Here is a 72,089-nt window from a genome sequence, read left to right on the forward strand (position 1 = left end):
ATTTCAAAAGCATTTTTTTTTCTTTTCAAATGCCAATGCAATCCTAGTCTTTAATGATGCTGACTATCGTAGCATAGTGATGCAACAAACTAGAATTTCATACTTTTTCATGAAATGATGCTCAATTTTTTGCATACAACACTTCAATGAAAATTTTTTAGAGACAATTAGCTCTTCAAGCAAATGAAAACACGAAAATAGAGACTCCTTCAAACTAATAAAGCACCAACTTTACCGAAAACAAGACAAGAAATGTAATCCATGCCGGAAAAGAAACATTTAGACAAACAAACAAAAACTTTTCAAACTTGTATAATGGAGGTCAAAGTCTTAAAAGGACCACAAACAAAATTCAAGGAGTAGGTACACCCATGACTCGACTCATTGAGTTCATAATCAGCTAAATGGATGATAATCTAGATGCTATAGTGTCATTAACCATCCAATGACCCAAGAAATCAAGCAGGAAGATGACAAACCAACAAGCAAACAAAACCAAATGAAAAGAAGCTTTCTATTTAGGGAGAAAATGGTCTAAAAGGCTTACGGGGTTGAAATCATGAGAGAAAAAGACACTGGCCAAGATTGGGGACAAACCCTAATATTCACTTACAGGCATCAGCGCGACTGCCTAACTGACAACAAGCGCCGGAGGTAGGTCAGTGCGATTGTTTCTTAGTATATCGCACTGATCGGCGCTACTGTCAGCAGATTAAGCATACTGAGCAAGGGAACCAAGAAAAAAAAACAGGGACCAGGTCTGCTACTATGAATTTTAAACTCAGACCAGTAAGCAAAAGAAAAGAAACAGAACCAAGGGAAAAAGTGGAACTTGAAATGTTCACACAAAATCATGAAATATCAAACAAAAGACAAACAGAAGGATTGGCTCCCCAGTATGGTCTACAAAACCTGAGATTTTAGGTTCGATTCCTAGTATGTTCTGCGAATTTGTGGTGAAATAAAATTATGAGTGCGGACACAAACAATTCCTCTAGCCCGATAATGGGTCTAGCGACAACTAATACATTATATGGAATATTTCCTTAGGTTAGAACCAATTAAGAGGGGCCTACCTCTTAGTATGCTTATCCCGTTTGATGATGTCCTTGCTTTCTCGCTCCAGCTATCTCACACTTCCTTCTTCAAACACCTGAAACAAGTAAACAACAACAAACAACAACCGTGATAACAGACAAATTGTAGTTCAACATACTTAACAAGTCAAGAAACATTAAGCTATGAACATGTAAGATGACACATCATATAGGAAATCAATCGATATTTGCATATATATTGAATCAAGAATATATTACAACCATTGTCTTGATGTTGTCGTTCTCCTCCAATAAAACCAGGTTCCCACACACTTCTACTAGTGTTCCATGATGGCCCCAACAATAGCAGTTTTAAGGATCTTCCATTTAGGCTTTACACTAAACCAAATTCACACTTCTCCCTCACACAAATAGAGAGCTACAACTATGAATAGCTTGTTGTTTACTCCAAACTTAATTAGCACTAGCACACCAACATTAACACTAGCTTGTGCTTGGGAAAAATGGAGGTTTATATAGGATGAATCGATGGGAGATGGATCCTCTTCTCATGGGAGAAGGTCTTATCTCTTGAGGTATTTCCATCATTATAGGGTAAAGGAACCCAAACTGACATCCTCGACCCCATCTGGCCAAACCATTTACCAGACTTCTATTACGAAGCTTCTAGAGCTGGAAGCTTCAGCTCTTTATTTTAAAAACTTTCCATAAGAGGACTAACATGACTGGAACAAAGCTCAGTCGCTCCAGACGATGCTAGGGATAGTGTTAATCCCTGCATATCAGCGCAACAAGGATAAGGGCCATTAGCGTTGGTCTTGTAAATTGGGAAAAAAAAAAAGATTTTGGGGAAATGGTGCAAAAGGGAATTGTTCTGCTCATGAAGAGGGTGGCTGCATCTTTACAAGAGCGATCCAGAATTCGACATCATATACAGACACTCCTAGAAGATAAGCAAGTCCCAATTTTCACCTCCAATATGCACTATTATGCCACCTAGGACACATCTATGATCCTTCAAGCGAGCATTCCAAGATGATTTAGGAGGTGAACTACAGTTGGGTCGTTGGACATTTCGAGGTAGAGAAAATAGTGGCAGTATTGTAGGAGTAGTTTTATTGTCCAAACCTTCGTCAAGATTTTGGGAGGTACATTAAATCCTACGTTGCCTGCGCCATTTCCAAACCAACCATCAATAATCAAGACCTATATACTCCTCTTCCTACTCCTAGTCGACCTTGGGAATCCCTCTCCATGGATTACATGTTGGTCCTTCCTTCTTCTAAGCATGGCAATGACTGTGTTTTCATGGTTGTCGACAAATTCTATAAGATGGCCATTATGGCACCCTACAAGAAGAGTATCATAGAAGAGGCCACTACTAAACTCTTTTTTGAGTGAGTGTGGGTACACTTTGGGATCCCACAGTCCATTTTCTAAGATTGGGACAGTAGATTCCTGAGTTTTTGTCAAGTCTCTAGTCGACGTTGTACACCAAACTTACTAAGTCCATGGCTTTCCATCCCCAAAATGATGGCCAAAAAAAGGTAATCAACAAGATGATCGTACACATTATGTGCATGTACAACTCGAAGCATCCATGCACATGGGATTAAAGTCTCCCCTATGTCTAGCACATCTACAATAGAGCTCTCCATAGCTCAATGAGTCACAACCCCTTTCAATTAAGGCTGGGATTTTAGCCATTATGTCCATTGATTTGGCCATACTATTTGCAGCTACTCAGGAAAATTTGGCTCATGTCCACTCCAAAGCTAATAGGGATAACAACTTCATTGAGCACATTCAACACATCTGTCAGCAAGTCCATGATATATTGGACAGAGCCAATGCTAAGTACAATCAACACTATGATTAGCATTGTGTTCTGCACAAGTTCCAGGTGGGCGACAAAGTTTTTCTACATTTGAAGGAGCGCCTCGCTGGACCCCACCGTAAGCTTCACCTGCTCCAATATGGGTCATACACCATCACCAAGGTTGTTGGGGACAATGCCTTCGAGCTCAAAATTCCACCATTCCTTGGTCTGCACCTAGTGTTTAATGTAGACCACCTTCGGCCATACTTTCCACCATTGCTAGACACATCCGACATTGCAGAACAACTCACACCAACATAGTTGAACCCAAACTGCATGGAACATGCCACAACTGATCAAATCATGGATACACAGATCAATAACACTTGCAAAGAGAGGATCCACTTAAATCAAGTTGTCAAAGCAGGCCAACTTCTTCACCAGGGCAAGTGGTTCGACAAGTACCAGGTTCAACAAAAATTTCCTCACCTCATCGAGGCTCTACATGTAATGGGGACCATTTCTTCTTAAGGAGGGGGGATTAATCTAGGTGGATATTGGTGGCCACCCTCCTATTCCACCTAGATATCCAATTAGTTTCAACTCTTTCCTTGTTTACTTCAGCATTTACATTTTTAGCTGTTTTTCGGGCCTTGAACTTTCGGAGCAGTTTTGAACCCCTAAACAGTGTTTTTTTAGCTCCGCAGGAGGACCATAGTTGTAGGGTGGACCTATCTCAAATCATGTAGTACTTGGAGAGACCTTTCTAATAAGATATTTTACGCACCAAACATAGATAATATGACCAAGTTACGACCCTAGGAAGTTGGTTGCCCAACTAACCCCAACGGGGCCCACAAACCCTTGGTGTTCCATCTCCTGGGGTTAGGGTTTTGGTTGTTTAGGGTTCTCGTTGTTGTTCAATAATAAATAGGCCCGTGAGCCTCATTGTAACATAGTTCAAAGGCATGTAGCCGCTAAATCTCTTCTAAGAGATAAGTTATCATCACTCGAGCTAGTTTATTTCCATTTTGTTTGTAAGCATATTTTAGTATATTGATATTAATGAAATGAAGTGTTATTTTTGTTGCATCTTTATATTTGTGATTATATATGTAATTTTTTATGTTCCTATTTACGTTCAGATCACCATCCCTGGAAAATAGCCTTAATTCTTGCATTCGTTGGCACACCACTAGTAGGAAAATGCCACAGCCCCACTGATGCAATCTTATGGGAGCAACTGGGAACCCATAGTCACATAGAGGCCTTGGAAAGGGAGCAACTAGGGCTCTAGGTTACGGAAAATTTGAGTTGTCTCGAGGATTGGGCACCTAAAGAGGTTGGGTTACTTCTAGAGGTCCTGTGGCACCTGAGGGAAGTCAGTAAGGCATTTTTGTGTCGACTCCATTTCCTTGAGGTCATCTAGGAGGTTGAGTCATATCATAATATCCCATCACCTCGTGTTTACCCCAGGTAAGCCGGTGAAAGTGGGTAGATGTGAGAGTAGGAGACATTACGAGGTGGTATCATAGCAAGTTGTGCTCTCTTTGGGTCATATCTAATACCACAGGGTGGTATCAGAGCATGGTTTCACTCTCTTTGGGTAAGTCTAATTTTGTCAAGGTTATGGTTGTCGTGCATGGGGTCAGGGTATACAGTTGGTATGATCATGCATGATTTTTTTGTTATGTTGCATTATTACAAGAACATTTTTATTATTATACTTGCAGGAAGAATAAAAATCAAGATGACAAGAAAAATGTTAGACTACAGTTCCTGTGACACTTCCTACAAATCAGTGGCGAAGCAAGAAGAAGAATATTCTCCTAGTATAGCATATACATTAAGGAGCTTGAGGGAAGAGGTCATAAGTTGCATAGTAGACAATGACAGGTTGGTTGAGGCTTAGGAAAGACTTGTAATGGCTCAGGAGAACCAGGTAGAGGTTAATGCAACAATCCTTTAGAGTTTGTCAGAGTTATAGAGATAGGGATAATTGAGGATTAGTGAAGAGAAGGAAGAAAAAACTAATGGAGCATATGGTAGCAGGTCTCGGTCCGGATACAGGTTGGATAGAGGGGACACAGTTAGAGGTGGAAGATCATTGTACACACCTGACAGGAGGACTGGTATGTATGGGCATCATTCTAGTTCCTCATCCAGTAGACATCATTACAGTCATCACTATCATCATCCTTATAGTAGGAGGGAGTATTTACCTAAGGAGTTCAAGGAGGTGAAGCCTCCTACATTTGATGGAGAGATGAAGAAGATAGAAGATGAAAAGACATGGTAGCTTGGAATGAATAAATTCTTCAGACTATATAGCTATTTAGAGAACATGAAAGCCAAGATATCCACCTTTAGTCTTAAAGGGAAAGCGGATATATGGTGGGAAGTTGTGAATAATTTCAAGGGCATTCAAGAAGAAGAATTGATTTGGGATGAGTTCAAGAGGCTCTTCAAGAAGAAGTACTTGTCAAAGAGGTACTATGATGATAGAGCTAAGGGTTTTATGATCTACAATTGGGTTCTATGACAAATGATGAGTACACTAGAATATTCTTAGAGTTGTTAAGGTATGTGAAATATCTCAAGAAGGAGAAGGCTAATCCTAGAGATTCATCAGCAGATTTCCAGAGCATATAGAGACCTGATTGAGTTTGATGAGCCTATATCGTTAGAGGAATCCATCTGTAATTGAAGCAATGTTATTAGCATTCAAAGAGAAAAGTTGAGCCTAAGTGTGACTTCAAGGGAAATGAGAAAGTAAAAGGAAAATGGACATTGAAGCGGGGAAGACCTCAAGATGTAGGCGAGAAAGAAAATGTTTCTCCTTACAAGAATTTAAGTGCGGTTGAGAAGGGACATGTGTTGCATCTTGGAGAGCAACATACTAGAGTTGATAGTAAAGCACCATTATAGTGTTGGATATGTGGAAAATATCATTGTAAGAAGGATTTTCCATTGTATCAGGGAAGTAGGCCTCAGATTTATAGTGCTTAGGAGGCATAAATAATTGGGCATGTTGGTCATAGTATCCCTCAAATTTATGTGATTGTTGAAAATAGGTAGTCGGATCACCAGGAATTTATCATTGATATGGATGGTAAGCTTTGTGATCAAGTTATTTCTATTTTTATTGATACTAGATCTAATTATAGTCATGTTAATCCTGACCTAGTGGATAAGTGTGGCTTGAGAAAATAAGTGCATGTAGAGTCTTGTTTGGTGCAGTTGGCTACAGGTAAGAAGAAGAGAGTTCATAATTGGGTAAGATCTTGTGCATTTGAGATGAATGGTATGCCCACAATAACACATTTGAATGTACTACCATTGGGATTGTATAGTATGGTTTTGGGTATGGATTGGTTGTATCTTCATAGGACCAAAGCAGATTTCTATGACAAGGCTATTGAATGCCTGGATGATAATGGAGAGAAGAGAATCTTGCAGGGGAAGAAGAATCCTACATTAGTGAGGATGGTCACAACTATTCAGGCTAAGCACAATTGTAGAAAAGGGTGTGTTATGTTTGTAGTTCACATTTATAGTGAAAAGGGTAAGGATGTTGAGGATGCATAAATATTCAAGAGGTACCCTGTATTGCAGCATTTATAGGATGTGCTTCCAGCAAAGATTCCAGAATTGCCTCCGCACAGGGAAGTATATTTTTCTATTGAGTTGGTACTAGGGGAAACACCAACATCAAAGGAATCTTATAGGACAAGCACTCCAGAATTAGTAGAGTTAAAGTTGCAGCCGAAGGAAATGATTGACAAGGGATACATTAGGCCAAGTGTATCACCTTGGGGTGCACCAATATCATTCGTAAAGAAGAAAGATGGTACTCTCAGGTTGTGCATTGACTACAGGCAACTGAACAAGGTGAAGATCAAGAACAAGTATCCATTACCAAGGATTCAAGACTTGTTTCATCAGTTGAAGGGATAAACAATGTTCTCAAAGATAGATCTATGATCATGATATCATCTGGTATGCATCAAAGAAGAGGACATCTACAAGACTTCCTTAAGGACCAAGTATGGGAATTATGAGTTTGTTGTATTTCCATTCGGTTTGAATAATGCTCCAACTACTTTTATGTGTTTGATGAATAGTGTGTTACGTCTTTATTTTGACAAGTTTTTTATTGTATTCATTGATGAAGTCTTGATGTATTCTAAAAATGAGAAATAACACGCCGAACATTTAGTAAGAGCGTTGATATTGTTAAGAGATCATCAGTTGTATGATAAGCTTAGAAAGTGTAGTTTCTTTCAGATAGAAGTACACTACTTGGGACATGTTGTTTCCAATAATGGCATAGAAGTAGATTCGGAGAAGATAAAGGCTATCATGGAATGGGAAGCTCCTAGAAATGTGGAGGAAGTCAGACCATTCATGGGCTTAGTGGGTTACTATAGAAGGTTCATCAGGAACTTCTCACACATTGCATATCCTATTACATCATTGTAGACGAAAGGCAAGAAGTTTGAATGGATAGAAGAGTGTGCAGTCAGCTTTGAGTAGTTGAAGTCGTTGTTGAAAAATGCTCCAATGTTAAAGATTGCAGGTCCAGATAAAGAGTTCATATTATGTATAGATGCTTTCAAGAGAGGGCTTGGTGGAGTCCTTATGCAAGAGGGACAAGTTATATGTTATGAGTCTACGAAACTAAATGAGCACAAGCAAAACTATGTGACTCATGATCTTGAGTTGGCAGCTATTCATGCCTTGAAGATGTGGAGACATTATCTTCTTGGCAAGAGGTTTTTGTTGATGAGCGATAAAAATGGACTAAGATATATGTTTGACCATATGAATTTGAACGCTAGGCAAGCTAGATGGTTGGCTACCCTTAATGAGTTTGAATTCAAGGTCAGATACATCAAGGATAAGGAGAACATGGTTGTGGATGCTTTCAACAGGAAAGTATAGTTGAACCATGTTGCAGCAATGAGCTCATATGGGACAAATTTACAGGATCCTATCTTACAGGTAGGACAATAGGATGATGGGTACAAGGAGTGTATGCTCAGGTTACAACATGGTGCAAGTGATCAAGATGTGGATTATCATCTTACAGTAGATGGATTGATGAGATTTAGGGACAAGATCTATATGTTGGGTGACATTGAACTCAAGAAGCTTATCTTGAGGGAGTTTCATGTAAAAGCATATTCAGGTCACCCAAGATACCAAAAGATGTTGACAATAGTAAATGTAATAGCCCTGGAAAAAATTCATGTAAAATATATAAGACCAAGGTCATGGGACACGTATTCCAAGTTGAATGGTGGGAAAAACATCTTAGTGGGGTGTCACTTTGGTTTATTATGGCTAAATAAAATTGGCAAAGGCATTGGAAAAGGCTTTGGGAGCAACTAGGGGTTTAATTCATTGAAAGGCACCTCGAGTGGTGTATTAGCTCCTGGGGGTCCTGTAGCACCTGAGGGAGGTCTATGAAGTGTTTGTTCATCGATTCCACTTCCTTAACTGCACTTAGGGGGTTGAATCATATCATAGTAAATCTTTGTCACATTTTTAACTAGTGGACTGGTTAGCTTGGGTAAATTTGGGAGGAGGTTGTTACAGAGTGGTATCATATCATGGTTCAACACTTTGACTAGATGGGCAGTGTGTTGGTCAAGCATACATGTCGGTTACATATATGTCCTTATGCTTGTGGTCTATGCACTTTTTTAGTATGCATGGTAGTGGTCATTGTCATAGTTGTGTTTCCAAAGTTGATGATGTTGTTGTCGAGATGTGTTTGTCATGAATGCATGTCAATTGTATATGCATTTGCTATGCATGATAGTGTCTATAGGTTGTTGTGCATGCATTGTTATGGTTATGGTTATGCATGCATAATAGGTTAGATATGCATTGTGAGGTCATTGTATGTAGTTATGTCATCATGATGTTGTTTCTATGTTATGATGCTAATGTGTTAACTGAGATAGAGAAAGAGATGCAAACCATCAGAGTGAGGTGGCAGCACTAGAATTTGGGGTGAGAGAAGATCATCATACAATTATTGTATGTTTGGAATGCAAGTATGTTAGTTAATGGATTGTTATATGCATTAGGGTTATATACATGTTTGTCATTTTATTATTCTTATGGTTACATGCATGTTAGATACTAGTGAATCGGTGTGGTCATATGCACATGCGTCGAATAGTCATGAATGATAGTAACTTGTTGTTATATGAATTGTTGTTGTTGTTTTATGTTAGTTAACTTGATGATTATGTTATATGTTAACTTGTTGATTGTTATATGATAGTTAACTTGATGATTATGTTATATGTTTTTGATGAGTATGTTATATGTTAACTTGTTGTTGTTATATGTTAGTTAACTTGATGATTAGGGTTATTTCATTAAGATCTTGATGTTGTATGTATCGTGTTGACCTGGATTGTTTTGTGTAGATGGTTATGGTTATGAAATTCAGGTATGAGATGATATATTTGTGATATTGTGTTGTACTAATCTAGACTGACTGTGCATATGTGATTGTTATGCATGAATGACAATTGTTTATGAACTTATGAGGTGAACATGTTAGCTAGTTATTGTTATGGATATCATGATCTTATTTATGTTTAAGTTGATATGTTGTGAAGTTATATCATGCTAATATAGATTGATTGTGCATATAAGATATCCTCCCCTGAGATACATTGAGGTATGAGTTTGCTTATGTCGCCTATTTGGTGTTTGATTGTTTGGTCTCTATTATTTTTTCTAGTTGATTTAGCTAACATGGTATCTTTATATTTTGTTTGAATGTTTAATTAATTGCATGATATGAGTATGTATCTATAATATTTCATGAATAAATGATCTTATTTTAAGATGGTTGTACTAATACATATGTGTTGAGACAATTGATATGTACTTGAGTGTAAGTAGTTGATAGTTGTAGCATTATGTATTATGACTGATGAATGCGAGTTGATTGTTGAGTATAACATAGCTATCAAACTTGGTAAAAGTTGATTTCAAATTCATATACATGATGCTTTGATTTATGGAACATGTGATTAACATGTGTGAACAGTTGTAGGAAACATGCTTGGTATTAGCATGACAAGGTAATGGTTTATGTGTTTATATTAATAACAGTTGGGTGATGTGACTGTATGTAGTAAGACTCGATTGCAACAAGGTAAAAAGGTAAAAAGAAGGAATTTGGTGAGAATTATGTGGATATGTGCTATATTCATGGACATGTATTTGATAGGTATAACAACTGGTGTTTAGTTATAGCTATATCTGTCAAGGGAATTGGAGTCCCTTGAGAGGGCGCATATGTGTTCGGCTACAAGGCAATGTGTTTGGCACATCAAGGTAAGATATTTAGTTTAGTGTTATATTTATTTATAAGCTCACATTTATGTGTTTATGGAAATGTGATGGAGGGGATTTCATGGAGAAGAGGATGCCATGAAATTCTGAAGAAGGCTCAGGTCGAGCTTTCCTTTGGAAGGACTGGGAACCATGGGATTGAATCATGGTGTTTGTTGCGAGTCTTGTGCTTTTGGTCTTTTGTTATTTTTTGCACTTGATTTACAACTTTGTTTATGTCTAGTGTATGGCCATACCATTTGTTTGCAGTGTCATATTGTTATTGGTTTTCATGGTTTTCTTATTTTTTGCATTTGTTGTTGTCTTTTATGTTTGTAAACTTAAGAATTGGTTGGAAAGAGGAAATTTAGTAGAGCTCAGGGAGAGATGAATCAAGCCCAACAGGTAATGTAAGAACTCAATGAAGCTTCATGCATGTGTAAGGGAAGCGGAAGGAAAGAGTATGATATTTGGTTGAGTTGGTTGGGTGGATAAATGGACGGTGGTAGTAGAAAACATGAAAACGGTAATCAAGAAAGGTAAGGTAAATGGATTTGAGGCATCGGATGCCTTGGCTATGTTGGGAACTATTGTTCTCAATGTTGTGCACAAATAAAGGGAGTTATCTTAACCTTGACCTTATGATATCTGGTAATTATGATGTGATCATGATTATGTTGATGTTTATATATGTATGTATGTCATTGTCTGACAGGGTCATTAGAGATCATGATTGTTTTATACTAATGTTTATATATATGTATGACATTGTATGACAGGGTGTTGGGGGTCATTCTTGTGGAGGAATTATTGCTTATGCAGTTGTATGACATGAAGGGGTTCCTCATATTACCAGGAATCAAGTGGGAAGAGTGACCCTGGCAGATCTATAAGGTTAGTATCATGTGGATATGAATTGATATTATGTGATTATAATATGCCTATGTTTTTTACAGGTTATGCCGAGAGATACATTAGTAGAATGAAAAGAGTGTGATCTCCGGCATGCTAGGATAAGCATGGATGGTAGAAAGGCAGTGGAAGCATGGTTTCTTGGTAGAGACAATGTGGTTTTGGATGTGCAGTGCTACTGTTATTTATATATTGTGCATATTGTACATTTAATGATTGCACTTGTGGTGTTGTGTACATGTTGGATATGCAATGTTGTGTACATATCATACTATGTGCATGTTGGATATGCGGTGTTGTGTACATATCATACTATATGCATGTTGGATATGCGGTGTTGTGTGCATATGGTGTTGTGTTCATGTTGGATATAAAGTGTTTTGTACATATGGTACTAGGTACATGTTGTATATGCAGTGCTATGTACATACGGTGTTGTGTGCATGTTGTACTTGTGGTGATATGTACATATGGTGTTGTTTGCATGATTGTAAAAGTGGTGCTATGTGCATGTGGTGTCGTGTACATGTTATACGTGTGGTGTTATGTGCAGGTGGTGTTGTGTACATGTCATGCATGTGGTGTTGCGTACATGGTGTCGTGTACATGTCATGCATGTGGTGTTCTGTACATCTAATGTTGTGCAGATGGTGTTGTGTACAAATAGTACTGTATACATGTTGTACATATATGTGTACAGATAGTACTATGTACATGTTGTACATATGGTACTAGTGTACATGTGGTATTGTGTGCATGTCGTACATGATATGTTGTGGGCATGCATACTATGTATGTGCATTGTATAGTTGTGGTATCATGACATGTGTACACAATGAGTTTTAATCTGTGTGTGTATATGTATTATGTTGTGTTGTACACCGGGTGTAGGTGTATATGTTGTATATCAGGTGTAGGTGCACGTATTGTATGGTGTTGCATGTCGTGTGTGGTTGTATGCGTGTGGTGTACACTATGTGTATGTGTACATGGTTGAAGAGAAGGCACTGGATGGTTATCAAGTGTGGAAACCGATCCAGTGTGCATACAGAAAAGATCAATTAAAGGATAAATATTAGTATTTTATTTCATTTTTAATTATGCCTGTGATCTATGATTCTAGTTTATGATGATTACATGTGATCTATGACTTTGATTTATGATAGTTACATGTGATATATGATTTTTATCTATGACAGTTATGTTTTGACTTAACCAAATGTGATATGTTTATACATGACGATTTGGTCAACAACTAGTTTGACTTGTTGTGATAAGAAGTAAATAGAATTGCAGGTGTACCTTGTTGACGAGCCACAAATGAGGTATGCTGTGAATTTATTTCAATTTATTTTGAATCTAATGGAAGTTAGGTGCTTGGTATAGGAGCGAAAATACTCAGGTGGGTGGTTGAAACCCAGTGCAAGAATTAACAACATCAGTGAAAGGAATTAGAACATGCATAAGTATGTTGGTGAAGCACTTTAGCTGTAGGGACATTATGGGACACTAGTACCCAATAGTGTCTATTGATTGCCATGAGCATGCTATGACCGGGATGATGGTTTTGAGGTAGGGATGTGCCTTGGTTTTTGTATCTTCTAATGCGATGAAACCTTTCCAAGGGAGGGGGTTGCCCGAGGGACTATGTAGCAGAGAAGGGGATGCCCATGGATCTTGGAAGGTGTGTGACTGAATGAGAGGGGGTGACTAGATTTCCCGAGGGACTGTGTAGCAGAGAAGGGAAGGTAGAGGATGTATTTGTTTTAGTCATTAGCATTTCCAGATGGAATCACATGCACATTGGGAGTGTGCCCTAGAATAATGAGCATGCAACTGCTCACTGATATGACAAGTAGCATTGGATTGTAGCATTGGACATTAGATGCAGCATATACTTTGGCGGTGGATTATGAGCTTCCTAGGAAGGAAGTGAATCCTGCTATTACATTAAGGGTGGAGGTGTGAGCCTATGGATTCCCTTGTCATGGATGTAGGCATTGTATCCTTTTATTTGTTGGTTTAGCAAATGTGCATATGTATATATGTGTATATTATTGTAAATATTATATCTAACTGGATTTATAAAGCTCCATAGACAGTATGATGATTTATTGGTTGAAGAAAATGTGTATAAGTGTATATATGGTTATTATTGTAAATATCGTAATGAGCTATGTTATAAAGACCCAAAAAGCGAAATGTTTGTCATGTTTCAGTAGTGGTCATTGTAAATACTGCAACGAGCTGTGTTATAAAGCTCCATGGGTAGTATTTTTTTCTTTTCAGTGATCTTGTTGGTTGTAGTTGTCATTTAACATCGAGGAAGGTGTTCCCCCGAGGGGGAGTGTTCTATAACAACCCTGGTAAAAATTCATGTAAAAAAATATAAGACCAAGGTCAAAGGACACATATTCCAAGCTGAATGGTGGGAAAAACATCTTAGTGGGGTGTCACTTTAGTTTATTATGGCTAAAGGAAATTGGCAAAGGCATTGGAAAAGGTTTTGGAAAGGAAAAGTAACATTAATTGTCATATTATCTATGAAAATAATGGAAATTAGGAGAAAAGGAAGGTGAAAGGTCACAAGTTGCATGTGAGGAGGAAAATGAAGAAAATAGAGACCTCGTTAATAAAAAGTCTTTTGAGGATCAGTTGACAAGATTTTGTTGAGACTTTTGTCAGTTCACTTATGGCTCTCATTCTATTCTCTCTCATACTATTGGACACTTAGAGTTTTCTTGGAACACTCTTGGAGGAGTGTGGCATACATTGGATTTAGAGAAAGAAGTCAAAGGAAATGAGGAAAGTGCACGGGGACAGTGGGATCAACAACTACAACTAGATTTCTTTGCAGGTATTGAGTTGCATGTATGGTTTCCTTATTAGTTTTGGAATACATGGCATATGCATGATTTTTCTTGGTCATGATCTTTCATTCTCATGGAGGTTTACCTGGATTGACAATGGTTTTGTCTAGCCTTTCCATTTCTTGGATAGCCATGGTGTTGTGGGAGTCTTTCCCTTTTGTTTTCTAGTTGGTTCTCATTTTCCTTTAGTTGTAGGTTGAGTTATTAGTTCCTGGAGCATTGGTTGGACAAATTCTTTGGAATACCTGTATCGACTTGGGTTGAGTTATTAGTCCTAGAGCCTTGGTTAGACAAATGCTCTGAAGCCTTGTAACAACTTGGGTTGAGTTATTAGTCCTAGAGCCTTGGTTGGAAAACCTCTCCGAAGCCCTTGGTGGGTTGAGTTACTAGTCTTGGAGCCTTAGTTGGATAAATGCTCTGGAGCCTGGAAACAACTATGGGTTGAGTTACTAGTCTTGGAGCCTTGGTTGGACAAACACTGGAGCTTGAAAACTACAGTGGGATGATTTATTAGTCCTACAAGCCGGGTTGGAACAAACTCTCTTGAGTCCTGGATAACTTGGGTAGAGTTCAATTTGGTATGGTTAGTGACGTCTAACCGTGAGGTGGAATCATTGGTTGAGGGTTGAGGTTGTTTGGCCTCTAGAAGCCCTGGTTTGGTTTTGGTTGGTTCATTCCATGAGATCCCACATTCATGCTTGGAATATGGCTCGGGGGTGACTAGCTGAAAGAGAGATTTGGTTCAGCCTAGTCTATGGTTGGGTGGTTCGTGGAAGTCCCATAACTAAATGCATTTTGCATATGTTAATAAGAGATTCTTTCCTCTTGTATTGACGAATAAATATACTTGTTTATATGTGGTTTTTATGGCTGTTATATCCTTTTGATTTCTATGGGTTATATGTTGGTTATGAACATGTTTTATGATAGTGATGATGTATGGATCTCATCATGTTTTGATTTACAAATGAGTGAACAATGAATATATTACCTACTATATGATAATGAAGCTTATTTGAGAAGTAATTAATCCTTCTTGACGATTCTCAGATAATTATGAGACCCCTACGCTCAAATTTGTTGTTGAAACCTATAGTTTCATATTTGTGATATGTTTGACGAAATGACTGTCATGGTTTTGCTTGGTTAGGTCAATTCCTTGATTAAGTTTTGTGTTAGAGGCTTTGTCTTGGTTCCATTTATTGTCTCAGAAAGTCTCATCAAGTTTTGGGCAGTGGTTTGGAGACGAACCCTAAAAAAGTGGCTTAAATATCGTAATCTCTAGCACAAAACTGGCTGAAAAATATTGTAGTCTCTCCCTTGCATGCACTATGGGAGCAACTGGAGTGTCCCAATCACATGCATTCCCATGTCATGGGATATATTGGGGGTTTAATTCATTGAAAGGCTATGTTAACTCAAGGGTTAGCCACCTAGAGTAGTGGATTAGCTCTTAGGGGTCATATAGCACCTGATGGAGGTCTGTGAAGTGTTGGTTCGTCGGTTCCACTTTGTTAACTGCACTTAGGGAGTTGAATCATATCATAGTAACTCTTCGTCACATGTTTACCTCGGTGGACCAATTAGCTTGGGTAAATGTACTTCGGAGGAGACTATTATAGTAAAGAAATTCTACTATTGTTTGAGTCTGAAGAAGGAAGTGGCACAGTTCATGGCGAGATGTTTGGATTGTTAGCAGAACAAATAAAAGTGTAAGCATCTAGGTGGGTTGATTCAGCCTATTCTAATTCCACGGTGGAAATGGGAGGTCATTTCCATGGATTTAACTATATGTATTCCGAGGACATTGAGGTAACATGATTCTATCATGGTTGTGGTAGACAAGTGAGAAAGGTAGCTCACTTCATTCTAATGAAGACTAATTATTTAGCTAGTGACGTAGCATAGGTCTTCATTAGGAGATTATGAGATTGCATGGTGTTCCAAAGAATATTGTATTGGATAGGAATTCCAAGTTCACTTCCAAGTTTTAGAAGGAGTTGTTTGCAGGATTCGGGACAGAGTTGGACTTCAACAGAACTTATCATCCACAGACAGATGGATAGAGGGAGAGGATCAACGTGATATTGGAGAACATGTTGAAGGTGTATGTCATGCATCTGCAGAAGATATGGTAGGAGTACCTTCCATTGGTTGAGTTTGCATACAAAAACGATTATTATGGGTCACTAAGGTGTTGGAATCTATAAGTCTAACCCGTTAGAAACCCTTCATGTTCTTTCTGATTTATTTTTGCCTACTTTTTATGATTAATTAACAAGTTATTTACCATGTAAATATTGAAAATAAATAAAAGTACATGCTCAACACATTGTAGATCATCAACTGAAGGAAACAAAACAAGTACACAAGTGACACCATTGTTTTTGGACCAGTGTCCCTGGAAAAACCCAATGTAGGAAAATCGGTGCAACTATCTGAGGGTTTGTATTATTAAACAGTTTTAGAATACAATTTGGGTGCCAAAATTGGCTCACCCAACAGAGAATAATCTCGGAAGTAGTAACTCTCCTTTGGAGACAGATATTCCAGCTGAAACCCCAGATAAACACTCTGACATCTCCTAGCTCTAATCTCCCCCAGGAAAACCCCAACGTTAGCCTCTAAGGACCGCGTCAGCCCTTTCTGGCCCAGCCTCTGCCCAACGTCACCCTAGCTTCCCCTATGTCAGCCTCTGGAGGCACTGCGTCAGCCCTTAGAGCCTTTGCATCACCCACGATGGATCTTTGAGGCACTGCGCAACTCCTGACTACCTCTACATGAGCCTTGGTTGGCTATGCATGAACCTCTGCCTGGCTCTGCATCCCTTTCTCCCGGCTTCTGCATTGATCCTCCCTGTACTATCTCTGCCTCTCTGCTTCTATATTCACTACCCCTCAGATGCAGCTCTGATCACTCCTTCTATTTCCTCAGCAAGCCCAACTGAGAAAATCAAATTCTTGATCAACTCGACGTGTTCTCCAAGTGACCCTCAAGCCTCCTCTTATAATTTTCTCGTTGACAACTCAACAGTCGAGATTAAGTCCCTAATCAGTGGCAAATATTAGATCTAGATTGATCCATGACTTTTGGAACATTATAACTCAGTTTTATACTAATTCACATTAATATTTTATTTTCCCTAAGTTTAGACTTAGGGACTCCATTAAAAATATTAATTATTTTAATATCTCCCAAATTGTTTAGATTCTACCCAAACCATTTCTGGGTATTGGAGATCTCATGTGCTTTAGTCTTTCCACCAATTTTTGTGGCTAGATCACATCTGATGCTACCCAAAATCAACACTCCCTCCTAGCGAGGATTGTGCTCTAGTAATACTCCTCACTCATCATCACCCTGATCATCTGGCATCGGTCCTTGTGTTGATGTTAGACCTACTGCCCAACATACTCTACACTACTGCATCATGTACTGCTACTCATGGCCCTACCACTGCCACTGTTGCATCTGTATGACATCTCCCTCTCCATCCGTACTACTGCCCATGGCCCTACCACTACCACTGCTGCATCTACACTGCAAGCCCTCTCATCATGATGCATCGTGCTGCCCATAGCACTGCAACTGCTAACGGCTGCAATGCAACTCAGTTACTAAGAAGTAAGTAACTGATCTCCGAACTCTGACATCTCTTTCAGGCTAGAAACACTCCCTATGTTGAATCTCTCTCTGTCACTGACAAGTGCTCCCTCTCTAACCTCTGCGTTGTTGCAAAAACTTTGTGCATCTCGCACTATTGCCTCACACTATCCTAGGACTCCTGCACTGTAGCTCCCTCTTTCGCTCCATCTGCATCCATCTCTACTGACATCTATTAGTCCTACTACACTTCTTTGGGCTCTCATAGAAAGGTATAATCCAAGAGGTTGGGTACCTTGAGGATCCTACCCCTCATTGCCTATAGTTTGTCTGACTACAGCTCGATGTCTCCCCACCTGTTCTCAAGTGGCATATGAGCACTCATGGCACAGTCATCATCTGTCTACACTTATTTCTCCGCCTTTGTTGGTGCAACCTTGGTTTCAGAAGCCTCTTCCTTGCTCTTCTTCCTTGGGCACTGGCTCGCATAGTGACCCAGTTCCCCACAGTGGAAGAATTTGACCTTGGAGAGGTCCTTCTTCTTTCGTTTCTCCTGCTTTCCCTCATATTCTAGGGCAGCATCCTCCTCTTCCTCCTTCTTGATTTTTACCCCCTTGCCACTACTTCCTGCCTTGGTTATCCTTTTGATCTCTTCTTGACGAAGAGACGCCCACAGTTCCTCCCAATCTAGAAGGGTCGACCTGCCCAGTATGCTCTGGACAAATACCTCCCAATCCTTTGAGAATGTGTTCAATGTGGTCCTCACCAACATCTCCTCATTCGGCGTGGCCCCTATGGAAGTCAGTTGATCCCGGATCTCCTTCAATCGACCGAGGAGGGTGTCTATCTGTTCTCCCTTCTGCATTTGGTATGACCACAGCTACTTTTCTAGTAGCATCTTACTCAGCATGGAAGTATGCTGATAGAATTTTGTCAGGGCCTCCCACATCGCATTTATCGTGTCCTTTTTGGCAATATGTGGTACTACATCATCCTTGACCCCGTCAAGGATGATGCTCTTGGACCTCACCATTGCCTCCTCGTACTTTTTGTTCTCAGTCGTGTCAACTGGGATCGCTATCGTGTTCAACGTGAAGTGCTTGAGATGATTCCTATCTAGAACAGATAGGATCCTGGCCTTCCAGACTATGAAGTTTGAGACTCCGTCCAATCTGTCCTAATCTCTTACCCCGTTCACTACCATTTCACTACTCCTCTTTCGACTCCTCTGAGTCTCTCTACTTTCCTCCTAGAAGTTCTCGGTGTGACTCCCTCTGAGCCTCGTTTTCCTTCTTGGAAAACCCTCTACCAATGTCGAGATGCCCCCATTCCATTCGTTAGTGCAGCTACACCACTGATATGGATTTCTCGGCTAGAAATCCCCGGTAGTAACTCCCTCCTCCTTGGTCTTGCCCTATTAGGCACTATTCTAACCACAGTACCCCACCAAATTCACTCCACAACTTACCCACAGCCTCCTATGCCCCAACAAACTGAAGGTTAGAGCCTCTACGCTCTGCGCAATCCTGGCACTAGCAAAATCCACACCTCCTGGTCACGGGCGTCAATCCTTCCTGACTAAGAAAGGTGAATGGGCACTGCGTAGGTCAGGTCTACTCCTATCTGCCATTGCGCTAATCCTCTTCCCGGCTCGAACTGATGATGCAGGCACCATGTCACCCCTTCCTTAACTCTTTTCCGCTAGGAATAGCTTCTGTCCCTCACGACAGCTATTTTGTTGCTGTTGCTCTGGTCTACTAATGCCCTTAGTTGTCTTGTGATCTGCAACCATGCTCTGATACCATGTTGGAATTTATAAGTCTAAGCCATTACAAACCCTTCATGTACTTTCTGATTTATTTCTACCTACTTGTTCTGATTAATTAACAAGTTATTTACCATGTAAATACTAAAAAATAAATATAAGTACATGCTCAACACATTACAGATCATAAACTGAAGGAGAAAAAACAATCACACAAGTGACACCATTGTTTTTGGACCAATGTCCCCGGAAAAACCCAATGCGGGAAAACCGGTGCAACTATCTGAGGGTTTTTATTATTAAGCAGTTTCAGAATACAATTTGGGTGCCAAAACCGACTCACCCTACGGAGAATAATCTCGGAAATAGTACCTCTCCATCAGAGACAAATATTCCAGCTGAAACCCCAAATAAATGCTCCAACAAATCTCAGCTCTAATCTGCCCCCTGAAAACCCCAGCGTCAGCCTCTAGGGACAGCATCAGCCCTTTCTAGCCCAGCGTCTGCCCAGTGTCACCCTAGCTCGCCCTGCGTTAGCCTTTGGAGGCACTGCGTCAACCTCTAGAGGCACTGCATCAACCCTTAGAGCCTCTACGTCACCCACACTGGCTCTCTGAGGCACTTCACAACTCCTAGCTGCCTCTACGTGGGCCTTGGCTGGCTCTCTGTGAACCTCTGGCTGGCTCTGCATCCCTTTCTCCCGGCTTCAATGCTGATCCAACGTGTACTATCTATGCCTCTCTTATTCTATATTCACTGCCCCTTAACTCCAACTCTGATCACTCCTTCGATTTCCTCAGTAAGCCTAGCCTAGAAAATATAATTCTTGATCAACTCAATGTGTTCTCCAAGTGACCCTCAGGCCTCCTCTTATACTTTTCTAGTTGACAATTCAATGGCTGAGATTAAGTCCCTAATTAGTGGCTAAGATTAGATCTGGCTTGATCCATGAATTTTGGACCATTCTAACTCTGTTTTATATTACTTCACATTAATATCTTATTTTCCCTAAGTTTAGACTTAGGGACTCCATTAAAAATATTAATTATTTTAATATCTCCCAAACTAGTTAGATTCTACCCAAACCGTTTCTAGGTATTGGATATCTCATGTGCTTTAGCCCCTCAACCAATTTTTATGTCTTGAGCACATCCGATGCTACCCCAAATCAACACTCCCTCTTAGCGAGGATTGTGCTCTAGTAATACTCCTCACTGAGCATCACCTTGATCATCTGGCATCAGTCCTTGTGTTGATATTAGGCCTGCTGCCCAACATCCTATGCAGTACTGCATCATGTACTGCTACTCATGGCCCTACCACTGCCATTGTTTCATCTATACGATAGCTCCCTCTGCATCTGTGCTGCTTCCCATGGCCCTGCCACTGCCACTACTGCATCTGCACTGTAAGCCCTCTCATCATGATGCATCGTGCTGCCCATAACACTGCCACTGCTAACTACTACACTGCAACTCAGTTACTATGAAGTAAGTAACCGATCTCTCAACTTGGACATCTCTGTCAAGGTAGAAACACTCCCGATGTTGAAGCTCTCTCTGTCACTCACAAGTGCTCCCTCTCTGACCTCTACGTTACTGCAACAACTTTGTGCATCTCGCATTACTCCCTCATGCTATCCTGGGACTCTTGCACTGTAGCTCCCTCTGTCGCTCCATCCGCATCTATCTCTACTGACATCTACCAGTCCTGCTACTCTTCTTTGAGGCTCTTGTAGCAAGGTATAATCCAAGAGTTTGGGTACCTCAAGGATCCTTCCCCTCATCGCATGTAGTCCGTCTAACTACAGCTAGATGTCTCACCACTTCCTCTCAAGTGGCATATGAGCACTCTTGGCACAGTCATCATCTGTCTCCACTTCTTTCTCCGCCCTTGCTGGCAGAGCCTTGGTCTCAGAAGCCTATCCCTTTCTCTTCTTCCTCAGGCACTAGCTCGCATAGTGACCCAGTTCCCCACTGTGGAAGCATTTGACCTTGGAGAGGTCCTTCTTCTTTCATTCCTCCTGCTTTCCTTCAAATGCTAGGGCAGTATCCTCCTCCTCCTCCTTCTTTATTCTAACCCCCTTGTCATTGCTTCCCACCTTGGTTAGCCTTCTGATCTCTTCTTGACGAAGAGTTGCACATATTTCCTCCTAATCTAGAAGGGTCAACCTGCCCAGTATGCTCTAGGAAAATACCTCCCAATCCTCTGAGACTATGTTCAATGTGGTCCTCACTAACATCTCCTCATCTGGCATGGCCCCTATGGAAGTCAGTTGATCCCGAATCTCCTTCAATCGGCCGAGGAAGGTGTCTATCTATTCTCCCTTCTGCATTTGGTATGACCACAACTGATTTTCTAGTAGCATCTTCCTGTGCACAGAAGTATGCTGATACAATTTCGTCAGGGCCTCCCACATCGCATTTTCTGTGTCCTTTTCGGTAATATGTGGTACTACATGGTCCTTGACTCCATCAAGGATGATGCTCTTGGACCTCGCCATCGCCTCCTTGTACTTTTCATTCTCAGCTCGATCAATTGGGATTGCTATCGTGTTCAAGGCGAAGGGCTTAAGATGATTCCTGTCTAGAACGGACAAGATCTTGGCCTTCTAGACTACAAAGTTTGAGGCTCTGTCTAGTGTGTCGTGATCTCTTACCCCATTCACTACCATTTTTTTGTTCCTCTTTCGACTCTTCCGAGTCTCTCTACTTCCCTCCTATAATTTCTCTGTGTGACTCCCTCTGAGCCTCGATTTCCCTCCTGGAAACCCCTATGCCAATGTTGAGATGCCCCCATTTTGATCGTTAGATCAGCTACACCACTGATCCGGATTTCTTGGCTAGAAATCCTCGGCAACAACTCCCTCCTCCTTGGTCTTGCCCTTTTAGGTAATGTTCTAACCATAGTACCCCACTAGCTTCACTCCGCAACTTACCCACAACCTCCTATGCCCCAGCAAATTGAAGGTTAGAGCCTTTAGGCTCTGCACAATCCCAGCACCAACAAAATCCGCACCTCCTAGCCACGGATGTCAATCCTTCCTAACTAAGAAAGGTGACCGAGCACTACATAGGTCAAGTCTGCTCCTCTCTACCACTTTGTTGATCCTCTTCTTGGCTCGAACTGATGATGCAAGCACCGCGTCACCCCTTCCTTGCTACTTTTCCGCTAGGAACAGCTTCTGTCCCTCGGGATAGCTGTTTTTGTTGATGCTGCTCTGCTCGATTGATGCGCTCAGTTATCCTGTGATCTGCAACCACGCTCTGATACCATGTTGGAATTTCCAAGTCTAACCCGTTAGAAACCTTCATGTACTTTCTGATTTATTTCTACCTACTTGTTATGATTAATTAAAAAATTATTTACCATGTAAATATTGAAAATAAATAAAAGTAAATTCTCAACACATTACAGATCAACAGTTGAAGGAAACAAAACAAGCACACAAGTGACACCATTGTTTTTGGACCAATGTCCCCAGAAAAACCCAATGCGGGAAAACCAGTGCAACTATCTGAGGGTTTGTATTATTAAGCAATTTCAGAATACAATTTGGTGCCAATACCGGCTCACCCTACAGAGAATAATCTCGGCAATAGTACCTATCCTTCGGAGATAGATATTCTAGCTGAAACCCCAGATAAACACTCTGACAACTCCCAGCTCCAATCTACCCCACTAAAACCCTAGTGTCAACCCTTTCTGGCCTAGCATCTACCCAGCATCACCCTGTCTCGCCCTACGTCAACCTCTGGAGGCACTGCGTCAACCCTTCGAGCCTCTGCGTCACCCATGCTGGCTCTTTGAGGCACTGCACAACTCCTGGTTGCCTCTGCGTTAGCCCTGGTTGGATTTGTGTGAACCTCTGGCTGGCTCTGCATCCCTTTCTCCCGGCTTCTGTACTAATCCTCCCTGTACTATCTCTGCCTATCTGCTTCTTTATTCACTGCCTCTCAGCTACAACTCTGATCACTCCTTCGATTTCCTTAGCAAGCCCAACCCCAGAAAATCAAATTCTTGATCAACTCGATGTGTTCTCCCAGTGACCCTCAATCCTCCTCTTATACTTTTCTTGTTGACAATTAAATGGCCAAGATTAAGTCCCTAATCAGTGTCTAAGATTATATCTGGCTTGATCCATGACTTTTGGACCATTCTAACTCAATTTTATATTAATTCACATTAATATTTTATTTTCCCAAGTTTAGACTTAGGGACTCCATTAAAACTATTAATTATGTTAATATCTCCCAAATTAGTTATATTCTGCCCAAACCATTTCTGGGTATTGGAGATATCATGTGCTTTAGCCTCTCCACCCATTTTCGTGGCTAGATCACATCCGATGCTACCCGAAATCAACATGAGGATGAGTGTATTTGAGGCATTGTATGGGCAGAGTTGTAACACTCCCATGAGGTGGAGTGATCCAATGAAAAGGGTACTTATTGGACCAGACATATTGGCAAACATGGAATATAAAATGTAGGTTATAAAGAAGAATCTAAAGGCAACACAAGACATGTAAAAAAGTTATGCAGACCAACACACGCCATTTAAGGACTTTGAGGTTGGGGAGCATGTGTATTTGCGCATCAAGCCCAAGAAGAGCTCCTTGAGGGTCGAATCACGTGCCAAGTTGGCACCATAGTATTGTGGGCCTTTTGAGATCCTTGAGAGGATTGGAGCAATGGCCTACAAACTTGGACTACCTCCGATAGTGAAAATCTATGATGTTTTTCATGTTTATTTACGTGAAAGTCTATGATGTTTTTCATGTTTATTTTCTCAAAAGATATGTAATGGATTTTGATCATGTTATTGATTGGTATGTATTGTAGTTGGAGTAAGAAGGATAATTCCAGTTAGAACCCCAATGCCTATTGTAGTAGAAACATCTCGTGCTCCGGAACAAAGCACTCGAGTAGGTTAAATTGCAGTGGAAGAACTTTGGGCTCGATGAAGCTACATGGGATATGGTTGATGAAATGCAGGCTATGTATCCTTCATTGTTTATTAGTGAAGGAAAATGAGTATTGGTATTTGTACATATTTATGTATGGCTTCTATTGTAAATACTGAAATGAGCTAAGTTATAAACCTTCAGTAAGTGGTATGGTTGTCATGTTGTCATGTTTTACATGATGGTTTTTCTTTTGAGCGGGATGTTATTGTAAATACTGCAACGAGTTGGGTTATAAAGCTCCACTGGAAGTATTTTTTTTATCTTGAGCAGTTTTGTTGGGTCTAGGTGCACTTTAACACTGAGGACCGTGTTCCCCTAAGGGGGAGGGGTATGTAACAGCCCCGGGTTAAAATTTCATGTAACAAAAGTTAATAAAGGTAAAATAAGATCACGAGAAAGGGACACTTATTCCAAGCTGAATGTTGGGAAAAATATCCTAGTGGGCATCACTTGCATTTTTCCCTAAGGGAAAATTGGCAAAGGCAATGGCTAAGGCTTTAAAAGATAAAAAGGTATTTTTGGCACATTATTTATGAAAATAATGGAAATTAGGAGAAAAGGAAGGTGAAAGGTCATAGGTTGCATGTGAGGAGGAAAATGAAGGAAAATAATGGAAAATTGAAGAAATTATAGGCCTCATCAATAAAAATACCTCAGGGCATCAATTGGTAGCTTTTGTCAGCCTTTTGTGAGTTTAGTGTTAGAATTTGTCTCAAAGAGGAGAAAGAACGAAGAGGAGAAAGAAAGTAAGAAAGAAAGAAAAGGAAAGGAAAGGAAAAGCAAAGAAGGACAACGAAAAAAATGAAGGCAAGGATCAAGTAGCTTCAAAGGAAATACTTGCAGGTAACAGATTGCATGTATGATTTCCTAGCTAGTTTTGACATGCATGGTATGTTCATGTTGGTATTTGGTTCTTTTAATGTCATTGGCATGGATTTTATTGGGATTCGACAATGGATTTTATCCTAGCCTTTCCATTTCCGAATAACCATGGTGTGATGGGATTGTTCTCAGTTTCAGCTTTGGATTTCTGAATGGTTTCGGAATCCAGGGTGAGGTGGTCTCAAGAAAATTCCCAAAGGCCTAGGAAACCCTTGATTGGTAATGGAGGGATACACAGTAAAGCCTAGGTTGGATACAAGAAAATTCCTCAAGGATGGTGAAGAAATTCAGAGGCATCCAAGCTCAGTTCAATTTTGTGATCTCAACACTAATTTAGGTGTGATCATAGTATGAAGAGAGCGGAGGTGGTTTAACCTCTAGATTTGCTTAGTTGTCTTTGGATTGGTTTATCCCATGAGATTCCACATTCATGCTTGGAATATGGCACGAGGGTGATTGGCTATGGAGAGTTTTGGCTCAACAAATATATGGTCAGGTGGAACGTGGAAGTCCCGAACCCAGTTGGCATTTGCCTATGATTAATAAAAGTTAAGCTTATTTTGCTTTTGGTAAGGAAAGGTATTGTTTATTATGTGGATTTAATGGTTGTTCTGTTATGGTTATTTATCTAGTTATATGATGGTTATAAGCATAGATTTATGACAGATCTTAGTGATAGCTCTTTTCATGTTTTCACCCATAACTGAATAAATAATGAATGCAAGACCTAATTGGTGTTAAGACAACTAATGTGAAAAGGTAGAGACCCTTCTTGTTAAACCTCAGATAAGTTTTCAGTCCCTTATGTTCAGACTTGCATTCATGACCTGTAGGTTGCATATCTACCAAGTATTTGATAGAATGACAGTCCTGGTTAGGGATTGTCAGGTCAAGTCCTAATTCCAATTTTTAGTTTACAAGCATTGTCTTCATGTCTTCTATGAGTTTTGGAATTTTCATATCCTTCTAGGTAGGGGCTAATCCCCAACCGTGGAAAATATTCATAATTCTCGCAGTCGTTGTCACAACACTGGTAGGAAAAGGCCACAATTGCATTGTTGCAGGCCTATGGGAGCGATTGGGAATATATAGTCACAAAAAGGCCTTGGGAAGGGAGTGATTGGGGGCTCTAGGTTAGGGAAAATGTGAGCTGTCTTAGGGATTGGATCCCTGAAGGGGTTGGGTTACTTCTGGAGATTGTTTGGTACCTGAGAGAAGTCAATAAGGTCTTGTTGTTGTTATAGACATTTTTGTGCCTTACAGCATGGAGCATGAAATGTCCATAATCTAAGGGATCCAAAGTCCCTAAACATGTTGTTCCTACCCCTAGAGGAACAAGGCAAACTAACCACAGCAATTTACAGAAGTTCTCCACCTGAAAACACTCAAAAACAAGCCAATTCTGGATCATGTCAACTGCTCCACTGAGCATCTGCGCTGAATGTCAACTGCTCCACTGTCTACCTGCGTTGAATGTCAACTCCAACAAAGGCTACCTGCGCTGAGCGAGTTTGGACATGTGGCAGAGTCATTCCTCAAGGTGTCAATTCCCAGGAAGCTTCCAAAATGACTCTTGCATCAAGGAATTCGACTGGTGATGAGTAAGAGGTTCCAAATCTCCAAGTGGAAGCAAGAACCTCCAAGTGGACTCAAGAACTGAGAGAGGGAGAGGACACTAGTCAGATCTCAAGCTGACTCATCCTCTCTCCAAACATCTATATATGGATCTCTTCTCCATGAGATCTAAGGGCTGGAATTTGGTTATTGCAAAGAATTGCTATTGGTTTGTGGCTGGAAACATTGGGTGCTTAATGCTTTGAAGGGAGCTGAAGAAGGAATTCCATTCTGCTGGGAAGGAGATGCTGGATTGGAGCCCTATGGGTTGTATCTCTTCCTGAACCCTGTTACTTATCAATAAAGCTATCTTGATTCTTTCCTATATGCTGGTGTATTTTGTATGATTGCATTAGTGTATTTGATTTGCTTCTAATCCTGAATCATTTATGAATATGTATATTTGCCTTTGTATTGTGTTCTTCTCTTGTCGCAAGTAGCTGTTCTCTTGTCACAGGTATCTGTTCTCTTGTGATCTCGTGGGAATCAAGTAGTTGTTCTCTTGGGCAAGCGAGGAGACAAGTAGCTGTGGACACACAAAGAGAAGAGGATCTAGATCGAGGGACAACCGGAAGAAAACGATAAGTCTACCAATCTCCCCTCTTTCCCATTTCATAAAGGAAGAAATCATAATAGTTGTATTCGTTTGTTGCTAAGGCGCTGTCACACCTTAGGTGGATAGGATCGTCCTGCATAGGCATTTTTCCCCACAACAAATTGGTGACTCCACTGGGGAAGAACTTGTTTATTCTTTTCATTTGTGTTTACGTCATTTGTTTACTTCATAGACTTGACAGCAACTATCGAACTGCATCTTTCCCGGATGCAAAGTAGAAAGTTGCTGCTTTGATCCAGTTGCTGGACTTGTCTATGATCTAAAATAGATCCACAAATGATTTGTTGATCCTTGTGATAGTCTTTAGTACCCTCTCAAAGCATCCCTTTGTTTATACCTTGCTTTTGTTTCTGATTTGGCCTGAAACAGTTGATTTTTGAGCATTTTATGACCCAAAACCCAAGGGAAACGAGAGTTTCTCTTTCAGCGCAGACACTGTGAAGGCAGTCTGCATTTCAACGCAGGTCCCATGAAGGCTACCTGCGCTGAATGTCAAACTGACAGTGTTGGGCTTGCGCTGAACCAGTGTGGCCTTGTGCAGCTGGGGTTCTCTGCTGTCTTTTGCCCTGTTTTGATCTCTGTTTTTGCAGCCTTTAACCAGCATAGGTACCAGTCTGATAACACCTTTTCTTTGCTTGAATTCCACCTCATTTTTGTACAAAAAGATTGTAAGTGTTTTTATGTGTTTGTGGCATCATTTACAGTTTTCCTTTGCATAAGCGAAATAATCATCCTGTAGCCCTTGATTCAGATCTGATTGATTGATTGATTGTGATCTTAGGAGAGAGTTCATTGGCTGTTTGCAGTTTAATTATCATTTTCTTTTGCTTATTGGTTTGAGTTTGTCACTTTTGAATGCCAAAACAAGTCTTTATTTCGAAAATCGCAAAGTGATTGTAATCTCTTCTACCCTTGTTGATTTCGAAGAAAGTGAACTTGTTTGTATTGACCTTTTTAAAAGCAAATTCAAAGTTGTGCGAAAAGCTTTCTTTGTAGGCATTTATACTAAGAAAGTGGAAAACAAACACCTGCATTGTGCATTTGCATTTTTGATAGTTTGCATGTTGGATTTAGGGAAAGTGCATTAGAGTGTGCTGATTGCTCTTTGAGAAAAGATAGTGTTATTCTTTTCCCTTAGTAGCTAGGATTTTCAAAGTTGAAAAGATAATAAAGCTAGCTTATCATCTTAGACTGCATTTAGGAATTTGTATCATACATCTCGTGGTGAACCTTGAAAGGCAAACTTTAAAAAGATCAACCTAAAATAAACTGAATGAACCTAACAACGCTTTGTAACATAACGCACAACATAGAGGTCTAGGCTAGAGACGTGTTCCGGCGTCGTTAAGCCTAGTGACTGTCGATCTCGTGGAAGGTGGGTGATTCCTCCTGAGGGACGATAGCGCTAGTACGGATTCTGCTCCCACGTACCGTCGCGTATATATTGGGAGACCCCTATAGTCATATATCTTTTATCCTTAGGAAGCCGTGTCGGCCACCCTACTGATCGCAATGCAGTGAACACAGCATTCACGAAGATTGACCGCCCGTACCCTAAAAAGTATTCTGCGGTTTTGCGAAAAGTTTGGCACACCCTCTACCTAGATCTCCAGAGCAGTTTCTTTTGGCCTTTTTCAGACTCTATAACAGAAAAAGTCCATCCGAGCATTTGTCACTTCGGGCTCGTTAAAACATCAAAGGAGACTAGAGTCATCTTTAGCTTTTTCTCGACTCTTTAAAACTGAAAAAGCAAGTTGTGTCTAAAGCGTCTAATAAAATTCATTCAATTCGGAAACACAAATTTCCCCTTTTTGTATTTTAGTTGATCGAGTAATCCGCAATCGTGGAAGAAAGTCAATTGAAACCCCGTCGTTCGCAGAGGCTTACGAGTCAACCGTCTTTGTCTCCGGAATCGAAAACAGTACGGACAAAGCGAACTCGTTTAACCGGTTCAAAATCTCCCATCAAAGTTAGAACAAGTGTTCCAACTACATCTGAGATTCTGGTTACTCCAAACATTTCTGGAAACCCTGCCTCTATAGAAGAAGTTCAACAGCCACAGGGGGACAGTAATACTGATCCTAGTCTGGGGGAAAATACTTGCGTTACTGAACCAGTTCCATCTGTAACTGGTCCAGAGAGTTTTGTTCCTCAAACTACTGTCGCTGTCGAAACAACCCCTTCTTCGGCACCGGAAATATTTTACGGACCTGACGGTCTTCCTCTTCCACTTGGTTTGATTGCGATAGAGGAAATTGTAGAGGATCCGCAAGCAAGTACTCCAACCCATTTTGGAGTCGGGGTCACTCTATTTCCTTCATCAGAAGTTAATCCACCACAAGTGGAAGTTCCTGTAGAATCGCTAGGCAATCTATTGGATAGACTTAAAATGTCTGAACAACCGTCAACATCTAGGACTGTGTCAAACGACACAGCGACAGCAGAAGTACCTGCCGTCACTCCGACAATGTTTGCCGGCATACCATCTGTCCCGACTAGCTCGCAACAGCTAGAAGGAGTCCACCAAGGGACTATTTCGACAGTGTGGTCTGTTCCAGTTTGTTCATCCGGAATAATATCCGGCAACTCTTATGTTGAGACTCGCCAGATTGATCCATTTGGAGGTCAATTTGGGCAATCCAGTCCCCAAGGACAATCAATCCCCTTGAGTTCCGGATTGCTACCGTATGGGGGGCAGTATGCTTTTTCATTACCCCCTCCGGGAGGGTATCCATACGGGAGTTCACAACAGTATTCAGGTTATACTGGAATTACATCAAGTGGTTGGGTACCTATGCTACCTCAACAACCAAGGGTTGTATATTCTATGCAACAGTGTGTACCTATGACGAACATCCCAACCACACCGGCTATTGTAACAGTGTCACAAGTTCAAGCGATGCCTGTAGCATGTCAACCTCAGATTTCTCAGGTTGTAATGCAACAGCCCCTTGACCATGGGTCACAACCACAATCGCCAACTGGTGGGGCGACACAGGTCCAAACGGGTACAATTACCCCACACCTTGGTCCAATGGTTAGCATAGCACAACAGAACATGGCTTCACAACCATGGCTGGTGCAATACCAACAACCACAATTCCAGCAAGTGTACCAAGGTTCTGAGCAGCAGATCTTTGCGAACAGTGGACAACCGTATATTCAAAACGGTCAAAACCAACCGCTTTACAGTGGTCAAGTCCACCAACCGTATCAGTCATACCAACATCAATTACATTATGTTGGTATGCAAAGGCCCACTGCTCAAGCGATTCCGTCGTACCCTGGTTATGCGTCGCCTAACCTGAATCAACAGTTACCATTCGTGGCAACTTTAGAGTTACCCGATTTACACCGGTTAACCAACGATCCGATTGCTTACGCCCCTTGGTGGCCAGCGATTCCTCACAAACTTCCATCTGACATTCCTAAATTCAATGGAAATCCAGGTGAAGACCCATCGAATCACGTGATGACTTTTCACCTGTGGTGTTCATCAAACACCCTAAATGATGATTCGATAAGGCTTCGCCTTTTCCAGAGGACGTTAACGGGTCCGGCGACGAAATGGTATATTGAACTACCTAGAGCCTCGTTCGACAATTTTAGCTCCCTAGCCACGACTTTCTTAACCCATTTTCAATTACCGATAAGGTATGAAACGGCAACAGAAATATTAACCAACTTCAAGCAGACAACCGCCACTCATATATCTGATCATATACATGAGTGGCGTCGTCGTCGTAGGATGGTGAAAACATACGTTCCTGATCAGCTGTTAGCTGAATGGTTTATAAAGTCGTTACTTCCTGCTATAACAGAAGATGTGGCAAAGGGGGGAGTCGTAACAGAGGAGCAAGTTATTGCTCGTGCACAATATCTAGACTTAGTTTATACTCAGTCTGGCATGCTCTACGACAAAATACCTGACGCCCCTAGACCGGAATTCTCAATTCCTCCTCCTCCTAAATCCAATATTGACTCTCATGTCGGTGATGGCGTGATTGGCATGGCAAACACGAAATCGATAAAGGCTTCGTCTAAGAAATCCCGTAAGAATTCGAATCAAAATGCAAAAGAAGAAATTCTTGCTTCGGAAGTAAATGCCGTATCAGCAGATAAAGGCAAAGAAACCAATCAACCAGGAAGCAAGAAGAAGCAAAACAAAGGGAAGAAGAAGAAACAGGGTGAGTCATCTCCTGGAAAAACTTCTTCAAACCCTCCTGGAAATAGGAAATATCCATGTCTAATATGTGATGAGGAGGATCATCGGACAGGAAATTGTCCGTACAAAGCTGAGTTAAAAAGATTCTTTAAGAGTCCTAAAAATCCAGCTGTGTTAACTGATCCATTTCCTAATCCAGGTCAAAATCTGGTTGATAGTGGAAATGCTTCCCCGTCGCAAGTACTTATGTTGTCGGTTTCAAAACAGCAGAATGATGCTTTGATTTCGACAAGGAACAAAGATTATGGAAATCCGCAGCTGTCGAACGACAAAGGTAAAGATCAACCAAGTAGTTCGACAACAACTTCGACAGAAGTTGTACCGCCCATCATTCCTGAATTAACAATAAATCCGCCAAAGGGAGTAGTACACAAGTCGACATTTAATCCTCGCGCCAGGGCGGCGCAGCATTATAACATAGTGGAAGATTTGGCCCAATCGCCATCCGCTATGTCGACTCTTGAAGTACTACAGAATTGCCCATCCCAAAGGCGGGCTTTGTTATCAGCTATTGGTGGGATTGATCCTAAGGATTCCAATCTTGTATCCTTTGATCACAAAGGATATGATCCTTAGTTACCAGCTCAACTAGCTTTCCTTATTCAAGTGAAAGCCCTCAACAAAACTGTTCACCGAACAATTATTGATGAGGGGGCATCTACATGCATTATGTCGATGAGTTGCTGGAAAACTTTAGGATCTCCAACCTTGTCGCGATCTTCGACGACATTAAAAGCTTTCGACGGAAGGACTTATACCTCGTACGGTATCCTTAATAACTTGAAGGTTGAACTGGGGGGAAAAACAGTAGAAATAGATGTTGAAGTCATCGATGGGAATCTTGACTACAACATCCTACTGGGTAGACCATGGATATATGCCATGGAAGCTGTGGTGTCGACTTATTTTAGGAAGATCGCATTCCCATTTGAAGGAGGGATTACGATCGTCGACCAACAGAACTTCCTCCCTAATGGTTCACAAGTTACAGGAAGCATTCCCATGATCCATGAGAGCAACCATTCGCTTCAAGATATCGGAGTAGGCCTACTGAAAGATCCCACAATGATGGGAACTTTCGCTCTTCCACCTCCTATATACATAGGAAATATAGCATTAGTAGCAACCTGCAACATGATATCTTCCACGAAGGTCGCAAAAAACGATGTCGACATGGATCATGCAATGGTTTTGCCCCCAAGCCCTATAGAAATATTGTAGCAATCAATGTTTCGGGCATGGGAGGCGAACCCAAATCAACGCTCATCAAGCGTTTGGGTAGATAGGTCTAGAGAATATGGTACCCCATTAGATCCTTGGTCGAAAGTACATGGGACTGACGAAGGAATTCTACAATCAATGGTAATTGGGGGGGCACCGTGGAATGATTACCACCATCGTTCCCTTCTTCCGGAATATGAAGAATATACTCAACATGACCTTTACCACCCTTCAGTTTTTGAATTCCTATCAAATACTGTAAATACGGTGGATTCCGAGCAAAACTTATCCAATATTGAAGAGACTATAGCCATAAATATCTCGACTAAAACAAATGTTGTAGAGAATATTTATGTCGGCAAAGGTTGTTCCCCTTCAGAACTGGAAATATATAACGCTCTTTTTCGCGAATTCAGAGATGTCTTTGCTTGGTCATATGATGAAATGCCAGGCATAGACTCGAGTATCGTTGAACATGAAATTAAAATGTATCCTGATGTCAAACCAGTAAGACAACGGCTTCGGCAGGTGCACCCCAAGAAAGCCGCTGCCATTAAAGCAGAAGTTAAAAAGCTCCTCCATGCTGGTTTCATCTACCCGGTTCCTCTAACCGATTGGGTATCGAATATTGTCCCTGTTATGAAGAAACAAGGGACAATCAGAGTGTGTGTCGATTATAGGGATGTAAACCAAACTTGTCCGAAGGACAACTACCCTACACCCTTCATCAACCAGATAATTGATGAATGCGCCGGATGTGAAATCTTTTCATTTATGGATGGATTTTCCGGGTATAATCAAATAAATATCCGCTCACAGGACCAGTCAAAGACTGCATTTATTTGTCCGTGGGGCACATTCGCTTATCGAAAATTACCCTTTGGTTTAAAGAACGCAGGGGCGACGTTTCAGAGGGCAATGAATTATGCCTTCCATGACATCAAGAACATCGTTCAACCTTATCTCGACGACCTTCCGGCTCATTCGCGAAAGCGGACTGATCATCCGCAGGATTTAAGAGCGATATTTCTACGTTGCCGACACTACAAGATAAGACTCAATCCGCACAAATGTGTGTTTTGCGTCGGTTCTAGTTGTTTACTTGGCTTTGTAGTCTCCAAGGATGGGATTCGTCTCGACCCTTGCAAGGTTCAGGCAATCATTAATTTGCCTCCACCTTCAAATTTGCTTTAGATTCAGAAACTCCAAGGGAAAGCAAACTTTCTGAGGAGGTTCATTCCAAATTACGCAGAACTTGCTAAAGGTTACACTCGTCTTTTTGAAAAAGGATGTACCTTTTGTCTGGGATCAGGTAGCGCAAGCTTCCTTTGATGCTCTGAAAGATTCTCTAGTAAAAGCATCATTAATGTATGCCCCAGACTATCAAAGAGATTTTAACCTGTATCTGGCTGCAACAGATACGACCATTGCGATAGTTTTAGTTCAAGAAGTTGATGGAATTGAACATCCTATATATTATTTAAGTAAAAACTTAAATGATACTGAAAGTAAATATTCTTATGTTGAAAAACTAGCGCTTGCAGCTGTTCAAGCGATTCAAAGATTTCGACATTATGTCCTCTTTCGGAAAACTACCATTTTGTCAGATTGCAACCCCATGACTTATATACTGTCGCGACAGTTGCTGGGGGGCAAATATTCAAAATGGATAGCAATCCTTCAAGAGTTTGATCTGGAATTTGTAAAATCCAAATCAAAGAAAGCTCTAGTTTTCGCAGAATTATTATGCGACCTCCCATCGTCGTCCAACGATGAAACATCCGAAGAATCAATCGTGGACGAGAATTTGTTTCTGATATCTACAAGCGATGAGTGGTATGGAGATATCATAGTTTATCTCCAAACCCAAAAGTTCAGGCCTACCACCTCTCACTCTGAACAAAAACGTATATGATACCAAGCCAAAGACTACATGATCGTCGGTGATACGCTTTACCGTCGTGGTATTGATACAGTTCTGAGGAGGTGCCTTACCCATGAGGAGGCCGAAAAAGCCCTGAATGAGTGTCATTCAGGCGCGTGTGGGGGTCATCAATCTGGATATGCAACAGCACAAAAAATCTTACGAGCAGGATACTTCTGGCCAACCATGTTCAAAGATTGCATAATCGCAGTCAGAAGTTGCCATGCTTGTCAAATTTTTGATAGCAAAACTAGAAGACCACCCGCACCTTTACAGCCAATAGTTGTTGTTGGGCCTTTCGCCAAATGGGGCATCGATTTCATGCAATGTAACCCCACCTCGACCGGGGGGCATGGGTATATTATAGTCGCTGTTGACTATTTTACCAAATGGGCCGAAGCGATGCCTACATTGGATAACACTGGTGAAACAGTTGCCCTTTTCTTTTTCAATCATGTAGTCGCCAGGTTCGGCGTACCACAGGCTATAGTTACAGATCATGGATCGCATTTTCGCAATCACATGCTGGTCGAATTAGCAGCCAAGCTAGGGCTATCTCACGACAGCTCTACCCCGTATTATCCACAAGCCAACGGACAAGTTGAAGCAATCAACAAGGTCCTGAAGCGTATGTTGCAAAGGATGATCGGGGTTCATAAAAGAAGGTGGCACCTAATCCTATACTCAGCCTTGTGGGCTTACCGAACGTCGGTAAAGAACGCGACCGGGTTCACACCTTTCCAACTGGTGTATGGCCTGGAAGCAGTCTTGCCAATCCAGTGCGAAATTTCGTCGCTTAAACTCGCAATTGATCTCCTCCCCGGAACTTCAGAAGAAGAGGCTTGTTTCTTGGAATTAAACCAATTGGATGAAACCCGTCGTGACGCCGCTTTGGCTAACGAAACCCATAAGAAACGAGTCAAGGCGCAGTTCGACAAAAATGTCAAACCCCGTATCTTCTCAGAAGGTGATTTGGTCTTGCTTTATGACCAAGAATCCGATAAATTGGGAGCAGGTAAATTTAATTCCTTATGGATGGGCCCCTATATTGTTAAAAGGGTGTTAGCAAAAGGAGCCTACGAGTTAATGGATTATGACGGAATTCCACTGGCACAACCTCACAACGGGTTGTACCTCAAGCGTTACTATGCTTAAATAGTAACCTATATGCTTTTGTTGTATCTTGTTTTCGCTAAAGTATTTGTTCTGGTCAAGTGATCCACCTTTTTCATTTGTTGCAGATGTCAAACCTTCTGGAGACATGTGTTGGATATGCCGACGGAGCTAGTCGTAGTTCGTGGAACCTATCCTCCGCAGCCTGGGCCATTTTTGATCCAAGCGGCGAGTTAGTAAGTTTCAGAGGTGTGTGTATTGGGCAATCAACGAATAACATCGCTGAGTATATCACGGAAGACAACGGTAAGTCTACCGATCTCCCCTCTTTCCCATTTCATAAAGGAAGAAATCATAATAGCTGTATTCGTTTGTTGCTAAGGCGCTGTCACACCTTAGGTGGATAGGATCATCCTGCATAGGCATTTTTCCCCACAACAGTTGTGTCAACCTCATTTCCTTAAGGTCATCTACGAGGTTGAGTCATATCATAGTAGACACTCACCTCATATTTTCCCTGGGTAAGTTGGTGCATTAGGAGAATTTTGAGGCCTAAAATGGACCCCCTAAGGAAATTATAAAATAATAGTGGAAAAATAAAATAATATTATATTACATCATCAAATTTTAGAGGGAAAAAAGAAAAAAGTATTTTTTCAACTTATCTCCTTATGGGTTTACTCAAATTTTGAGCAGGAACACTCGTTGGATGAAAAATTTGATTCCTCATCCAAGGAGTACCACTTTTGCATACTTTTGATGGACCCTGCTACACGAAAATGAGAAATACATGAAAAATGTGATTGCAATAATGTTTTTTCATGTATTTCTCATTTCTCGTGTAGCAAGGTCCATCGAAAGTATGCAACATGGTACTCTTTGGATGATAAATTAAATTTTGCATCCAATGAGTACTCCCACTTGAAATTTGAATAAAACATTAGGGAGCTAAGTTGAAAAAGTAGTTTTATTATTTTCTTATTTTTTAATCTTTTTACAGATGGAATCAAATGCACATTGGAAGTTTGCCATGGAATAATGAGCATGTAATTGTTCACTGAGATGACAAGTACCATTGGATTGTAGTGTTGGACATTGGATGCAGCTTAGACTTTGGCAATGGATTCTAGAATTCCTGGGAAGGAGGTGAATCCTTCTATTACTTTGAGGGTGAAGGTGTGAGCCTATGGATTCCCTTGTCGTGGATGTAGGCATTGTATCATTTTATTTGTTGGTTTAGAAAATGTGCATATGTATATATGTGTATATTATTGTAAATACTATATCCAACTGGATTTATAAAGCTCCATAGATAGTATGATTATTTTTTGGTTGAAGAAAACGTTTATAAGTGTATATATGGTTATTATTGTAAATATCGTAATGATCTATGTTATAAAGATCTGACAAATGATATTTTTGTCATGTTTAAGTAACTGTGATCATTGCAAATACTACAATGAGTTGTGTAATAAAGCTCCATGGTAGTATGTTTTTCTTTTCATCGATCTTGTTGGTTGTAGGTGTCATTGAACATTGAGGAAGGTGTTCTCCCATGGGGGAGGATTCTATAACAACCCTGGTAAAAATTCATGTAAAAAAAATATAATACCAAGGTCAAGGGACACATATTCCAAGATGAATGGTGGGAAAAACATCCTAGTGGGGTGTGACTTCAGTTTATTATGGATAAAGGAAATTGGCAAAGTCAATGGCAAAGACTTTGGAAAGGAAAAGTAATATTAATTGGCATATTATCTATGAAAATAATGGAAATTAGGAGAAAAAGAAGGTGAAAGGTCACAAGTTGCATGTGAGGAGGAAAATGAAGGAAAATAATGGAAAATGAAGAAAATAAAGGCCTCATTAATAAAAAGGCTTCTAAGGATCAGTTGGCAAGATTTTGCTAAGACTTTTGGCAGTTCACTTATGGCTCTCATTCTATTATTTCTCTCATACTCTTGGACACTCAGAGTTTTCTTGGAACACTCTTGGACGAGTGTGGCATACATTGGATTTGGAGAAAGACGGCAAAGGAAAGTAGGAAAGCGCACTGGGATAGCGGGACCAATGATGATCCGAATGGAAAATAGCATCAACCCATGGTATTGTAAGTGCATCCACCCATGGTGTTTATCCACCCATGGTATTCATTCACCCATGGTATTTTCCATGGTATTGTGACATCCACCCATGGTATTCATTCACACATGGAATTGACCTATGGTATTGTGACATCCACCCATGGTATTTGTTCACCCATGGAATTGACCCATGGTATTGTAACTGAAAAATACTATAAGTAACAAGTCGCATTTTGTAAAAGGACAGTTTTTTTCTGCCACAATGTAGCTCTTACAGTTATTCTCCATTTTAATAAAAAAAAATCTTTGTGGTTTTGTTTATTGGGCATTCTCCTCTTTTTATTCTGGCATTTCAAAGTAGTATGGGAGGGTGCGGAAACCTAGTTCTAGCACCCTGTGGATTGTTGTTGAAAGGGCTAGTAGTACAAGGATTTGTTTAGCTAATTAACTTCGAACTTGGGTTAGGCCCCAACAAGCCAACAAATGGTTCTGTTGTCGGGACCAAGATCTGCATAGAGATGTCTGATGTCGTACCACTGGAATCTGACAAATAAAGGAATTGAAGATTGGTTGGACAGAAGGATTCACGAGTTCGCAACGCAGGAAAATAGGAATCTGTGATTATCAAAGGAAGAGTGGTTAGACTGCTGCTTATATACAAAGATCCATGAAATTTTCTTTGCATCATTCCCCACTAAGTTGTATGAGTGGATCGCAAAGCTAGCAGATAGCCAAGGAAGGTGTAAACTTGACAAACCTATTGTGTGGACGCTAGAATTGGTGTGCAGACTGGAGGCATCAGAAGATAAGATTGTGCACGTTGTCGATCACTGGCTCGATCGAATCATAGGAGGATTCATCACCGAATTCGCGGTAAATACTTCAGTCAGCTATAGCGAGGCAGAATGACACTTCCTCAAGGGACCGCGAGGTAAGTACATTAAATATTTGAACACTTGGATTAAGATGCTACTGTGTGAAAAGCGGGTTATGCAAATAAATTGATGTTTGGGGCTACAAGGAGTGGGATAACCTACAAAAACAAAGGTAGCACAATTTCACCTTTGCAAGGGGACAAAGAAGAGCTCACGAAGGTCTCGCAAAGAAGTGTGATCAATCTGATAAGGTAGATAATTCCGCGCATACCGCCCCCACCCACACCACCACCAGTTTCATTGTCTTCACCCTCGTCTTCGTCCATACCACCTCCGCCACCACCGTGAAGCAGTATGGCAAGCGCGATAAAGCTACCAGTATTCAAGGGAGTAGGGAATGAAGATCTAGACCAATTTTGGTTCGTGATAAAAGCTATATGGGAAGCACAGGGTGTCACAGATAATAATATAAAGAAGGAAATGTTGGTTAGCACTCTACAGGATCGCGCACTGACCTGGTACATTAAGCATTCCAATGACAATCTGAATGCGGGGATCGAGGATATCCAAGCTGCACTAAACAAAGAATTTAGCAGGCCAAAGTCCGAGGCACAATCGATCATTGGATTCAAGGAGATCACAATGCTACTAGGAAAGACCCCATGGGAATTGGATCAAAGACTGAAGTGCACAATTCGCGAAGCGAACATGACATTAACAAATGGGCAACACCACGAATGGTTTGTAGCATCATTAATGCCGCATCTACTAAATGCGTTGTCGCAACAAAGGCTAACTACTCAAGCTGAGGCTTTGGAGATCGCGATGAGATTGCACGAGAATCTGATACAAGATCCTAACCCGGGAGTTTAGCAGATTCACGTACAGTTGAAAAACTTGTGCCTAGAGATGCAGAGTTTGAAACAAGACAGGACAACCCGCCCAGAGATGCCCGATGAGGTATGGTGCATAAAATGCAAAGGTCAAGGGCATGGCAATGACCACTACCCAGTGTTCGCAAATTAATTTGTAGGAGGAGGGCCAATGCCACTAAGACCGAAGGCACAAGCAGGACCAAGCATGGCACCTGCATTGTGGTGCGCGATTTGTCATATAGGAGGAAAGCATGCTACAGATAACTGCCATCTATTACAGAAGTATACGCATAATTCACAACAATTGTTCTGTAATTTTTGTAGGTCAGTAGGACATGATGAGTGCACCTGTCAAATTTATAAACTGTTGATGGATCAAACTCCTACCTATAGAGTTTAGGCCGAAACACGGGCCCTCGATCAAAACACAGGAATGGCGCGCACCGGATTTTAGGGACGCAGACAAGGCCGAGGTGGAGGGCGACCAGGAAGAGGTCGCGGACAACTGATATGTTACAATTATGGAGGGACAGGGCATTATGCCTGCGAAATTATGAATCCAACGCAAAAATCATGCTTGTATTGTACGTTGTTTGATCATGAGATGGAGAATTGTCCCACACTAGTAACAAGGTTGCACGATAAAGGAGCACTCCAACCTCCCCTATCTCAGAACCTGCAAATGATGAGGTCTGAGCCGTGCGAGGAAGACCCTAATGTAAATATCATGCTCCGGAGTGGAATTACGATAGGAGATGACAAAGGCAAGCAGCCTGAAGAAAGTACCTGGGTTCACAAGGCTCCAACGAAGGAACCAGAATTTGGTTTGGAGCATGCTAAGGAGACCTTCATGGAAGTTAAGAGGAGCTTGGTTGATTCCTCCACTTAAGGAAGTAAAGACATATTGGAGCCGGAAATGGACCCATCGATGCTCACTACATTCTTGGAGACATGCACGAAGCTGCTAGACGACATCAAGGCTGTAAAGGGGCTACAAGAACTCATAACTAGATGTGTTGGGACCACGCCAAGAGAACCGCGCATAGTCCGGAAGCTTGAGAATCACACGACATGAACAGGAAGGGAAATGAGATTGACTGCACAGATCAGGGAATATGAGATGGACCAAGTGATTCTGGATCTAGGATCGGATGCGAACGTCCTACCAAAGTAGACATGGGAGCACATGGGCTGGCCTGCATTGCAATGGTCTCCTATCCATCTGCGAATGGCGAACTAGCAAAAGATCCTACCTAGGGGGAGATTGCAGGGAATCACATTAGATATCAAAGGAGCAAGTGCACTAGCAGATTTCAAAGTGATAGAGATTGTTGATGACAGCAATCCCTACCCCGCACTATTGGGAATAGATTGGGCCACTAACATGAATGGAGTGATAAATCTAAAGAAGCGCAAGATGATCTTTGAGAAAAAGTCACTGCACGTAGTGGTACCTTTAGACCCTGCAGAAGGATCAAGCTACATGGAGCCAATGTGTGACTACAACAGTGATGACAATCTAGACTACATCTACAAGATACATGCATGCGAGCGAGATTGGGTTATTCCAACCACGGATGGCCGAATCTCTTGGGAGCGTGAAAGCTCCAACACATCAGATTCTAATGAGGAGATAGAACGATTGTAGAAACGATTACACGAGGTAACCACGCTCAACTATAACATGTTGACAAGATTGTTGCACTGCGTAGCGACAGAGGTAAGAGATATACCTACATATGATGGGTTAAGTGAGGTGGATGACTTCCTAAACAAATTTTAAAGAGAAGTACCAGAATAAAAGTGTTATAACACTCTGAAATGGGTACTGCGAGGTATGCCCGCAAGATGGTGGGGTATGCACCAACGAAGTTTTCAGGACTGGTGCGAATGTAGAAGGATGATGCGCATGCAGTTTGGGAAGCCTTAGATGTGATTGAAAGGCAAGTACGACGGACGAACCGGCCCTCACACCCACCTATCCAGGTGGATACAGCCATATGGTGCGAAACCTGCATGAATGCACATCGTCCTTGAGGTAGGAGACCTGATCAGTAAGTAGGTGCGGGTAAGGCAATGTCGCGAACGACCCCTCCGGTTGAGACCACAAAGTATGGAAAGACCAAGTGCACAGAAGAAAATACATATAGAAGCTTTTAACAAAGTACACGAAGCATTGACCAAGGTCCACAATGTGAATCAGACTAACTGGGACCTGCGCATACCAGCGGTTCTTTGGGCTTATAGGACCGTGCGCAAAAACCTGACTGCGTAGGCACCACTAAGGCTGGAGTATGAAGCAATCACTGTAAGCCCTATAGTACTTGGAGAGCTTAGACGCGCATGATAGCACCGGTAGATACAACAGTTCGCGAAACCTTGGAAGCAGGAATCCAACAGGAAAATTTTAGACTCTAAGAACTTGAAGAGGAAAGGGTGCGATTAAGGAAGAAAAGCGCTCTGGAAAACGTGGAAGTCAAGAAGCTGGAGGACGAGATAAAGGAATATTTTCTCAGCAAAGAGACCAGGGTGATAAGGCAGGATGCGTACAATCATGATGACAGGTTTAAGGCCTATCACTATGAATTAATCAATCTGATGCTTTGGCTTGGACCACACATTGCTAAGCGTATTGACCAGGTTAGTGTGTTGCAGATGGTAAAGTGCAAGATGTCGACCGTAACAATAAAAGATGGGTATTCTCTAGGAAACATGATGGATGACAGGATGAAACTTCACACGGGTGGTGCTACCACCTGACTAGTCGAAGGAAGTATAGTCTTAGTGCTCCAGGCAGTTGAAAGGAAGCGCGGGAATATAAACTATTTTGCTCGGGAGCTACACGATGTTGGAGCTGCGTGCAGAAGAAAAGAGTCAAAAGGTCCACACCCGTGCACAATGGGCTGCGCTACCACACGAGTTGGCCAGAATGTGACCATTGAAGTCACTATTCATGATGAGATGCTCGACTTAGGACCAAATGGAGCGGGTAGAAGGCATTTAAGACGCAATTTATGGGCAATATTTGGGGAAATTTGCCGCCAAGGGAGCATTAATGAACTGGATTTGGGGCGAACGGTCAAATTCAAATTCAAAAAGTACTATAAATTACAAGGGGCCACCCAGCAAACAAAACTTGATCATTTGCGAATTGAGCTATTAAGCAAAGCCCTAATTGTTGTGTGTCGAGCGTCGATTGAGCCCCTGAGTTCGCAAGTACCAGATTTCGGGACAGACACGATGGCAACAGCTAAGGACGTTATGGAGATAACATAAATGTCTACCGAAGAGGCCGCATAGGCCTTGACTGTGGAGGATGCTTCGGAAGGTGCCGGGATTGTGGCAGAAATCTCGAAATCACCACGCACGCTAAGACCCAATAAGGACAGACAAGCGATGGTTCCTATACGTATGTCCCCGCGGAACCTGCTGCGCACCAAGTTGTCAATGGAGGAGAAGGGGAAAGCCATCACCATAGAGACCGATGAAGAAGAAGAAGACCTGGAGGATCTTATCATCACAGCAGACGAGGATGAAGGCATGGAGGAGGAAAGTCAGCCTGCGCACCCCCCGAAAAACCTACCCGCCTATGTCCCCCCACGAAAGGGGAAGGCTAAAGTGGCCAAGGACCTTGACGAGACCAAGATCTCGCTCCAGACCCCATTTCTCCCCGACAACATTATTTTTGAGGGCACGCACCTAGGACGAGTGCCAAGCTTAAAATTCGAATAGAAGTTCCCTCACCTTGAGACCTCGCACGTCATGAAGCCCAAGCAGAACACAACGATGGGGGTTACAAAATTAGAGCTACAAAAGTGGTTGCGTGGAGTGGAAAAGGTTGGGCTACTGAACCTGCTCTAGGTGCCGCATTTCCACCGCGCCCCAATAACCATTTTCGTCATCAGGCAGCTACTATGCCTAGTGCATGATGGGTATTTGTGGCTAGAGGAGCCCATCCCCATCACGGCAGACTTGATTCACCACATTTCCCGGCTTAAGGAGAGGACCCTGCAAAAATCTCGGAAGGGAAAAGTAGTGACTTGGCCATCGTGGATGCCATGAAGAAAAAGTACAAGCTGGCAAGGAAGAAAAGGGACTACGCCATATCTAGCATCAATGACAAAGCAATGAAAGTGGCAACCCAAATACTGGACGGTAAGGTTATGCGCAAGTGTTGTCCAGACGAGGTACCCGCACCGATGGTAGCACTAGCTGAGCAGTGCGTAGAGGGGGTCCAGTTTAACTACTCCGAGTTCCTCTGCAAGGAGTTTTTCAAGAATTGCCGCGAAGCTTAGGAACAAGGCAAAACGTTCCACTATGCATGGCTTCTGTTGTCCATAGTGCTCATGGCAGGGGAATTACCAGAGGATAGTCAATTCCCCACAATTGACAAGGATCTGCTAGAGGCCGCGAAGTATGCTTCGCTCTGGGCCACAAAGGATGCCAAGAGGATCTGCGACGGTAAAATATTCTAGGTTTTCATAGAGATGAACCTCAAAATAGGGATCAACTGCAAGCTGCGGTTGTCGCACATTATCTACAATAGCCCGCAGAATTTTGCAGAATTCAAAGAAAACATCCATAACATTTACATTAGAGCGTGCAAGGACCTGACCAAACAATGGAGAAAGCTACCCTTTGTAGCCATGGATGACGTCATCTTTAACGTACTGGAGGCATGGCCGCTGGAGTGGCACGCTCCAAACATCGCAGAGATAGAGAAGTCGGTGACACAAATGAAGAAAGACGAGGCCAAGTTGCGCATCGTACAATTGGAAAAAAAGAGAAGGAAGGAGGCAACGGCAACAGAAGTGCGGGTGGTGCGGGATGCTGCACAAATAGCAACTGAGCAAGAAAAGGCCGCAGCAGTGCAAGAGGTAGCTGTGAAGGTGCACGAGGGCCAAACGTTGCCTTTGCATGGGCAGGAAGTAGAGGAAAAAGAGGGAGGCGCAGACCCACAAACCACATCAACACAGTTGAAATGCCAGCACCCAGCCAAGCAGACAGGGCTGCGCAAGAAGTTCAAGGCATTGAAGTTGTCTATTGACCCGATCACCCTAACTGAGGGTGATCTGCACGACATCAATGAGAGAGTGTGCGATGTCACCTCGAAGGCCCTCCAAAATTTCATGCAAGAGAACCAGATTGTGTTGGGGGCCCTCAGAGCATAGCTACAGGAGTTGCAAGTGCGCACCCCTCAGGTTGGTACCCTTTCAACCAACCTCGCAGTCAGAACAATGGAAACATAATAGATGATGCGCACTCGGGTGACGAATACCGTAGTGTTGCTAGAAGGGGCACTAGTGACAGCAAATGAGGCCGACAGGCCTACGATTAACACGCTGAAGGGTCTTGGCATCAACCTCGCTGCACTCCCATGGGACACCTTATACATTCTGTAGGATGGGATAGCTGCAGAACTGCGGGCTAGGGAGAGCCGTGCACTACAAGTCATCAACGAGTAGAAAATCAATATGGAATAGTTAAGCTTGCAACACGACGAAGTGGTGTTGCAGAATCGACAACTGGTACAGGTCATAGATGAAGCTTGTCAAAGCATCCTGGAGCTGGCCATCCCAGCAGACACTCCAACAGAGGCGCGCATCCACAGGATAGCAGCAGGGGTGCGTGAGGCGCAGGAGGAAATGAAAAAGTTTTAGCTTGAGTTGAGCCTTCAAATCACCAAGCTGCAATTAAATGCGCAGTCATCCACCCCTCTGGAAGTCAGAGAACAGCGTGCTAGCGCTATCATAGCGGGACTAGACGAAATTGGTAGTGCAATGTGAGATTGCACTAGCATGTTGGAAGAATCATTTGAGGTCCTCAAAAATATGTAGGAGGACCCCAACATCCATCGCTTAGAGAGAGAGGCACGAGAACTCCAACAACAGTATGACAGCATCAAAGGAACTACACAGATGGTGGCCCTCACTCAGAGGCTCACCCAGATGCAACAGACCAAAGCACTAAAAGAACAGGTGGACACAACACGACACAAGGAAGTAGTCCTCAAGGCGCACATTCAGCCTTGGATCGACAAGGCCTACGCCATTATAGCAGAAACTGAAGGCAAGCTCGCACACATGCAGGGGATGCATGCACTAATGCAGAGGAGCACTTCCGACACAACGGTCTTGGAATAACGCATGCAGCAGATCCAGCAAGCAACAGCTCAGTGCACTACTGACGTTGTCGTAGTTCGAGCAGAGTTGGAAGGACTCCACGCAAAGATTTTCGTGCCGACAGAGTGACTTGAGGGCGAGTCATGATGTTTGTGTTGGGGGCCTGTTGGGCATGGAATCCCCCCAATGCAGGTTTTGGGGCTTAAAGCCCAAGTTTTGATCAAATGTTTTTGTAAAAGCTCCCCGAATTACGGGCGCGAGGCGCGAAATTATAATAGAGTCACAGGGTTGTCCGCCCTAGTTTTTGTAATGTAATGTTGGCTGGATAGACCTACCAATGGTCCGTCAATTATGGGATTGTATAAATAGAGCAAGGCTCTAAGAATATAAGATAGCTAATAGAGGAGAGAATAAAAGAAGATGAGAAGTCTAAGTGATTGAGTTGAAGTGTAAAGTGTGTTTGTGGGTCATAGAGTAGGAGAAGGCTCTGCAGCGAAGTGCACAGAGGCCTAGTAGTATGCAACTGAGTGTGTGGACCCCTGAATCTAAGTGCGTGAGGCAAGTTGAGTTTATAACCATTAGGAGAATCAATAAAGAGAAGTTTTACTACATTTCTGTGTATCTTTTCCTGGTTTAATGCATGATTGGATATAATTTGTAAGTACACTATTTATTTACTACGCGAACCTGCATGAATGTTTTTGTATAACTAATTATAACTTAAGACAATCAATGAGGCAAAGGTAATTAACTAGTACTGGAAGATAAGTAAGATCTTGGGTAATAGCGCAATGTGGAAGCTCCACAGCCCTTGGTTAGGGTTGCGCAAAGGCAGTGTATCATGTCGAGAGGAACAAGAAAGTGCACGAAGAAACCTGCGCACAGGAACAAAAAGTGGACCAGTCGAACCTCTCAGACATCTCAAGGGTGCGTAAACCTTGTTCTAGCACCCTCCCATACTACTTCGGGTGAGACCTCAATCCGCGCTCAGCGGAATGTTGCCAAAAGGGCCAATAATACAGGGATTTGTTTGGATAATTAACTCCAAACCTAGGTCAGGCCCCAACAAGCCAACAACTATAGGTCAAAGAAAAGGTGAGTTGTCTTAAGGATTGGACACCTGAAGGGGTTGGGTTACTCCTGGAGGTTGTGTGGCACCTGAGGGAGGTCAATAAGGTCTTGTTGTGTCAACCTCATTTCCTTAAGGTCATCTAGGAGGTTGAGTCATATCATAGTAGGCCCTCTCCTCATGTTTACCCCGAGTAAGCCGGTGCATTAGAGGAATTTTAAGGTCTAAAATGGACCTCCTAAGGAAATTATAAAATAATAGTGGGAATAATAAAATCATATTAGATTAAATCATCAAACTTTAGAGGGAAGAAAGAAAAAACTATTTTTTCAACTCGTATTTTCAACTTATCTCTCAATGGGTTTATGTAATGCCCCACTTAAATATTATCCTACAAATTATGTTAATGTTTACATTATCTGAAAATATTGAGAAATACTGGTCTAATATAAAATTCATGATTTCTATTATTCAAATTCCCAACTTACCTTCTCAAATTGAGGTAGGATATGGTCTCCTTCCATATATATATATATATATATATATATATATATATATATATATATATATATATATTCATCTCACATTCCCCAATGTACCCTCACATTTACTAGGGAGAAGACATGGTCCTCTCCATTTAATTACATCTCACATTCCCCAATGTACCCTCACACTTACTTGGGAGAAGACATGGTCCTCTCCAACTCATTATCAATATATATATTCATCTCACATTCCCCAATGTACCCTCACACTTACTTGGGAGAAGACATAGTCCTCTCCATTTAAATTATATATATATATATATATATCTATATATATATATATATATATATATATATATATATATATATATATTATTCATCTCACAATCCCAAATGTACTTTCAGATTTACTTGGGAGAAGAAATGATCCTCTCCCATTAATTTCCCAATTTTATATTTATGTCACATTTCCAAATGTACTCCCAACTTTACTTGGGAGAAGAAAAGTCAACTGTAAGGATGGATGAGAATTTAATGACATTAATGAGGGGTGGTTGAGATGGAGAAGAGAGGGAGGGTATAAAAATGGAAGGGGGAAGGGAGAAAAGAGGATGTTGGGTCTTGCTTATGATTTTGGGGGTTGATTGTGATTTTAGGATTGTTGTGATTTTTGGAGACCTTAGGAACCTGTGGAGGTTTCTTGGGTTGTTGAGAGGAGGGAAATATTGTTCATCTTGGTCTGGATCATTCATCTTGGACACACACACTACATCTAGTTGGACTTGGGCTCGGAGGGCTAGGGAACCTGTGGAGGTTTCTTAGGCTAGGAATTATTTCCTAGTTGGCTGGGAGGTAAATCCAGTTGGGTTCGTCAAAAGGAGCATTCAGCAGGCGCAACAAGACAAAGGCACCTCCACTAGCCACCGGTACAGGTATTCCTCCATAGATTACTCATGTAAATTTTATTAGAATGTAAATGGTAAAATTTTATTTGTTTAAAAGTCTTGTAAGTAAGTAAACTATTGCCTCTTATTGCATTTAAATTCTTCAGAAATAGATCTGTTAGCAGACCCTAGGATAGGGCTCTTACACATGGTATCAGAGCTTTGGTTCAAAATCTGGACCCAAAGCCCACTAAACCCCAAATACCGCTAGAAGGAGGGCTTGAACCTCCGACCCTGTAGCTGTTAAGATGTTGTGGTTAACAACCTTTACCCATCAACATCGCCATGGCCTTCTTTTCAACACATACAACACCTACCTGCAAATCCGCTGGATTTCCCACTACGGTAACTACACGGCTAGTTGGCTCAGGAGCCCAACGTTTATTCTTGGTCTGCTGGTGTTCATTACGGGGATGAATATCAACATGTGGGCGGATTCTGTTCTGTTATCTCTGCGCCGTGGGAACGAGCGCTACAAGATTCCCAGAGGAGGGTTGTTTGAATATGAGAGCTGCCCCAATTATTTCGGTGAGATGGTTGAATGGTTTGGATAGGCTCTCATGACTTGGTCCTTCGCGGTTCTTATTTTTTTTTCTTCTATACGGCTGCCAACCTAAACACCCATCAAATGCTCTTCATCCCTCCCTTCGTAGCTCTCTAGATCTCTATCAGCCAAGGAATCATAAAAGCATGTTGTCCTATTTGCATTTTAGCTTTACGTGGGAAACCAATAACTAGAGTTCAATTCCCAATAGGATTGCACTTCGCCACAAATATTTGCCATCACTAACGCCTACATCATAGGGTGCTTGTTTTTGCAAAGAATTAACAGAATTGTAACATGTTCAAAATGGGCACATGCGTCGACATCTCTTGGAGGAGCTCTGGATTATAGACGTAACAACCCAAGTAGTTTGATTGAAGATTCAAGAATCATGGCCTCTAAGGTTGAACCAGGGGAGCTTTCCACTGATGAATCAGGCGGTATTTCACAAATCTTGCTTCCTTTTCTATATTTTATTTTGCAGGATTGTTGTTTTAAAACGCCAAGGTTCTCAAATATTCTTCTTGTGCAGAATTGAATATTTTGGTCTTTTTCATTTGCAAACCTATCAATTTGTGTTTATGTGCTTCAAAAAAAAATTTGTGAGGCCCCATCTTTAAAATATATGAAAAAAATGTAGAGAGGCAATCACAATTTTAGTATTGATGATGGTTGTAATTCTAAAGCACACCAGGGATTAAATCCACAGATTTTTGAGTTTGTCCTAAGCACCATCAACTATACAATCACATGGTTCCAGCAATGAGGCCACTAATAGTTTCATTTCACTCATTGCGTTTCTATTCCAATCAACCGATATTTGAGTCTGGTTTGAACAATTTTAGGAGAAAAATACATCCAAAAAACAATATATGCAATTTGGGCTGTTGTTTATTTCGTATATTATTTCAGCGACATTTTGATGTTTTACTGTTGTCCTCAGTTGTATCAAAACTTATTCCTATGCTCTTAGCATATGGCATAAATCCCGAGCGTACTAAAACAAACCCATGGCAGAGGGGCAAAATAGTTAATGGAGCATATATCAAAGATGGCCATTGTTTGTGAGTCAGTCCTTTTATAGAGTTGTGCGGTTGATTTATTTCTCCTTTAACAATGTCTTATGCTTCTGCCATGAAGAAATGCAACATGAATCATATGACAAAATGTTGCGTCAAGTTTTAATTTGAATCTGATATGCATCTTCACCAGAGAGTATTTTGTAATTTGAAACTCCACTATCAGTGCAGGAATTGTTGTTGAATGTTCAATTCCCGATAAGCAGATCTGCACTCTTACAAACCTTAGGTAGGTTAAAATTGTTTAACCTATCAAATTTGCACGTAAGAATGCAAGATAACTGAAAACACTGAATGATGAGCTAAGAGCCTGCAACACTCAAACTCACTCTGTCTGTTAACTGCAAAACAAAAATTTCATACCACACTTTCTAATCACTAGAAAACTATACAAAATGACAAATGATGATCATCCATTATGTCTTCTATTATAGATGAAGAAGGCAAGGGTTTTACAAAATAAATCTTCAAATTTTAGAAGCAAAACTCTAAACCCTAAATTTAACCCAGAGAAGTGTCCCCTTCCAGCATGAGTAAACGTCCTAGATTAGAGTGTCCTATTCTAATTCTGGAAAATCCTCCCATGCATGGGGCATTTGCTTCAGTTGTATTTGGAAAACTTCCTAAGGCTAGAAATGTTTTCATTGAAAGTTGCTTCATTGCCTTAAATACAGGGCAAGGAATATCTTTTCACATACTGATTTCATCATCCCCAAACAGAGTGCTGGAAACAATATTTTCTTGGCTGGTTGCTTCTTTGTCACCTTTAGATTCAGGGGTAGCAACAAAATATGTCTCATCTATATTCAACTGTGATCTGGACAATAAATCTGGGCCACTTGATGTCTTTTGGGCTGAGATGATAGCTTTTAGCACACTGGAAATTGTTACAGGTTGCTTGGATATGTCCTGCCTGTGTCCATGATGGTGATTGCAGGTGAAAGTTCACCCTTCTCAAAATCCGGGCACTCCTCATAAAAGTTACTACTTCATCTTCAAACTTGAGCCTACAAATTTCCATGAGTGCTGGAAACTGTCTCTTTTGGGCTGCTAGTTTTTCCATCTTCAATAGCTAATTTATTGCCTTCAAATCTACGCTTTGACACATCTTAAAAAAAAATTGGTATTATCCATGGTTGCTTCCGTAATTTCCATGGGGGCTGGATGTGCCAATTTCTTGATTTAGAATGGCTTCTTGATCATTTTCAGACTCACAACTTTGCTCACCTTTCAATTCTGGGCTATTTTCTTCATCTTCCATCATAAGACTGCTCTTTTCTTCAATCATGGCCTCATTGTCTTTAAGAGGACCAGGGTCCTCTTCTATACTGTCCTGGGAAGCATGCAATTCTACAATTTCCTCAACTATAGGTTTCCATTCAAGGCCACAGTCCCATTTCATAAAAATCCAACTTAGGAGCACCTTTCAACTTAAAAGAATCCAAAAAAAAAAAAAAACAGTGAGACCATATAGAGAAATGACTAGTATAATGTATCATCCACATTCAGATCTGATTGGATGGACGTGCTACATTTTGTGAAGTATCATGGCCTAGGCAACGACTTTATCTTGGTCAACAATCAAGATTCCATGGAGCCTAAAATATATCCGGAGCAGGCTATCAAATTTTGTGACCGAAATTTTAGAGTTGGGGCTGATGGGGTCATTTTTTCTATGCATGGAGTTAATGACACCGACTACTCCATGCAAATATTCAATTTTGATGGCAGTGAGCCTGAGGTTAGTTATTGTTTTTAATATCTCTAAAATTTGTCAACAGAGAGTGTTCCCTGGAAAAGAGTAGTTTTCGTTCAAAATAAAGAAGGATTGATGGCCCTAAAGTTGATTAACATTTAGATGTATAGATTAGAGGTAGCATAGATTGCTACAGATATTGCTTTAGTGAAATCTATCTGATTTGAAGAGGTCTGGCATGTTTATGCGAGGGTTTCATGTTTTAGTTTTGTTATGCATAACCATAGTATTTGACCATCAACAACCATGTGGTTAAGATTGTTGAAATCGTTGAAAATTTGTATTCTAGTTCAACTATATTCCTCCCAGAAAGAAGCAACAATCTATTTTAGTGTTGGTTAATGATAAATCTGAATTTAATTTATAATTATTTTAGTTATTGTGCCATCTGCTATCCCACTTTGACTTGGCAGTTCTTTAATTTTATTCCGGACTTTCAAATTTTACCTGCATTGTTGTCCATCCTTAAAGAGTTCTTAATTAACAGCTTACATGGTCTCTTCTAAGTAAGGGCTTGGATCCTACAAGACAATAATGAGAATTGCGTGGTAGCTAGTCACATTAGCTCGGTAGCTTCTATCAGCCTATGTCATGAATATCAGCTTTGCTCAACTTCCAAACTTATTCCTTTGGGTGTTTATAGGATCGATTTTATCTTACCAATTATTCATTCATTAAAACTGATGATAATCACGTAATAGTCCCTTTTTTTTTGGTATTCTTGTTATTGTTGATAGAAGCTTCTGATCAACAAAAGCAAGCAGCGCTGTCCAGTATTGGATATTACAATGAAGTGGATATATCTCACATGCTATGAAAGCTATCCTTTGACTAAGCAGGTGTGACTGGGGGGTATCTATTTTTCCAGAATCACTGAGGACTTGTGTGCAATAACAGCTTGCTGACCCACGAGGGGTGAACACGTACTTGAAGGGATTTGAAACTTGGTGGGGAAATGGCAATGACCCCACTTTACAAACCAATCAAGCCCTTGTTGACAACTTAACAGTCCAATTATGAACATGAACTTTTTCTTTTATAGAACATGCTTGCATATTCCTCATAAAGCACCTATTTTTTTTTTCCATGAGAAAAAAAAAATCGTTATATTTGCTATTCCAAGAGTGAAATAAAAATATATATCAACAAGCCTCATAGCTCCTTCTAAAGTCTGATAATATTCTCAAAACCTACCGTGTCCACTATTTATTTACACTCTTCCATACATCAAAATAAGTCTGTAAAAAAAAAGTCCGCAAAATTATCATTCTCATCATTTATCCATGTATAATTTTCAATGTTCCTAACCAGCCTGGAGCAACCCTTCCCAATAATCACAGGATAGGAAAAATAGTTTCAGTTGAGGCCACTTCTCCCCTGAACTATTGAATGACTAGAGTTCCTTTCTGTAAGGCAAGAACATTCTTTAAGAGAGAATCAGCTTTTGTGTTAAAATCTTTGTAGATTTACGAGATCAAACTGGGATTTTACCTCCATTTCTCTATGCATGATAGGGCCTAGAGCCAAGTTTGAAATATGATACTTTTCATTACACCAGTCCATTAGCAATTCTAAATTCCCCAACACCTGCAATTACCTTATACCTTGATTTGCAGCATTCAACAATATTCAAAGTGCAAAGAATTCAACTCTGTTATTAGTGCCTTGCTCTGCACCATATTTGGAGGAAAAGTAATGATGATTGTAAAGAAAAAGTACCCCATCTCTGCACAACCATGATGTTCCTTGGCAGGCCTGATCAAAGTACTACAAGTGCTTTGTATAATAGTCACATTGGGTTCTACTACAATTTGATTTTGGATCATTTGTTTTCATGTGGAGAATCCTCCTCTCCACTTCAAGAGAACCTTTCATAGAGACTGGGCCTTAAAGGCTAAAGCCCAATCTTAATAACTTGAGCTTGTGCTTAATGACATCTGTACCATAGAGTCCAGAGTCCGTGTTTTATACTATCCATTTAAAAATGTTCAGAATGGCAGAAAAGTGCCTAATCTAGATTAAGAAAATGGTCTAATCAAAATCATAGTGGTTAAACTCAAAGGTTGTGCAGGGGAAATAAAAGCATATGATTAGACCAAGAAGTGGGCACGCTTCAAGAAGTGAAACAGATGTGAAATAATGAAAGAACTGTTGGTACTTTTTTTTTCTTTCTCTCAAAAGATACATGCAAAATACATGCTTTTCATACTAAAGATTGTGAGGTCTGCCACGAAGAGCAGAAGCTGAATTCTTCCACTCTGTATATCCATTCTGGGGAATGTTTAGTTCCCACCTACTAAATTTCCTCAAATCTCACTGCCCAAGAACAACAATCAGTTAACTCATTGAAAACTAAAAGACCCAACAAACCCAAAATGTTTGGAAAGCTCAAACGCTAAGGCAAATGAATCAGAAATGGTGACACCAAGCATGACAACCGTCTGGGGAGAAAACCAATCCAATAGGGCATTGGTGTTGACTAGGTTTCTTGGTTGTGGGTACCCTTCTAGCACCTTGGAACCAAAGAGAGTTTACTTTTCAAGGCATTCTAACAGAAGGGCGAGCTCATCTGAAAGTAAAATTCATGGCAACAAGACTAAGAAAGGAATCTTTCAATGAAGTATTTGGGACAAGGATTGATTTAGGATTTAAATCATTTTTTAAGTGTAAGGTTATATTGCTTTCATTCATTCATATTTATGTAAGTATTTGGGACAAGGTTTGATTTAGGATTTAAAATATTTTTTTAGTGTAAGGATATATTGCTTTCATTTATTCACATTTATATAAGTATGGCAGTGTTTGATTTTATATATAATTTAAGAAATAATAAGTATGGAGGTGTTAGGTTTTATGTATGAGTTGATTTTAGAGGTTATTAAAAAGTAGTAAAGTTATATAAATTAAATGTCTAATACATCTTAATATATGTTGATAGCTATTAAAATATTGATGTGTCATTTAATTTATGAGTTGTTTAATTTATGTTGAGAATTTGTAAAGCTGTGTTTAATCTATGTTGAGAATTTGTAAGGCTGTGATAGAAGTGGAGGTGTGAAACACACTACATGAGTTTTGAAATAGAAAAATTGTTTAGAAATACTTGATTTCATTATCATCCAACGGTAATTTAAGTCTGCAACAATTTTGCCATCTTGTCAATATTCTTTTTCATATAATTAATTGTATGTAGTAATATGTATTACCTACTCATCATAAGGTCCAGTTTTAGCCATTGTTTCCGTTCTTGCATAAGTCAAGGCATTTCCCTTGAACCATGGATCATTTGGAATAACCTACCTATTTTGTTTAATGACCCTCACTGTCTTGACTGAAGCCAATTGAAGACCCCGTTAACATTTTTAGGCTTTTGGGATGATTCTTAAAAGCTTACATTGTCAGTTTGGAAAACATGCATTTTCTTCTTGCCGAACTTTGTTTAGGTCTATGGCAATGCCATGCAATGTTTTAACTAGCCTATATGGAAAGCTTTGCTTTCATCATGGTTGGCAACAAAATGTGAAGTCAGGTAAGAGTTCCATTAGGTAATCTCAAGCCTCATCCAGGGGATACAACATGATGGAGATACAATGAAGAATATACTTGTGTACAAGAAATTTCTTGTGTAGGTTTCATACCTAGCCCTAGTGGTGTGATTCCTATATGATGGATTGTACAATCATGCCTTACGTTCCACATGTCAAGTGCAAGATGTGACCACATTCTTCATAGGATTTTTTTTTTTTTTTTGAAATTGTTTCGAGAAGCATGCCCCAAGGTCAATGTTGCAATGCATAACATAGACTTCCTTTAGCTTAGGTAATAGGTTGCAGAGTTATCTATCAAAAATTTTCCCAAACTTTCACCTGATCTGACCCCTTTTCCTCAACGTGCACAGCAAGGACCATTAGCATCCATGTATATCTTTACAATGGAGCCAGTAATTTATGCCCAAAATGTGTCCCAATCTAAAGAATGTAGTCAGTTCTATTTTACATATGAGGGTGGCTTTTAATTCTGTTGATAGTAGATTATCATTATTCTTATTAAAAATAAAGTAGATTTTCCATTCGGATAGTAGGATTATCTTTCAGATAGTATATTTGTCATTCTTCATAGAGGAAGTCATAATAACAAATCTCGAGTTTAAGAAGTAAACAACTATGAAGCATGGGAATTCAGATTAGGATGTGTTGAAATACCCTATATGTCACATTAATGCTTATTCTATGGGTGGTGGAATCTTCTAGTGAAAACATAGATTGAATACCATGGACATGTGTAAGGCTTATTGTGATAATTGTTTTTAATGATCTTAAATTATGTGAGAAGATCAATTCGTAGAGAAATTTGGATTTTAGAATGGGAGCTTATTTAGTCAATGAAAGACCAATGAAAATATTAGAATACACTTTTACCCTTATTCTAGTGTTGAATAAAAATGCCGTGAAAAATAATGTGTCTCTAGTTTTGGATAAAATGACCCTCAACTTTCTTCGCAACTTTTGTGGTAATTGGCCACTTGTGAAAGGAGTAGGCATCTTTAAAAATGAGGTGCCATTTAGAAGGGAAATACTAATAGTAGCAGGGAAAATGCAATTATTCCATTCGTTTAATTATTTCTCATTTCTCTGGTCATATTGTGAGCTGCATTGTATATCATGAAATTGTTTTAGTACTAGTAAACAATGAATAAATATATAATAAATTTGAACCTTTGACATTTAGGGGACATTTCTCTCAATTTACAAAAAAAATAAAATATGAAAATCATGTTGGAAACATTTCTGAAGTTTTGAGTCTTTTATTTTCAAGATTAACTAATTGGTTTGGAAGATGAAAAACCATCAAATTGGAAGAGTGGGACTTTTATATTCACTAAGGTTTTAAAGAAACTATATGCCTGAAACTTATACTATGCACCTTCTAGTGGAATTGATAGTGCACAAATCCGTTGCTTGCCATTATTTTGGTTTTGGTACCACCTTATATCATATCTAGGTTAAAATGCTATTTTCCATGACAGACAATTGAATCTGTTTCAACTCTAATTGATTCGAGGAGTTCCACAAGGATGTCACATGAGCATTTATGATTCCCATTTTGACATAGACAGCTACCTATGTTAAGGTTTTAATTTGCAGTTCCATGTTATTTATTTATGAACATTGTGTAATATTGATGTGTTGGCATTATGTTTCTGGTATGGCTCTATGATTGATGTGTTGTACTTGATGGCAACTCATACAGGTGGCAATGCTCTGATCAGGCTCTCAAAATGTTGTAAATTAAGAGGTACGCAGGAGAATAGTTCAAAAGGTGCGTACCCGTAGGTACGCCGGCAAGGAAGTGCGTTCATACCCGCAGGTGACCGTTCATGAGGTGCGTACCCCCAGTTCACTTACTTCAAGGCAGAGAAGCGCGCTCACATGGGGTTTCTTATGTTTGGCCCATGGTATTAAGCCCGCCGTTCTTGTTTCTATGGTTTTGGCCCGTGGTATAAGATCTAATTTGACTATAAATAGGGAAGGAGATCACTTGGCTAAAGTATCTTTTGCAAATTGAATATCTTAAGATCTGAAATATTGGGTTATCGGTTTAAAAGCTTGATCTATATAAAAAGTGAAGTTGAAAGTGAATCTATGAAGTGTGATCTCTCGGGCGCATGGTCAGATCTGGGCATCTGACTATCGGTGGCACACTGGGGGACTGCCAATTCGGCCCTAACCAGAGGTACGATGGTGATTAACAGTGCAAGTGCGTGGGTACGTAGAGCAGAAGAAGGCGCACTGCGTGGGTACGTAGAGCAGAAGAAGGTGCAGTGCGTGGGTACGCAACGCGTCAGAGGTTCAGGTGTGTAGGCACAGTGAAAGTACGCGGCGCTTCAGAAGCCGCAGGTGCGTAGGTACGCAGCGCGATAGCATCTGTGGGTGCGTGGCTACAGTAGCAGTACGCGGCACGATAGCATCTGTGGGTGCGTGCCTACAGTAACAGTACACAGCGTGATTGAAGAAACAGTGCGTGGGTACGCGGTGCAGCAGAAGGCTCTCTGCGGGTATACGCAGGGGAGCAGAAGGTGAAGTGCGGAGCCACGCAGGCCAGATAAAGAAAAAACTGCGGATCTGTCTTAAGACCTTTTGTTGGCTGAATTTTTCTGTTGATCAGGTGTTCTGGGTTTAGTTTACTGTTACTGTTGATCTGGTTACTGCAGTTGACTAGGTGATTTACTTGTACTTGATGATCTCTTGATGTTTATGGATCCAGTTTGAAAATTTATGAAAAGTGGTCCTTGAAAGAAAAGAAGTAGGGGGTTGTAGCTCCCTTCCAGGAGAGACTGGAAAACGAGAGAGAGTTGTAGCTCTCTGCAGGTTGCAGCCTGTGTACTGGTAAAGGACTGCACCAATAGAAAACCATTGTAAAAGGAGTTTCTAATTTGAAAGAAGATATAGACATATTGCAGCAGGTGGTTTTCACCCACATTGGGTTTCCACCTTACATCTGGTGTTCTTTGGTGTGACTATCTGTTTTCTTTGTTCATGCTCATTATTTTATGGTACTGACATGCAAAAATAATTCAAAGTATAAATAAGGAAGATTTATTAAAAGAACTTGATAATACTGATTCACCCCCCCCCCCTCTCAATATTATTTCCAACAATTGGTATCAGAGCAGGTCCTTCAGAGAAGCTTGATCGCTTGAAGGAAGATCATTCATCATGAGCAACTACGAGAGGGAAGCATCAATCAGGCCACCAATCTTTGATGGGACAAACTTCAATTATTAGAAGGTAAGAGTTACTGCCTATCTTCAATCTCTTGGTACAGAAGTTTGGGATATCATAGATACAGGCTACACTTTTCCTTCAGCTACTCCTACAGATTCGGCCGAGAAGAAGAAATATGAAACAAATGCTAAAGCAGTCAATACTCTGCTAGGATGCTTATCTCAAATAGAATTCGTAAAGGTTATGCAATATAAATCCGCAAAGAAAATATGGGACAAGATTGTCTTGAGCTACGAAGGAGATGAACAGGTAAAGCATGCTAAACTTCAAACCCTCAAGATTCAGTATGAGACCCTCAGAATGTATAATGATGAAAGTGTGGCTAACTATTTTCTTCGGGTAGACGAGATTGTTAATTGCATGAAAAACTTGGGTGAAGAAATAAAAGAGGCTATTGTGGTTGAAAAAGTTTTAAGATCATTGTCCCCCAAGTTTGAATCTAAAGTGTCTGCAATAGAAGAAAAGGAAAATCTACGAATTCTCACTATGTCTCAGCTACACAGAATTCTAACTGCTTATGAAATGAGAAAGGGAGATCCATCAGACAGGAGAGAAGCTGCTTTCAAGGTTTCAGGCAAAGGAGACTACTATGAAGCAAGTCACGTGCTAGAAGAAGAAGAAGAATCAAATTTTGTCAGAAATCTTCAACGGGGTCCTGGAAGGTTCAGAGGTAAGTTACCTTTTAAATGTTTTGCTTGTGGAAGAGTATGTCATTATGCTGCGAAATGTCCTCATAAGGATAAGACTGACAAAGAAAAGGAACCTGCTAGATGGAGCAAGAAACAGAATGCAAATAAGAAAAGCTACTACACTCATGAAGATAGTGATCGTCTATCAAATAGTGATGAAGATGAACGAGGTAATGACTATAAACTTTTAATGGCAGTTGAAGATGATGATTACATGGATGCTATAGATGTGGATAACTTTCATGAAGAAATTTCTAGACTCAAGACATATATAGAAGAAAAGAATATGATCATTGATACTCTACAGTTTCAGATTGATGAAAAATAAAAATATCTTGAAAAGTTAGAAGGTGAAATTGTCGGTCTTAGAAAAGAGATTGAGAAAACAAAGGCTATTAATCTTAAGTTTGTCAAAGGATCTGAAACTCTGGATGAGATCATCAATGTACAGCGTTCTCCACTAAACAAGACAGGTCTGGGGTATAATGGAGAAACTTCTCAAGCATCCACCTCAAAGAGTTATCTTGATGTAGCAAGAAGGAATGATCAAAAGCACAATGGAGATCACCAGGTAAAGCAGGGACCAATTACAAACAAAGACTATCAGGTAAACCAGGGGCAATCCGTCTTAAGGATGAACAAGAGCTACAACCAGCCACAGGTAAAATCCTCTCAATTTGCTTCAAGAATGAATGACAATAGAAATTACAATCATTTGGCCGGAAGATTTGATAACCACAGAAGTTTCTTCAATGGACAATGCTTATCTTGCCATAACTTTGGTCACAAAGCAGCTCAATGTGTTGCATATAAAACGATCATGACTAGAGAAGCTCAAAAACAAAGAAGTATGACCGGGATTACAAAAAGGACCTATAACAACTTTTCGGTTCTTGAAAATGAAGTTGAATGTTCTATTTGCAATAACTTTGGTCATGAAGATTCTGAATGCAGGAGCAGGTTTCAGCAGACAAAGGAACAAGCCTCAAGCACCAAAACATGGAGAATAAAGGAACCACAAACAGAAAGATGTGGGATAGCATTTTATGCAGAGGGACAGGAAAATCTATGGTACATTGATAGTGGATGTTCGAAGCATATGACAGGTGATAAAGAAAAACTTGAATCATATTCTGCTTTAGAAAAGGGAAAGAAAGTTTCTTTTGGAAATGATACTCCTGCAACTATAAAAGGAAAAGGCACTGCTCAGTTAAAAGAAAAGGTCAAAGCTGGAAATGTTTTGTATGTTGATGGATTGAAGCATAATCTTCTGAGTGTCAGCCAGATGTGTGATCGAGGAACCGAGGTGATATTTAGATCAAATGGATGTCTTGTTCGTGATCTTGATACAGGTAAAACGGTGATCAAAGGTAAAAGAACTCCAAATAATCTATACATATTTGAAGAAGGACAACAACAATGCTATCTAAGCAAGGATGATGAACACTGGTTATGGCACCAGAGGTTGGGGCATCTAAGCTTTTCACAAATAACGAAAGCATGCAAATATCAGGCAGTTCGCGGTCTTCCAGATATCAAAATTCCAGACAACACCATATGCAAATCATGTCAGTTTGGAAAGCAAACCAGAACTAACTTTCCAGAGAAGGAAGGATCAGCTAGCATGCCTCTTGAGCTTGTACATACAGATGTATGTGGACCATTCAGGAAAAGGACACCTCGAGGAGAAGAATACTTGATATTATTCATTGACGACTTCTCCAGGTTTGTCTGGTTAGGACTTATGAAGCACAAAGATGAAGCATTCGAAAAATTCAAATCCTTTAAAGCCTTGGTTGAAAATGAATCAGGATACAAAATTAAGTGTCTCAGATCCGACAGAGGTGGGGAGTTTACCTCAAATTAATTTTTCGATTTCTGTGAAGAACATGGGCTAAGAAGAGAATTCTCTACAGCTAGAACTCCTCAGCAAAATGGAGTAGTGGAAAGAATGAACAGAACAGTCCAACAAATGGCTCGTGCTATGCTTGATGAGTCTGGAACTCCCGCAACTTTCTGGGGTGAAGCTGCATATGCTGCGGTTGTTATTCTCAACAAAACAAATGTCTGGGTGAACAACACTCAAACTCCTCATGAGCTCTGGTATGGTGAGACTCCTTCGGTAAAGCACTTCAAAATCTTTGGGAGCAAATGCTATATTAAGAATACTGATGAGCAACTTGGAAAACTTGAACCTAGAGCAGATGAAGGCATTCTTCTTGGTTATTCTCCACACAGCAAAGCATACAAGCACTACAATAAAAGACTTGGAAGAATTGTTGACAACATTGATGTAGTGGTTGATGAGAAGGGATACACTCCTAGGCAAGTAAATCATGAAGATATCGAAGAAGATGAAGACTACCCTCAAAGACAGAATGATGAAGAAGAAGAACCTCAAGAAGAACCAAAGGAGCAGATAAGGATAGAAGAGAAGACTCCATCCAGATATGTTCAGAAGAATCATCCAGAATCTCAGATTTTGGGGAAGAAAGAAGCAGGTGTACAAACAAGAAGAACAGTTGCAGAAGCTTCAAGCTATTTGGCATTACTCTCTTCCACTGAACCACAAAATGTGAAAGAGGCATGCAAAGATGAATGTTGGGTCAAAGCAATGGATGAAGAACTTGAGCAGATCGAAAAGAACAACACTTGGGAGCTGGTTCCTAGACCAAAGGATAAGAATTTTATAGGGACAAAATGGGTCTTCAAAAATAAATTGAATGAAAATGGAAAAGTAATTAGAAACAAGGCCAGACTTGTTTGTAAAGGGTATGCGCAGCAAGAAGGAATAGATTTTGAATAACAATTGCTCCTATTGCAAGACTTGAGGCCATCTGAATGTTCCTTGCTCTCTCAAGCTTTCAAAACTTCAAAGTATTTCAAATGGACGTGAAATCAGCCTTTCTGAATGGAGACTTGGAAGAAGAAGTATACATTGAGCAGCCAGATGGTTTCATTCTTGGAAATGATCCAAATCTTGTATGCAGATTGAAAAAGGCTCTCTATGGTCTCAAACAAGCTCCAAGGGCTTGGTACTATCGTTTGGACAAATATCTTCATCAACAAGGTTTTTCAAAAGGATCAGCAGACAACAATCTTTATATAAAAGTTGAAAATGACAAATTGCTAATACTTGTTGTGTATGTAGATGACATTATCTTTGGCAGCAATGAAGAAGCTATGAGTCAAAGCTTTGCCTTGGTGATGCAGAAATAATTTGAAATGTCCTTGCTGGGAGAACTGACATATTTTCTTGGTTTGCAAATCCAACAAAAAGAAGGAGGGATATTTTTGTCTCAAACCAAGTATCTCAAGCAGATTTTGAAGAAATATGGCATGGAAGATGCAAAACCAGTATGTACACCCATGGTCACAGGATGTAGCCTCAGTGCAAATGATGAATCAGCAGCAGTGCATCAACCAACCTACAGATCTATGATTGGAAGTCTACTTTATTTGACAGGTACCCGACCAGACATCATGCATGCAGTGGGAATAGTTGGAAGATTTCAAGAAAATCCGAAGGAAACTCATCTTCAGGCAGTGAAGAGAATCTTTAAATATCTTCAAGGGACTCAAAATTATGGCTTATGGTATCCTAGAGATACAGATCTCACACTTCATGCTTATACAGATGCAGATTGGGCAGGAAGCGTGGATGACAGGAAGAGCACAAGTGGTGGTGCGTTCTTTATGGGTTCCAGATTAGTATCTTGGTTTAGCAAGAAACAGAGTTCGATTGCCTTGTCTACAGCTGAAGCAGAATATGTTGCTGCTGCATCTTGCTGCACTCAACTCCTTTGGATGATGCAGACCTTGCAGGACTTTCAAATCACTTGTACACCACCTATCTCCATCTTATGTGATAACACAAGTGCAATCAGCATTTCAAAGAACCCAGTCATGCATTCAAAGACCAAGCACATACCGATCAAGTATCATTTTCTCCGGGAACAAGTACTTGAACAAAAGGTCAAGTTGGAGTATGTTCCTTCTAAGGAACAAGTTGTTGATATACTCACCAAACCATTGCCCAGGAAGACCTTCAAATACCTCAGGCAAAAGCTGGGGGTTGTTGATGCATCATCTTGTTGAATCTCTTCTGATGGTTGATTGTACGCAAGGCTCATCTGGGGCATATGCGTACATGTGCTGGGTTGCGGATTGGTTGAAGATTGAATGGCACAGGTTCAGGGGGAGCATATAATGCATTGTTGGCATTATAGAGGACGTACAGAAGGAGATCATGGATGCTGGTTTGAATATTGCTGCAATATGTCTCTATCTCTTTCATGGTCATTTATGGTGTTTGGTGGATTATGGTTCTTCTTTACAGATCTGGTTTATATTCAGGGGGAGCATGTTCTTAGGGGGAGCATAACCCTTTGCCCTTGATGTCAAAGGGGGAGAATGACGTTGAAGATTTTGAGGTTGCCATCAAGTCCAAAGGGGGAGATTGTTGGCATTATGTTTCTAGTATGGCTCTATGATTCATGTGTTGTACTTGATGGCAACTCATACAGGTGGCAATGCTCTGATCAGGCTCTCAAAATGTTGGAAATTAAGAGGTACGCAGGAGAATAGTTCAAAAGGTGCGTACCCGCAGGTACGCCGGCCAGGAAGTGCGTTCATTCCCGCAGGTGACCCGTTCATGAGGTGCGTACCCCCAGTTCACTTACTTCAAGGCAGAGAAGCGCGCTCACGTGGGGTTTCTTATGTTTGGCCCGTGGTATTAAGCCCACCGTTCTTGTTTCTATGGTTTTGGCCCGTGGTATAGGATCTAATTTGACTATAAATAGGGAAGGAGATCACTTGGCTAAAGTATCTTTTGCAAATTGAATATCTTAAGATCTGAAATATTGGGTTATCGGTTTAAAAGCTTGATCTATATAAAAAGTGAAGTTGAAAGTGAATCTATGAAGTGTGATCTCTCGGGCGCATGATCAGATCTGGGCATCTGACTATCGGTGGCACACTGGGGGACTGCCAATTCGGCCCTAACCAGAGGTACGCAGGTGATTAACAGTGCAAGTGCGTGGGTACGCAGAGCAGAAGAAGGCGCACTGCGTGGGTACGCAGCACATCAGAGGTTCAGGTGCGTAGGCACAATGAAAGTACGCGGCGCTTTAGAAGCCGCAGGTGCGTAGGTACGCAGCGCGATAGCATCTGTGGGTGTGTGGCTACAGTAGCAGTACGCGGCGCGATAGCATCTGTGGGTGCGTGCCTACAGCAACAGTACGCGGCATGATTGAAGAAATAGTGCGTGGGTACGCGATGCAGCAGAAGGCTCTTTGCGGGTATACGCAGGGGAGCAGAAGGTGAAGTGCGGAGCCACGCAGGCCAGATAAAGAAAAAACTGCGGATCTGTCTTAAGACCTTTTGTTGGCTGAATTTTTCTGTTGATCAGGTGTTCTGGGTTTAGTTTACTGTTACTGTTGATCTGGTTACTACAGTTGACTGGGTGATTTACTTGTACTTGATGATCTCTTGATGTTTATGGATCCAGTTTGAAAATTTATGAAAAGTGGTCCTTGAAAGAAAAGAAGTAGGGGGTTGTAGCTCCCTTCCAGGAGAGACTGGAAAACGAGAGAGAGTTGTAGCTCTCTGCAGGTTGCAGCCTGCGTACTGGTAAAGGACTGCACCAGTACAAAACCACTGTAAAAGGAGTTTCTAATTTGAAAGAAGATAGAGACATATTGCAGCAGGTGGTTTTCACCCACATTGGGTTTCCACCTTACATCTGGTGTTCTTTGGTGTGACTATCTATTTTCTTTGTTCATGCTCATTATTTTATGGTACTGACATGCAAAAATAATTCAAAGTATAAATAAGGAAGATTTATTAAAAGAACTTGATAATACTGATTCACCCCCCCTCTCAGTATTATTTCCAACATGATGCATTTGATTGAACATGTGAAACTACTTAGGTTTGATTTTGATGATGGAATTATTTGATGTATGACTTGCTTGGTGATGATTTATCTAGTACATGACTTATCAGAGATATTGTTGTTTCATGTATGGCTTAAGTGGATATGATTTATCTAATGAATGATTTAGTGAAATTATGATTGTTTCTAGTATGAACTACGAAATTGACACGTGGATACTAGAGTTAATAATGTGATGATTATACGTCTTGTTGTTATATAAATGCATGAATGAGAGCTAACCCGCAGGGGGAAAGAATTATATGATAGCCGAGAGCTACTCTTCCATTGAGGGAAGGTCGAGACATCTCATGGGGAAGGTATAATGCACATTGTTCTATTACACTTGGTATCTACTAGATGTGCACTCTTATGACATGAGTAAAATGCAAATGACAAGTGGCAAAGACTACCTGATTGGATTATTCGATGACAAGTTCAACCAGCTCTATAGTGTGGTCTGTATTAGGGTGTGGACAATAGTTCTGAAGGAAGGGTGGAGGAATTTCCCACCGTGTATCCTCCGAAACCTGGAATCGTGGGAGGGCAGTGGTGGACACGCTCCCCTAGATGTGTGATGACGATTGCCAGTTACCTGCTAGGGAATTTAGGTTGATGTATTCGACGCTTCCACCATGTCGGTTTTATCAGTGGTTAGTATGGCTGTTTCCACTGATAAAGCAGCAGAGGACGGATAGGGTGCGAACGGAAGTAGGTCAAGATGGATAGGAGGATATAGATCAGTTGAAGACTCTTGATGAGAAGTAATGTCATTGTCTGACTTATCAAATTTTAATGCTATAACTCTCTCTGATTTGCTATGCTTTAAAATTCCTAGTATATTTTCATTCTAACTTTGGGACGAAGTTTTTTTAAGGAGGGTGTACGCAATGCCCCACTTAAATCTTATCCTGCAAATTATGTTAATGTTTACATTATCTAAAAATATTGAGAAATATTGGTCTAATATAAAATTCATGATTTCTATTATTCAAATTCCCAACTTACCTTCTCAAATTGAGGTAGGATATGGTCTCCTTCCATTATTCCAAATAATATATATATATTCATCTCACATTCCCCAATGTACCCTCACACTTACTTGGGAGAAGACATAGTCCTCTCCATTTAAATTATCATATATATATATATATATATATATATATATATTATTCATCTCACAATCCCAAATGTACTTTCAGATTTACTTGGGAGAAGACATGGTCCTGTCCTATTAATTTCCCAATTTTATATTCATGTCACATTTCCAAATGTACTCCCGACTTTACTTGGGAGAAGAGAAGTCAACTGTAAGAATGGATGAGAAGTTAATGACATTAATGAGGGGTGGTTGAGATGGAGAAGCGAGGGAGGGTATAAAAAGGGAAGGGGGAAGGGAGAGAAGGGGATGTTGGGTTTTGCTTATGATTTTGGGGGTTGATTGTGATTTTAGGATTGTTGTGATTTTTGGAGACTTTAGGAACCTGTGGAGGTTTCTTGGGTTGTTGAGAGGAGGGAAATATTGTTCATCTTGGTTTGGATCATTCATCTTGGACACACACACTACATCTGGTTGGACTTGGGCTCAGAGAGCTAGGGAACTTGTGGAGGTTTCCTGGGCTAGGAATGATTTCCTAGTTGGCTATGAGGTAAATCCAGTTGGGTTCATCAAAAGGAGCGTTCAGCAGGCGCAGCAGGACAAAGGCACCTCCACCAGCCATCGATACAAGTATTCCTCCATAGATTACTCATGTAAATTTTATTAGAATGTAAATGGTAAAATTTTATTTGTCTAAAAGTCTTGTAAGTAAGTAAACTATTGCCTCTTATTGTATTTAAAGTCTTCATAAATAAATCTATTAGCAGACCCTAGGATAGGGCTCTTACAGTTTATTCAAATTTCGATCGGGAACACTTGTTGGATGCAAAATTTGATTCCTCATCCAATGAGTATCAATGTTTCATACTTTCGATGGACCCTACTACACGAAAAATGAGAAATACATGAAAAACGTGATTGCAATAATATTTTTTCATGTATTTCTCATTTATCATGTAGCAAGGTCCATCGAAAGTATGCAACATGGTACTCTTTGGATGAGGAATTAAATTTTACATCCAACGAGTAATCCTTGAAATTTGAGTAAAACATTAGGGAGATAAGTTGAAAAACTAGTTTTATTATTTTAATCTTTTTTAATCTTTTTACTTTTTTATTCCAAAAATGGTGAATCATCCCCCATGGTTGACATCATCATCTTGAATCCTATTGGTTCTTATAAAGTTTATTTTGGTTGTATATTTTTCTCAGGAGACCCATTTTAGGCCTCAAAATTCTAATGAAAGTGGGTAAATGTGGGAGGAGGCGTGTTACACGAAATTAGGATATTTGAGGGTTGATATTCATTTTTTTGCAAGTCGCGGGGGTATCGAAAAATGCCACAGAAAATTCGTTGCTTGGAGTGCAATGAGTTTGTGGGATCTTCCCTTTTGTTTTATATACCATGTCGGGATGCTCAAAGTTGATGCAATTGATAGTAAATGCCATCGATATCTTTAAACCACCTGTAAAAATATCAAGCAAAAAGCATGAACCAATTATAAAACAATAATGAAGATTTTGCATGAGCTACTAAAGTTGTGATGATTGACAGTTAAGTGCGGTGAAAATTTTAGTTCAACATTATAATTTTGTGAAACATAATTACCATAATGATCATTTACAATGGTCGTTCTCGAAAGTGGATGGTATATCCCACAAGTGTTGTGTATTTGTTAACATATGGGTTTACATTACAACCATTTTCAAAACATTATCGAAAGTGGGCCTTCATTAGGTTAGTCATATGTTGATCAGGGTATGTTGTTTGAATTGTATGCTTCACTGTAACGATGAATAGCAAGGCCTATCAACAAAAAATTGAAATATTTGTTTGAATTATATGCTTCTTTATAACAATGAATGATGAGACTTATAATAAGAAATTGAAATATTTTATTTTATTTTATTTTAAACCGAAACTTTATTATCCTTGTTTGAATTGTATGCTTCATTATAACGATGAATGATAAGGCCTATAACAAGAAATTGAAATATTTTATTTTATTTTATTTTAAACTAAAACTTTATTATTTGTATGCTTCATTATAACGATGAATGGTAAGGCCTATAACAAGAAATTGAAATATTTTATTTTATTTTATTTTAAACTAAAGCTTTATTATCCTATATCGCTCTTGTTGAAACACTATTAGTGAAATTAAGATATTTTATTTTATTTAAACGGAAGCTTTATTATCATGTATCGGTCTGGTTGAAACACTATTCGTAATTTATGTTTTTTAATAGTGAAAATGTTTCCTCGAGTAAATGGGCCATTGTCTTAGTCATGTGGTTAATGGGGTTTGGTCAATACGCTAGAGGCTTGGTGGCTTATGTTATAATTCGCTAGGAACCCAAGGATATATTATTTACATGCTCCTCTCTTTTTTATATGTACAATATATTGTAACAAACATGATATGTTATGACATTCATTTCTACGTTATATGTATTAACAGTGTATCAATTTTAGTGTCATAATATAAAATGTTTAATAAAATGCAACTTTATACATATATTATCTTGTTTTAATAATATCATTATGAACGTGGCATGTAGACATGAATATAATTATATATTATCTAAAAATGTCATTATTTATAATATTTACAGTATAACATAGCTACAAGGGATTGTCATTAAAACACACATTATTATTTTTATTTTTATTATTTAAATATATATATTTCAATATTATTACAATTATAATAATACATTATTATTGTGATTATTATTTAAAAATTATAATGATATATTACAATTTTTTAAGTAATTACAATATTACTAATTACTTTTTTGATGTATAAAGTTAGGGAAACCTTGTGCAGAAAGTAAACTAAATGCAAAAATGTGAGGTGATATGATAATATGAGACTAGAGATGCAAATGTCATCTTGTAGAGAGGAGTAAGGAAGCAAAGTGTTGTAAGTGTCATCATATGGGAACATGGTCAAAAGAAAAAAAATGACACTTAATGCATACAAGACCAAAGTGCATGTAAAACGGGATGAATATAAAATAGGAGAAGAGTCCCCATTTATTATGAAAAAAGGCAAAACCAAAAATGGGGGTTGTTGCCGCTACAAAAATCATTACTTGAAAATTTGGTGCTGGATATATGAAAATTGACAAGTTTTGCTAATTTGTAATTGATGAAGTTATGGATATTGCCCGAATCAATCAACATTGTTACCTTTTTCTTTTCGATATATCATTCTATCTTGAGGGTTTATGGAGTATTGATGTCAGCCAATGCATGACATGATATTGTTGGAGTAGAATCTTATAGCTCTAGATCTTGTGACTATTCCAAATTTTTATCTTCTTCCTATTCAAATTCTATATAGAATAATTTCTTCTCACTGCATTTATGCCCCTTGCTATACTTGCTTTCGCAGTTGAAACATAGTCCATTTTCTAAGGAGTCAACCTTGTCGGTTTATGAGAGGGAGGACGATCTTTACTATAGTTATTAGTGTTCAATTTTTTAGTTTCAATATTTTTACTTTCAACTTTCCTTGCCAAACTAAAAGCCTTGTTTAGAGATTTAGGTTCAAATATATGCAACTCATGTTGGATTATCTCCTTTAAATTTCCCATAAATAGTTCTAAGAAGTCATCCTCTGAAATATTCTTTACTCTGAGACTCCACTTTTGGAATTGTTGAATGTGCTTTGTAATTGGACCTTTTTGTTGAAGATTTACCAATTGACTTAAGAATGTATTATTGGGAGCTAAACAATACTAGAGGGGGGGGTGAATCAATATTGTACCGATGGATCAAAAATTACCAATTGTTTCCTTTTTTACTAGTCACTAAATCATTCATTAATTATCAACAACACAATCCATGCGCCAGATCATATGAACAACATATAAAGAATCAAGGCAAATAATCATATGATAAAAACATAAACCATCAAGACACATAAATCATCAAGGCACATAAGGGCACTAGATGTTAGGTGGAAACCCTTTCATGAGAAAAAACATCGTACACTTTGTTTGCTTCTTCTTCTTATTATTCAAATCTTCTTTTTACATCATATCACTAGCCACCACTAGTGTGGAAGCCCCGGCTAACAATGCATGCGAGCAACCACTCGCTTCATGCCACTACCTAACAGAAGCCACCACGTCCTCAACTATGTAGGTGACTGCCTATTGGAAGCCACCGTACCACCAGTCCCTCAACTATGCATGCCACTACTTGTTGGATGCCCCTAGCTCCAATAGTTTTTTTTACCACCACCAGAAGGAAGCCACCACTCCCAAATTTTTAGGTCGTAACCCAAAGGAAACTGTCATTCCTTGAATAAAAAAGCCACTACTTTCTGGAATGGCACCACTTTCCCACTAAAGTCTCCAACCTTTAAAACCTTTTGGACCACTTTTCATCAATTTTAAAACTAGGGCCCACTAATCTCTGCATAAAACAATTGTGAGTCTCATTTCACAATTTTCAAACTAGACCCATGTATATCCTTTTAGGATCAAACTAAATACAATCAACCCTTTGCAATACAACTTTGCCACAAACCTTAGCAACATACAAACAATGACCCAATACTCTCAACAATGTAATTCTGCTATAAACTGTAGCAGCATACAACACACATACAAACTTAGTCTTTTCTCATCAACCACATAAAATCTCACCATACACACTCTACTCATAATCAACAATAAACTTTGACACAATATTCTTCCCTAAATACATCAGTCATATAATAATATAACAATTTTTTTTCCACTATTCACATTACTCTATCCCTGTAGCCACATTGTTAGCAACAACATATAAACTATTAATACAATCAACGACACTCATAACTCCTTCACTTCACTAGCACATCAATCTCCTACAAATTTTTGTCAATTACATTTTCTACAAGTGTTTCATCATCTAATCCAAGTGCACTAGACCATGCGTCACATGTCCTACAAACCATCACATTTTGATATGCACACTTTATTTCAAACATGCATATAATTCCTTTGCTACATCCATTCACATCAAGGAGGGAATGCTCACACTACTATATGTCATTCGTGCAGGTATATAAGATATGCACTCTCCATCGCTTTCATACATAGTCTTCAACACTCTATTGCTCCTATGATCATGCACATTGTGTATATGTTTTGGCTCCAATAACTCTTCATGTAACCTAGGGGAGATCCATGACCTGACATATTTAATATTATCAACAAACACACTAAATCGACCGAATGAAACATGACCATTGTGTTCCATGACCAAATAAAACAATCACTCAGACCTCTAATGCATTTACACCATTGGGAGGCATCAAACCATTTACCATATCGATTATTAATTAACATTGAGACCAGATCAAGACTTAGACCACTTCAATCGAACGTTCACATCCTTTACCTTGGGAAAATTCAATGTTATAGCTTGCGGTTTTCTTTGTCTTCAACTATAGATAGTGCCACTAGGTGACAATGACAAGACTGTGAAACTCTATATAACTTGGTAAATTTAAACTTCTCTTGCCAGAACTGAAACCACTTGCTTCTAGCCTTCTTTAATGACCTTGTCAAGCATCTTTAGACTTCCAAAACATCAACACATCTTTGTCAAGCATAAAATCATCATGCAATATTAATTGGTTGACATCAGTGCCGAACTAGCGAACTCCATGGTTGATATCAATGTCAATACCATGTTTCCAAAAATATCCCCCTTTAACATTGATGGCAACCTACAACCATAAACACCAATCTGGTCTTCATTGCTAAACTACAATCTCCTCTAGCTGGTT

Source organism: Pinus tabuliformis, chromosome 7 (assembly GCF_031772625.1).
Source record: "Pinus tabuliformis cultivar Carrire ecotype Pingquan chromosome 7, CPIR1, whole genome shotgun sequence".
In the NCBI taxonomy this organism is placed as follows: Eukaryota; Viridiplantae; Streptophyta; class Pinopsida; order Pinales; family Pinaceae; genus Pinus; species Pinus tabuliformis.